We start from the raw sequence: 72089 nt of genomic DNA on the forward strand, positions 1-72089 counted from the left end.
AGAGACAATTTATAAGAAATTCAATATATAGGGGAATGCAAAGATCTACGCCTCGAAGTTAAAGCAATTTGTGTACGTTTTTTGTGCACCATCCTGTTTAAATGTTATTAGAAAATTGATATGACATTCATTCACAAGACCTATGGGAGACTTGCTTTTTTTTTTAATAATAAAGTAAGTAACTAGTCCTTAGTTATCATTAAATAAATCTCGCTAAATATACATATGTACCAACATTTTATAATCGGTTATCATTATAAAATTGTTTTGTCAAAAAAGTCCTATGCACGGGTTGGTAAAGCAACTGTATATTTTATAATCTTTCTTTAAATATCACATATGCGTACAATTGCTACGCAGGAATGACAAAACATTAGAAAATAAAAAATTAGAATGCAATTGAATATCTTTCATTATAATTTAACGTTTGGCAATTAACTCTGTCCAAAACTACACTATATACGAGGTTTGTCCGGAAAGTACGTATAAAAGTTTTTTAAAAATTTTATTTTACAATTATTAGGTAAATCAATTTTATCCCCTTCAAAGTACTCCCCCTGTGACATAATACTTGTGCCAACGCCGTTTCCACTGTGAGAAGGCTCCTTGAAAGTCCACTGGTTGTAGGTTTCTCAGCTGCCCCGTCGTAGCTTTTTTTATCTCATTTATGTCCCCCAAATGCCGCCCCCGAAGTACCAATTTGGTTTTTGGGAACAAGAAGAAGTCACACGGGGCCAAATCCGGCGAATAGGGGGTGTTCGGTCACCGTAATGGAATTTTTACTCAAAAACTCACGGACAACAAGAGAGGTGTGGGCAGGGGCATTGTCGTGGTGAAGAATCCAACGCCCCTCTCGCGCCAATTCTGGACGAACTCGTGCCACACGAGCTTTGAGGCGTCTGAGCACATCGACGTAGAATTTTCCATCAACTGTCTGGCCTGGAGGGACGAATTCTTGATGGACAATCCCCCGAACATCGAAAAAAACAATCAACATTGTCTCGGCCCTCTCTGAATCTTTTTATATGGATCACAGCATCATATATATATATATATATTACGACGCGCTGCTCTTCAACGGAAGCGGGCTCCATGCCGACGGGGTTTCGTTAAGAGGTAATATCGCACTCTGTCAGACCAGAACTGAAGCATTGTTATATATATATATATATATATATATATATATATATATATATATATATATATATATACACACACAAGTGATTTTATATATCATGTAGACAGTAAAAGAACCGCCTGGGTTTTGGTTTCAAGAACATACGATTATATACATTTTGAAAACTTATCTTGTTAAATAGGTACACTAAAATAAAATATTTAATATCTTTAAACGGACTTGTTCGAAAAAATATGTTATCTAAGCATTTGGTGGGGAAATAATTAAGGGTTGTTTGTTACAATGTGTAACATTTCTGTTGTCTAATTACTATTTAAATAATAAGTCTTCAATGTTAGGATGCTGCGATAGCATTATATTACACTCTCTAATATATACAACCATATCTAAATAATTCAACGATCTACAAAGCTGTTTTAACACTTTTCAATATCAGAAAAACGTTTGATTATATTTTGTAACGATTTTGAAATTATCTAGTAAGATCGATCAGTCTATACATATAATTCTATACATTAGAACATGTAATATATGTTACAGAAATATTAAAGTATAAATGTTCCGAACTTTATCATTGACTACAAAACACTAAAAATATGATCAAAATAATCTAAAATGAGTGAACAAATTATCTAAACGACGCATAGAATCACTAAAGGAAAGATTTTTTTACACTGAGGTCTACTATGAACAGTTTCATGGTGTACTTTTTTAATTATTTTCTCTAATTTCACTGTTGATTAAGATCAATAATTTTGTATAAAAAAATCTGATATATCTTAGATTTGATTCACTTAACTAATACCTGTTAACCCGCATCAGTTTTCATTCATTACATAAGGTCTGTGTTCTCTACATTGAATAAATTATGTTTATACTTTAGTTAAAATATTGGTACAAATTTAATTGCAATAATAAATTAAAAACTAAATCGTCATCAAATTGAAACCTACTTATACTTAATATTATAAAAAGTCTACAAATAAAATCATTTGTAGAGTAAAAAAATAAGAGGAAAATATTTTCCAGATTTGTTTGTAATCTTACTAGAACATAATATGTAAAAGGGAGAAATTGTTCTAATTGGTACTCGGGCTATCTGTGCCACTGCCGCTGTTTTCTGTAGCGGCCAGCGCAGCTTTAGTATTCTTGTTATTCTTCTTGGCAGACTTGCTAAGTGTTGCCACTTCCTTCAAAAGATTTTGTATCTTTGTATTCATAAGGTTAAATTTGGTCTCATTCAAACGCTCCTTATTTTTCATTTCATTCCGAAGATCTGTTGTGTTATTATGGTGTTGAGCTTTCAATTCTGTGATCTGTAAAAGCACATATGGTGAATATATAAAACTCGTGTTAAAGACTTTAGCTAACTCTAATAATTAAATAAACAAATATTAAAAAATGTTTAAGAAGAACCAACCAGTTTGTCTTTGGCGAGAAGCTCATTGTCTTTTTGTTGCACTTTTTTCTGTAAACTGGCAATTGTTTCCTTCAGTTGGGTCATAGCCACCACATGGTCAGAACTGTTAGGATCAAGTTCACCTGTAACAATGAAAATTCATTGGAAATTGTTGGGATCTATTAAATAAACTGTAATCGAACAGTATAACAATATCAAATCCGAGCATGTAATAATTGTTTTCTATAATGTATTATAATTAAGACATTGTGATGTTATAACTATAATAATAGAATTTTACTAGCATTTATATTAAATGTAGATTTGCACATCATATATGGTAAAACATGGAGGTGTAATAACCTAATATGTACCATCTGTAAAACCCATATTTGAGTAAATAAATCATTAGAGATACTATGGGTGCGGGTATGAGTGAATTGAGATTGTCATTTTTAAATTTTTGATTCATGAAATTTGTTTTAATAATGTTTTTTACAGCATGGGTACATTCTTAGTTTTATATAAATATCGGTTAAAGATTTCAATTTCACCCTGTACATCCCCATAGGTTGAAATCTTAATTTGTATATATATAAACATACATATAAGTTGTTCCCTTAGCCTTGTGTATTAAATATCTGCCCACTCTATTTTCTTTTATATTTGTACAACCAGCAACAGTGAATGGTTGAAAATAAATTATCATGCTCCTAAAAATCATTTCAAAATTGGCCAGAATATCTCTACAATGTACAGATAAGAGACAGGTGATTAAAAAAATAAAAGAAAAATAATAAAAAAAATATACCAACTCACGTTTACCTTGCAGGGGATTCAACTTGGATTTCTTTTCAAGTGGCTGAGAATCATTATGTGATGAGTCACTTGAATTCATTGACTTCATCATGTCGGACTTACGTTTTTCTTTATGACTGCTTTTAGACCTGCAAAATACGATACCTACTGTAAACTTTTGTCTTTTATTGTAGGATTTATATATGAAGCATAGTAATGCCAGTTGAAGTCTGGTCAGTAAGCAAGAACACTATGTTAAAATTAAGACATTTTTTTATTATTTAAATGCTGCAACATGCTGGGTTTATATATAAATCAACTAACTTGTGTGATCTGTGTTTGTGTTTATCAACAGAAGACAAATGCTGGTTAGTTCTTGCCAGAGCTCTTTTCAAGGATTGCGTGCACAGCCAACACAGCAGCTTTCCATCAACCTGAGAATAAGGAGAATGCTGCTCAAATTTTACAGGTTTTTAAAAGACGGAAATAAAATCCAAATATAATAATTAATATACATTGTTTAACTAGATGCATCGTAAAATAATTTAACACCGTAAAAAGGCTTTAAAATAATATCTTGTCATTTAAAATGCAATTAACTGATTATTTTATTTGCCAATTATTTTTTCAACAAAAAAAAATTTAACTGATTTAGTTAACAACACACAACTTAATAAATACAATGTATTTGTAGTACATTATTAAACACCATATAAAAGTTATCAGGACAAGAATGCTTTTCATATACCTTTTTACTATCATCATGTCGATCAAAGGCGCATCGCTGTTTGCATTGCTCACATGTGACAGCAGGACCATATTTCCTTTCAGAATTAGTACAACGTTGACATTTATTACCTGTAAATAGTATTCAGATCAATGCAAATATTCTTTACTTCCAAAAAGTGACAGTAGCAAAAACTAATAAGTATATAAGTCAGATATATTAATATAAAAAATAATTGCGGTTTGTTGGTTAGGTAATGGATACTTGAGAATGTTGTTTAAAATTAATGAACTACCTAACTATACATATATATTGATAAAATTAAATATTTCTATCCAGTGGCAGCCATACCTATTGCGAGGCTCTTTATTCTTCGTGAATAGTATGTGACGCGAAACTAGGCCTGGTTGTTTGATTTAGGTATTTGTCATGTTTAATGAGAAATGTGAAAGATATACAAATAAATAAAATTAGAGTTTTAAATTACTGGTAATTTTCCACTGACTCAAGAAAACTATGTCTTATTTTAAATTTTTTTACAATTGATTTTTTTATTTGTATATCTTAGTTTTGGTAATTTTGTTCATTCTCAAATGTGTGCCTAAATTAGGAAGTTTCTGCAACTTGCCACTAGACAAAATGCCACTCAGTTATTATGCGAGGCCCAAAAAAAGTGAGTGTGTGAGTGAAAAAAATTGCCACATTTGCCACCCCTAAGACCATGGCTGTTTCTATCTGATCAGTTCTCAAAATTTGTCCCTACATTATAATAAGTATTCTTACCAATAAAAGCAGCTATAATGTTGCAATATTCACAAGCAGTGGGTTTCCCATAAGCTTTCACATTGGCTTCACATTTTTTGCAAATTGAAGATGTATTTGATTTACTGTAATAAATTTATCAAATAAATTATTCAGTACTAAATGTATTAAATACATTCACACTCCACTATTTTAATAAAAAAGTCTCTGCTCTCTCTCTGCCTCTAAGTCATAAAATGCAACATTTATGATTTGACACTTGGCAAAAACTGATAATTATGAAAATTATATCCTAATAAAATCTCTATCCTCTAAAGAGTGTAAATGGTTTTAGGCTCAAATTGGATCAACATTGAATTTATCAATAACTGTAATAAATATTTAGAACATGATTTTGTTATGTGTAAATTTGTCTAATATGAAATTTCATTGAAGTAAACAGCAAAAAAGCTAATGGAAAGCAAGCGGATGGACAATGATGTCACTTATAGACATATACAGAACTATGGGTATCACAAAATAAAGTGTAATGCTTATGGCATACTTTGACTTATGCTTGTCCTATGGCTATACCTATGTACCCAGTAAATTCATCGTAATATCCCAAGTGGTCAAAATATAAATGTTTACATTATTTAAATAAAAATAGAAAAGAGTCTGCTCATCAGAGCCTTAAAAAATCCAACATTTTGTTGCTTTATTCTCTATTCGTTACAAATATTTTCGAGATTCCATGATCATAATGAAAAATTCACCAATGATTTAGTGTTGTATCAACACCTCTTGGCAACTAACACTGACCTTGTTTGTTGAAACTCCGAGCGGCAGTATGTACACTTAACAACAGGGAATGAACCGCGACATTCCTGGAATATCAGCAAACAATAAGGCGTCATTTACACGTCAAAATAACACAATTAAAAATGACGCATAAGTTCTATTCTTCACTTAATTCTGTTACTTTATTTTTTAATTATCAATATTATAATTTAATTAAAATATAGTACAAAATATGATGTTACAATGAGTTTTTCCTTAAAAATATGACGAGTCAAGTACCTTACAAAGCTGTTCACCAGGAGACAACTCTTCAAAAGGATGTCTTGAGAAACAACGGGAACAAGCAAACAACGGTGTTGAAGTAGTATTACTCATTATATCAGTATCTCGGAAAATGATATTTATAAATGAAAACGCGTGATGACGAGATGAATTGAAATCAAAATAGATATTTGATGTATAAAGCGAATTTATCAACGAGTAAAATGTAAAATGGCGGCGACTAGTGCTGTAACCTGCCCGAACAAAATGCACCCAAGTCAACCAATATCAGCAGTCATGAAATTGGTGTTGCTATCAGTTAAAAATGAAAGTCTCCATCCCATGCAATTACTTTGCAATCAAAAATTGCACAGTAATATAACAAATAATGTATGGTATTTGCAGTCGAATTTTTTTTTTTATTGGCTGACAATGGAATGGTTACCTCACTTGCGCTATTAATATACGCTGGCGGGGCACCAGTGAAGGATGGTAGGTGACGATGAAAGTAGGTCAGTTAGCCCATCAAGACCAATTCTACTAAAATTAACTGTGATAGTTTCCAGGGGGTACCGCGTAGAGGTCGACCTGATAGAGTGTATTGCTAGTGATGGGAAAATTATAACCCATTACTAACAATTCTTTTTCCCCCTCTGAAGTCGGGTTAGGCTAAAACTGGCGTTCGAGGTAGACAGCATGGTTCTTCACACTATCTGCTGCACAGTACCTAGACGTCTTGTTGCTCGCCTGTAGAGGTAGGACTAGCCAGAGGCTGGGACTGCATCTTGCTTTTTTAATAGATGATTATGTAATGGTAACCCCGCCTGCGCTAATGCTCACATATTAGAGAGACTATGCTAAAGCTATACGCTAGCAGGGCATAAGTGAGGGATGACAGGTAAGAATGAAAAGGTAGCGCATTTAGTCTATCGTGATGAATACACTTGGAAGTCAATACGATGATTTCCAAAGGGGACCATGTGGCGGTTGACTGACTGTGCAGTTTGGGCCGCTATGTCAGCCCATGGCATCATAGGGCCTTACTTTTTTGAGGACGGCAGAGGGCGTGCTGTTACTGTTACTTCGGAGCGATATGTGGCCATGATCGAGGAGTTTTTCACACAAAAATTGCAAAACTTTCCAGGCTTTAATGCCCGAACATGGTTTTAACAGGATGGAGCAACTTCCCACACCTCCAATACTGCTATGCCCGTTATCCGTCAACTTTTTCCAAACAAAGTTATCTCTAAGAGAGGAGACATTTCCTGGCCACCATTGTAGCCCGGATCAGACTCCAATGGATTTTTTTTGTGGGGCTACCTTAAGGCTAAAGTGTACGACTCTAACTCGCGGTCAATTAATGACCTAAAAGAAAACATCCGCAGAGAAATGGCAAGCATTTCAGCAGTGACGTGCCGCGCAGTCATCGACAATTTCAGAAGGCGTTTGCAAGAGTGCCGTGACTGTAATGGATTACATTTGGACGACGTTATTTACAAAAAATAATTCCCGTTTTTCTAGCTATATTTACAAATAAAAATATTATTCATAGTGTAATTAGTTTTATTTTAATTAATTTTTTCATTACTAAGGACTTATGGGCCACCCTGTACTAAAATTCATAGTGATTAGTTAACCCGTTTATGCGCTATAAGGTAACAAATAAACAAACATTATCACTGTCATATTTATAATAAGTGAGTAAGGTTTTTGCGAAAACATATAATGAATATATGTGACTCCCCTCCCTACCGAGGAATCTTCGCCATGCGCCCCTACAGATATAACCGTATACCGCACACACCGTCCCCGCCAGCAGGGACGAAGACCCACCTTAACACATGGTCCGCGCGCGTTTAAGTTTGCGCCCGAGCGCATCCCTATGGCCCTGAGTCCCCATTCGTCACGATATACTGACCCTCCGTCTGTCGACGGGGGTTGAAGTGCAGTGGCCTAAGCCGAGGTTCTAGCCACTGGCGCCCTTGGGTGCACGCCGCAGTTCATAAGAAAAAGCTGACGCCTATCGTCGCTGTTCTCTCGCGGATTTGGAGTGCCGTCCGCACGTTCCCATTCATATGCGTTTGATTAAGCTGTAAAGGCCATCTACGGCCAACAGCACAAACGGTTAGAAAAAAATAAAGTTGTAAATGTAGTAGCCACTTTATTTTAAAACTATTAGCACTTTATGTTAGTTCCTTTTGATTTACTGTCTATGGTAACACTGTAATGGCCTTTTGTTGTACTCACTGCGATTGTCAATTACCTAATAATTATGTTGCACTATAAGAAGCCTACTTTTATTTATACCAAATCCCACTGCCTTTGCACTGCTGTGGTTCATTGCTTTCCAACTATTTTACTTCAAGCTAAAAACAAGTCCAAGGTCTTTGGCATTCTCTATGATCTCTTTAACTTATACTCTGTGCGAAAATGTCAATTTGTTTGATGTTCCCAGACTAAGAACACATACAAACAACCCTGAACAAACCGACGTTTGTATTTATTCTATGCAATCAATCTATTGAAATGGTAATTTTTGCAAAATAAAGGACCTAGATATTACTTTTATGATACCGTTTAAAATTCATATTCTGGATACCAAATACAAATATTCTAAGGGTATCCAGTAAGCAAAATATGTGAATACATATTCATTTATAATTTGTGTTGATATGCTTAATTGGTTACATAGATTTAATTTCTAGTTTCGTTAATACAAGGGTAGTGCTAACTTTTAAATAACATGATGCAGTTGATGTTGTTGGTTATGGTGGTTGGTATTGGTGGTTTCAATTTACCTACTTTTGTATAAAGACTAAATGACCTAGTGTTTTGTTTGTGTCACAGTTTAATTTTCTGTGTTAAGTGCGTTATAAATAAACATTGTTTGGGTTCTGTTTTAAATCATGTCTTCAATTATGTTACCACCGTTTCCTTCGCAAGATTTGGCTAAACTTGTTCTCGGTAAGCTTTATATTTGGTTGGCGGGAATTGTATTCTCAACTTGACAAATGTGATAATGGTATTGTTTTATTTTCTAGGGTACCTTGCGGAGGAACAGCTTATGACTGCTTATGATGAATTTCTTCAAGCCAGCCCTTATTTAGATGCATTAGGGAATGAATATGATAGAATATTTATGACATCACTCAGAAACATTCTAGCAGAATATAGAGCTGTAAAGATATACGGTAAGTAAATGAAAATGGACATACGTAACATGCCTTTGTTGTTTTGAAATTGTCTGAATAATTCCTGTACTTAATGAATGGGAACATACAAGCAAGTGAATATAATTACTATTTTCTTTTCAGTGGAAACCTGTAAACCACTTATTTTACGTAAGAGACTATTCCAATGCACAAACTTATTAGATATTGTAAAGTTTCTTATTAGTAATATAGATATTCACAAAATTCAAATACAAGATAATACTATAGATAAAATAGGGTAAGTTTATAGGTATTATATTTTCTACTGGTACCTTTGTTTTATTGTATAAAGTCTGAAGGCTCATTGTTGGATTTGTATTTCAAATTTATAATACTTATTATATAATTTTATTAAATAATAAAATATGTTGTAAACAAAGTAGAAAAAAATTAATTAACACCTGCTTCATCCACAAGTAGTAACAATTACATTTGCTATCTGTTGAAAATAGATGTAGGTATACAGTATTTATTTACCTAATTGTGTTGTAAAACAATTATAGGCTAGACAAACAAAATGTAACAAAAAATTCAAAGATGGATGAAGACTGCCAAGTGTGTATTGCACAAAAACTGCTACACTGTGTTTGTAACAAGAGACTAATTGACATTAATACAACCAATAAATTTAGTAGTGGTGATTTTACACCCCTACAAAGTTCAGTGGAAACAACTTCCTTATCTGATTTACCTGGTGAGTAAGAGTTAAGATAATATTTTATGATTTTGGTAACATTTGCATCTAAAATATGAAAGTACAAATTCTTTATATTCTATATTCTAGGAAAATATATAAGTAAAGGAGTTATTATCAGTATAACTACACTAATAACTTCTGAGTGATATGATAATAATTTCATATATAAAAATACTATATTTATCCTGTGGCTTTGTCCTTGGTCATATCATGATGTTGTATCCTTAAAAAATGGCCTATTAAATGCTAAAAGATTTTTTCAAATCAGACTGGTAGTTCCTGAGATTAGTGTATTCAAACAAATTCTTTTGCTTTATTATATTAGTATATATCATAGTCATGACTATAATCCTAGATGGAGTAATTAATAGTCTTTTTGTTATTGTTACAAAAAGGTGAAAGTAACAATTAATAAATTTAACTGAATAAACTTTATAAGTTTCATTTAAACATATGGGAATATACAAGTGTTTTCACTTAAAGCAATTTATATAACAATCACCTGTGATACAATGTTCATTCTTGCTAATAACTGTAACTGCTCCATCAATTTTAATGTAATTTTGTTGTTGTGTATTATTTACTCTTACTTGAAAGATAGAATACTTTTATCTTAATAAGTATCTTATATGTTTTATAGGCCTAATCAAAAATAAATTCATTACTTTAAATAAAAATAATTTTATACAAATTATTTTGGATGATTTTCAAAACTATGACAGAGAATCAGAATGTTGGATTGTAGTCACTGGTTTGATTTATTAATTGTCTTGTTTATTTGATTTACTATACTGAGCATTTTATATCATATGATCAATGAGCATTAGTAAAATCATATCAACTCTATGGGTTCTACTAATTAATGACCAATTCCAATGTGATCCTTTACCTTTTTTAAATAAATAATTTATATCATTACAGGAAATCATGTAACAACAAGGAAAAAATATGATAAGGTACCTGATAATGTTTCTTCAATATCACAATCAAATTCAGGCTCTGAACATGAGATAAGTTCAAAACAAGCTACTTGTATATACAAAAATATATCAGATAATAGTAATCCTGTCCATTTAAATATTAAAGAAAGTAATTTGGCACAGGATCCTAATATTTCAGTAAGTTATTATTTATTATATATTTTATTTTACTGGAAAAGACAAATAAGTTCCTCACTATATGGTAAAGGGTAACTGTTGCTTACAATATTAATTAATATAAAAGAATATTTAAAAACTATATTCATGACTATAATCAGGGAAGCCTAGTTAGAGGTGCTGCAGTAAAATACAGTAAAACCACTTTATTTTGTTTATTTTTACATAAGTAGGTAGATATAAGTAACTAAGAATTCTTATAATCCATTGTTTTTAAAATTATCACCATTAGTAAATATCAATTCATCATATCATGTCAAGGATTTAGATGGTAAAGTATATGAAAATTGTACTTGTGTCTGATGAAGGGTTCTTACCTTGTTTTTTTTTTTATCTAAAGAAGCCATATACTTAATCTCACACCCCTAAACCTTATAGTAAGTGAATAACAGGGGTGACAACCCTTAATGAATTTTTTTTATTTTTTTATCTTGGTACATATTGAAGATATTTTTAAGAAATTGAAACTGTATATAATTATCAATAATAAACTAATTATATTTTTTTAGAATTTTTGCAACATTGGAAACTAGAAAACAGGATGTATTTTTTTTAGGGGTGGTTTTTTTATACCAACTCCCAAAGTGACATATATATCTTATTTGTTAATTAGTTATCTATTACAAGTTAAAGTTACAAAAAGTCGAAGTGAAAGATGCTGATTAAAATGGCGCGAATGTTTTTATTATCGAAATTTGATAGAAAATTAGAGTAGTGAGCAGTTACACTGTGGGAATTTATGTACACTACATTGAAGTTCTTAATAAACGGGGTAACATCCAATCTTTCATCCAAAGATGACATGTCAGGACCGTTACTCTCGGCATCAAACAAGATTCCAAAATTTGATGAAAGTGAGAAATAGTCCACATCAGATTAATTACTTAGGACATCAGACATCAAGTTACAGTATACAGAATATGCATAATTTTATGTAAATATAATAAATTATAGCTATATAAGTATTATAGTAACTGGGAGTAAATATGTTTATATTAATTAATCTTATATTTCTTTCGGATATTTGCAGGCTGCCAAGATTACAATAACATAATACACATACACCACCCAAAACAATCATTTTGTCTTAAAAAAAAAGAAAAACAAAAGAAACAATAAACAGAAACAAACAAAGCAAAACTCAAAAAAAAATAATAAAATAAACAGTTTGATATTTGTTATTGTATATGGAAAAACAGAATAGACTAAATGAAAGTATATAAAGTCAAACTTATGTTTTATTGAATTTTTATTATAATTAGTTTATTGATAGTTATATACAATATATAGTTTAAATTTTCTAAATAAAGGGGGTCCTATACTGTTTGCCTGTAAGGGGCCAACACTTAAGAACCTTTCTTTCCCATCAATTGTCGTTTCTTCGAGTTATGTGACGAGCCTATTGCCACTTCAGTTTTTTTATCCTTCAGGCTATGACGGCAAATTTGGTTCTTTGGCGCGCAACTCCGAGTATAGCCCTTCTGTAGCTCTCTGAGTAACTTGAAGTTTTTGCATACACACATTGGTTAAAGTTTTTCATTTTCAAATATTGACTATTTATTAATTGATACAAATACAGTTAATTTTTATTTATCTATTTTTATTTCAATAAAAAACTTTCCAAGATTTACAGTTGCATTGTATATGAATGTAATTGGAATGTACTTATTGTATCCCTAGTCAAGACAAATTTATTGATATTAATTACTGCAATGTGTGCTTGGCGACTTAATAATTTCTTATTGGTTATGTAGATAAAAACAACAGATACATTGGAGTCAAGACAGAAGATTGATGAATTCAATGACATTCTTAAATTAGTTTGTAATAAAAACAATTCAAAGATACAAGCAGTGAACACCAATGAAAGAATATCTAATGCTGGTACATTCCAAGAATTTGAAACTGGTGTAAGCGGTAAGAAAGTATAGTTTGTTTTCATAGTGTTTTGTAACTGCATATTACAATTACTTGTAATGTAAGCTGATTATTATATATAAAAGATTTTTAAATTCATACTATACTATGTAAACGACGACATTGAACGCAATAACATTTTTTGAGATTTTCTATAATGTCTTCTATAATGTGTATTTTATGTGTGATTATTTTCACCTTTAACACTTACTGCAAATTATGCGGTTTTGCTACATATATAAAGATATATATAGGGTATTGAACTTATATTACTGCATTATTCATTGTACTGCAGCTGTTTTTTTTATGGGATAAAAGTCTCAAAAGTATTACAACCACATAAGTGGTTATAGCAGCAGATCATGTTTACCAGAAGTATTGCTTCGGCATCGCCGATCTTTATATGCAGATCTCGGGTCCCAATATCCATTTCATTTCAATGCCATATTCCACATTTTAAACAAATATAGTATGCAAGCAAGCTGCTTAGCGACAAAAATAGTTATGCTGAGGATTTTGTAGTCTCCCATTAAATCTAACACTGTTAATTTGTTTATTATTGTATCATACTACGAGCAATGTTTGAATTTTTATAATTTAAAATGTAAAAAATAAAATAAAAAAACACTGGCTGCTAGACAATACACAGATTTAACTAGTGTGTTGGTTCTGAAGTTTCTAATTATGTATTTTTTATTATTGAATTTTAAAGTAATAGATAGTTTAATATGAATCCTATTGTATTATTAAATTTAAAATTAGTTGGAAGAGGAATTTTAAAATAAAATTATCCTTATGAAATCCCTATATAATTTATTTATCTTTATATCTTACTTACTTACTGAATTACGTTTGAATTTTAATAGGTCTGTATATTGCTGTTTTTGCCGTGTAAACGTTCTTATTCTTTATTGTAAACAAACATAATGATAACATTTTAATTTTAACGTACAAAGGTGAGTTTATCTCTAATAAGAGATTTCTTCCAGTAAACTTTTCCCAGTGAATTTGTTTTTAAAAATAAAAATAGAAAGTATATTAATAATGAAAATAATTACTTCAAATTGTATGTTGCAGGTGGTGAAAATAGTAATATTAATGTACCTGATTCGAGTACCTCTGATAATATCAATTTGCAGCAGTGAGTATTCAAGTAAAAATACTTGTAACAAAGTGTAGATAAACAACATAAATAAAACTATAGGAAAAATATTATTATACAACTCACATGTTATTCTGTATAAACGCAATTATGTTCAAGTTATTTGTCAGTATCTTATATGTTTTTACGCAAAGGGTTAAAATCTTAATAATTGAAAAATTATTACTTAAATTTTTCCTTTGAATCAGAAAGGAAGTTCTAAATTTGACTACATTGTGTTTGTGTATATATGTTACGTGATATCTTTGCCAACTCTATTTTTTGTAATAATTTTCCAATCGATATGTAAGGTACCATATAAATTATGCCACGTTTCTAAAATAATAAGAGAAAACTAACAACAACATATGATATTGTAATACTTACTAATGTTATAAATGTGGAAGTGAGTTTGTTTATTGTTACCTTATAAGGCCTTAACAGTTTCACCAATTATTATAGAATTTGGTATACACGTACTATAAGGGATGGAGAAGAATATAGGCTATTATTCTTCTCCATATATATTTGATCCATTATATATTTTTAATTTCGGTCAGTAAATATATCTCGGTCATGGAACAAGTCGCAAATAAAAACTAGTATAATATAATTTTTTATACAAACGATATTTCTAAACTATTGTCGTGGAGTAGGTATTAGTAGTCACGACAGGGTCTCTTATTGACCGATGTGGTCATTAACAATCCTAAATTAGTAAATTGTAGCTAGTTATGTAATAGACTAAAACTTTTATGGGATGTCCATAAGTGATGACTGTTTCGTGTATAAGTATCTTTAATTAATTATTTTAAGGCTACAGGATAAACTTTATATTTAATATTATAAAAGTAGGTCTTAGTATGTACATTCTTCTATGAGAATTCATAACTCCTGTTTAGACAGGAAGTTAATTTTATAATTTATATGTAATATGTATGAATACATAATAATGTATAATATTTATCTATGAATGTTTAGGTATTCAAGAAGAATAGACAAAATTCACTATTCTGTTGAACAGTATTTATAAATTTAAGCTACAGATTATTTTCATGTTTTGCAGGGTCTCTACACCCAATGAACCGCATAGTTTAAACGTAATATCTGGTGATCCTAAGAATTTTATAAAAACCACACAAACACAGTTCTTATTAAAAGTAGCAAACGTTAAAGATACAGTAGCTTCACAGTCAAATGAAATCATCAATGTTGATCAGTTTAACAGAAGTCCATATCCACATATCAAACCTAAGAGCGAAGACAATAAGATCAAGATTATTTCAGACATTAAAGTAGATAATGAAACCCTCAGTAATAGTAGCATGAAAATGCCTGCTGTTTTGCAAAATGCGACTTCCACACCATTATTGCAAATGCGAACAATCGTTATAAATGGAACATCAGCTTATAAATCTAAGACACATCTTGGAACTCATATGCCTACAGATAGACTTAATTACACTAAAGATGAAATTATGGCAATGCCTACAATTATTATAACACCAGTCTCAGGTAAAAATATTTATTTATTGTAGTATTTAAAATTTTATATCAATAGATGTTAATAAAAGTTCTATTTACAGGTTCTTCTCAAAATCTTGTAAATATTGAGTCACAAACTACCAATCCCCAGAAGATACCTAATACAACACCAGTGAGTACTATTTGTGTACAATCTCTGCAGCCCTTGACAATAGATGTTTCATCAAATTATGCTCCAACAATTTCAACATCAACTACAACTTCTGTTCTAAATTTCCCAGCAGTACATATGCAAAAAACATGTAGTACATCCACACTGGTTAAAACAGTAGATACAACTAGTGCTTCTGTACCGAAAGATGGCGTTACTGCGACTTCCACGGAAACTGGTACTCCTCAAGGACTTCCACCAGCAAGAAAGTCATCATCTACACCACGCAGGACATCTCATGTTCGAGTGTTGGATTTCACTACGCCTAGACGAATATTACATGAAACTATATCTGAGCTTGAGCCAAGTCAGAATAATGTAATTACTGAAGAAGTTCTTACTAGTAGTCCTAATCTCACAATTATAAATGCTAAGGATGTTGTAAATGGGAAAAATACTACCAACGATACGCGTGTCAATGAAATTAAATCATCTGAAGATAATAATACAAAGAAAATTATAGTAAACAATAAATCCAATTGGGATGCCGATTTACGCGCTCTTTTAATTAACGATAAAAATTGCTACGATACCCAAACAAAAAGAAAATCAAAGAGTAATAAAAAAAAGAAAACGGAAAGAGACAATACAGATGAAAAAAAGTTAACTAAGAAAAAAACTTCTAAATCTAAACAAGATAAAAAAAGTTCAAGCCCAAAAACAGATACTAATGTCAGTAGTAATACAGAAAAGATTAGTGGTTTACCTAAACCTACCATAAATATTGTGTCTGCTCCTGACAAGGGAGTTTTAAATTATGGAAGTGATAAAAATCAAAATAAATCTAATGAAGAACATGATACTCCAGAGTTGGAAAGAGTGTCCTTGCAGAATGTTATTGGTTCTCGACTTAATATATCGGATTTCCTAGAAACACCCTATAAACAAGCTCTCTATGATATTCAAATGGAAACTCCCAGATTTTTAGGTCCTGATTTACCAGATGAACCAATGTCGGATATTAAAATAATGAATATACCTACACCTCGATTTTTTAATAGTTCAAAAGGTGTAGATGCCACCCCGTCTTCCTATTCGTCTCGACCTACCGACTATTCAAGTGGGGGATCTTATTACAAACCAGACGATCAAGATTATATTCCTAATCCAGAAAGTTTAGGATACTCTGGCACTTCTTCAAAAGAAAACATAAGTATAGATTCGCCAGTTAAAAGCGAGAAAGTTGTTAAAGAGAACACAGATAAAATAAAGTCTTCTCGACCAGTTCGGCAGTGCACTAAAAATGTATCTTATTATAATTCTAATTTAAATAAAACGAAAGATGAAAAGATTAAAGAAGATAAAAGTACAGAAGGTACATCTAGTGACTTAGAAATTATTAATAGTTCTTCCGATAAAAAGAGCAATAAAGAAAATACTTCAAAAGTACTTCAAGATAACTTATCTGTGACAAAACAAAAATCTGTTAAAAAGAAAAGATCCAGTACAAAAAAACTTAAATCACCAAAGAAAGAGGTTGTAAAGTCGTTTATGAAAATAAAACCGAGACGACCCACACCTACGAAGGTGTCTTTAGATGGAAAAAATAAAAAAAAAGGAGTGGTGTGTTCTGATACTCTCACAACAAAATCTCAGACACGAAAACGAACATCTAGTAAAGAAAAAGTTAGCAACATTATGCCTGCAGTTATAATTGTACCGACTAAATCAAGACGAAAATCTTCTACGCCTAGGAAACTTCACTGTACAAAATCATTTAATTCCGAAAGTTCTGGTCATAATTCTCCTGATTTAATAACTGCGCCTAAACAAAATTTAGAGCAAAACTCAAAAGCCTTAGGTTTACTTGATTCTGATACAGAACACGTAGTTGATGGAAATACACCACCGTTGAGATGGTCTGATGACGGTTCCCAGGATGTAAAACACAAAGAAAAAGATACAACAGCGAATGAGATAGAAGATATTACAAAAATCCAGAAATATATTGAGACTACAGTATCTTGTATTACAGGCACTGATGAGGGCGATGGTAGTTTACACAGTGATTTAGTAAAAAGAGGTTTTGATATTGAAACCGCAAAGATCATAGAGCGAGATTTGTTAGATACACCTCCTTATTCTAAGCCAGAAGGTACATTAAATTTAAGGTCTTGTATAGAAACAGAAGTTACTAATGAAGAAAAAAAAAATGATAATACTATCATATCAGATAATAATGTATTAAATAATTTGCAAATAACACAAGGAGAGCAGGTTGAGTATGAAGATGAAATTGAATTATCAGTATGTGAATGTAATGAAGAGAGTGAAAATTATTTGATGTGTTCTCATGATGATACTATTGATATGACTAAAATAGAATCAACAAAATTAAAAGATAAATTTACAATGGAGGTATGCATAGATGATGGAGTCTTGATTAGATTAAAAGCTACGCCTTTTAGTATGCTTTTGGATTTAGATCAAAAAATTGATCCACAGAATGATGAAGTAACTACATCTAAATATGATAGTTTGTACACGCCATTAAAACAATCGGTAAAGGCTCAATGTTATGACATATTTGATTCTACATTAACAAGTCTAGATACGCCACTAAAAGCAACAAGTCCGAAACAATCCAATCCTGAATTTACTGTAACAGAAATAGTATTAGAAATAGAAAATGTGGATGATAAAAACAAGTCGGAATTAAAAAAACGTAAAAGAATGCAAAGTGGTAACACATCAGATGAATCTGTGTCTGAAAATAAAAAGTCCAAATCAGATGCTCAGTACTTATTTAATTCAGCAAACATACAAAATATAGATATTGAATCTGTTCTAAGTAAATTACATGGACCATAGCAATAATATACAATCTTCAGGGATAACCTGAATGATATATTATTCGTATATTGCCGATTGTAATCAATCGAATGTGTGTAGTCGTCAATAATGTTTAATACAAAATATATATTTTATCAACCAACGATGAGAGTTAATAATTGCTCTTAAATATACAGCGTTTTTTTTTTTAATATAGGTATAAGTAAGAAAACGAATAATGCCAAAATATAATCATATATGAAATATTTATTAAAATCGTAAATTTAGTTAAGTTTATTGTACAAAACTAACTGAGCTTTCAGGTTTTGTTTTTAATTTAACTATATGATAGATACACCACATGAATTGCGGTATATTTTTCTCTATAATAATGTTGTTTGGATCTCTATAATATCGGTAGTTTATTATAAATTGTTGATATAGTAGTTCCTGTAAATATAAAGTTAAGGTTAGTATTCTAAGTATATTAATGGCCATAAGTGACCTCTGTTAGTAAGTTATAATTTATTGTATAGGCTAAGAGCTCATAGAGCGGTTTTAAATTGCACGTCACGGATGTGGGGTTTATTTTAAAACTAAAAAATGAAACCAAAATTTGGTATGTTTGCGCAATAGCAGCCGTTGTTTTGTATATTTCTGTCTTTGGCATATATTTATTTATATTACGTGTGTAACGATCTTGTAACCGTGGCGGGCGCATTTAAAAACGCGCCGTATATTCGTATCGATTATTTTATATAAGTGTTATATAGGTTGTTAGATTTACTTGTGTTAACACAAGGTGATGTGGTTGTTGTAACTAGAAAAGATCAACTTAAAAGTGTTCGTAGTAATTTTAAAATAAGAATTCGAGAGACCAAACAAAGCATTATATTAATAATTAAAGACTGTGGCCCACAAAAAAACCGACTTCAATTGTAACAATACTAGTTAGTTTGATGTAAAACTAAACTACTAAACCTATTTTGATAAAATTTCTATTAGACCAATCTGTAAGTATATCCTTTTAGATAAAAAATAGAATTTTCAATATTTGTTCAGAAGTGACAGATTTATGATGTCACAAACATAAAAAAAAAAAAATAAAACTGAATTTAGAACCTTTTTGAAGTCGCTTTAAAATAAAACAAATCTTGATCGATAATAAATTTTCGATTTTTGTTGATTACAATTTACTAACTATTCATACCTCTTTGAAGCGATAATCTATGTAAATAATATGAAAATAATAACATAAAATCGTACGTTGTTAAGCCAATCATTACAACAATCCGTGTAGGTATATTATATTATCATTTTTTCAGTTAATTGGTTTTATAATTAAGTTTATAATGTTATAAGCATATTAAAGGATTAATGATTAGTGTTCTAGATGCATCTGTTTTACGAAAAAATAAAAGAAATATTTTTAAATAAATGAGATATACCTGAAAAATTGCAATTTCATTTGTACAAAAATATAATTTACTATAACTATTACATAAAATTTTTAAGAAAATTGCTAAAATGTTAATGTCGATTGTAATAATTCTACATACACCTATTTAGAATACGAATACATTGAGATTGTCTCTTATCTGCGCAGGTTTTAACATTTTCATGGACACTAAAGAAATGCAATTTATTATAGTGTATTTCTAGTTATTGCAAGATATATCTTCAGCGATCATAAACGTGTTAAAAGATGATGTACATTAAAATAGCCAGTTTATGCGAATCATATTCATTTATTTCCTTATTATTTAAGTGTGTTAAAAATAATTACACGCAAGGTGCTGCATCGTGTTTTCGTTGCAACGAATCAAGTCGGGTCATGATTTTATTATAGGTAAAAACCTTAGTGAGAACTTATCATAAACCGTCAACCATAGGCTTGACCTTTCTAAGGCTTTTGATTGCGTTGATCATAATACATTGCTAAAAAAACTTTTTATGGCGTCAAAGACAATGCTTTAAATTTAATAAAATCTTATCTATTTGATAGAATACACGAATAGCGCAGGTAAGATTGTCATTTTTACATTTTAATAATATGTATAGATGCGGCATAGTATTGTTTGCAGACGATACTTCATTGATTTTTAAAGTTAATAGAATGACTAATAATTATGACGATGTAAATAGTGCTTTGCGGCGTCTCCTGCACTGGTTTACAACTAACAATATGTTAAATTAAAAAAACAAAATGTGTTAATTTCTCTCTGTCTAAAAGTTTTAATAATATGTCTTTCTAGGAATCAATTTATTGCACAAATTCTTTAAGTTCAAAAGTAGACAAACTGAATTATAGATGTCTATTTTGGTAGTTTACTCTCTATGGAATATTAATGGGGAAAATTATTAAGAATATATTCATATTACAAAAATACCTGTATGAAGGTCGTGACTCATTAAGAGAGAAATTCAAAGAAAAATTTTTCTCACCGTGCTTCTCAATTTATATAGATTTTGATCGCGAGCTTTTTCACTTGCTGTCCCCAAGTATCGTTTAGAAAAAGTTAATAGGTCTTTTATGGGAATAGGTATAAAAATTTACAATAAGATACCAAAGGATATGTTGCAATTACCCTTAAATAAATTCAAAACATTTGACATAGACACCTATATGGCTACTTATTGTCAATGACGTTCATAAGCGGCTAAAATGTCCTACATGAATAAATGATTTTTGAATTTGAATTTGAATTTGAATTTATAATTTATTGCAATTCTTTACAATGGTACAAAAATTATAATGTACGAAACCAAAGATGCATTAACGCCGAATGGTATACTACCAAATGCTTGGCAGAAGTTTTCTCTGTTGTGAGCAACAAGCGACCAAACACGGCTCCGCGGGCTACTGCACCACCACGATAATGTGCCCGCCCACACCGCAATCAAAAGGAGGGACTTCCTAGAGAGCACATCGGTCAAACTCCTGGGTCACCCTCATTACAGGCCCGACCTAGCACCGTGTGACTTCTTCTTATTTCCAAAAGTAAAAAATCAACTCAAAGATAATGAGAGATGATACGCTTTCAGCGTTCGAGCAGGTTGTAAACTGGAAAAAGTACTTCGAAAACTGGTTCAGACGCATGAAATTTTGTATAGATGCTGGTTGAGAGTACTTTGAAAAGATGTAATAAAAATATATTTACCTATAGAACATTTTTTTTAGTATCGCAAAACTTTCTGAGTGTTTCACGTATATTGCTTGACTGTGCGCGTTCAGTGCAAATTTTCAGTTTTCATTTATACGGGGCACCATTTTATTATCAAATATTTACATATACGATATAGGGATATTACACAAAAAGAAAAAAAAAATATAAATAGGTATAAAAGTAGTAAATGAAAACTAGTGTACCAATAAATTTATGAAAAGGATAAAAACATTACAAAATGATATATATTTTGCAAGTGCACTACATTCTATAATGAGAGCTAGCTTTACGAGCCGAGGGTTGTTTCTGTTTAAGAAAGATTTTTTCTATAAATTTTTAAATTTAATGGCGTTAGTGGCTGGTGTAATTTTCGGCTATCCATTAAAAAAAATAAGTACCTATCTACAAGTACTTGAATGAAGTAAGCCTGAGAATAGAGGTTTTTGGTCCTCGATTTCCTTCGACTACTCTGCGAGAGACTTGGCATAAAAAAGGATATAGCAAATTACTGTGTTGCGAAAATCGCAATAATATTTGCATTATTTACTTTCATTAAACCTTTAGGAACTAAAAACATGAAATGCTTTTTTTAGAGCCATCAGTGAGCGAAAACTAGTTGGCAATATAACCAGCGCTTGATATAACGTAGACCAAAATATACGGTAGTGTGGGAGTTCGGAATGGGGTGTTTGTGAAGTGGGTCACGGATGCAGGCTCCTGACACAAATAGCTAAAACGTCGCATCTCACCACGTGGCCTCGTGTCGACTTTCAAATAACCTCAATACTGACGAATATAAAATATAAACTTATTGTGATTGCTATAGTGTATAAAAAATATAGAAACGAAATGATGTTGTAATCTTTAGCTGTTGCCTAGGATTATAACATTTTCTAAAATAACAACACACACTTACTGTTGAGCTTCAACAGTTATGTGACGACAATTAAAAAAAAATATTATAGTTGATTTTAAAGTTCTTTAGTATGTGGATGACTTTAAAGTTTTAAATATGACAGACGTAGAAAGCAAGAACAAGGGACTGAAGTAATGTATTTATATCCTGCTCGAGAGGTTGAAAATATTAGTTGGTCTGTAAATTTTGTGTAATTTCTCATTTGCAGCTTACTTAATATTTTCTATACATTGTCTATATCGTCTAAAATATTATTTTAAGTATATATATTTTTTTTATACTTCAGTTTCAACAAAATTATTACGATACTTAAAATAATTTCAATTGAAACAATAAGTTATGGAAATTAGCCTAGACATTTTGGAGATGTTAATTTCTCAAACAAAGAAACTACTCCCTAGTTTTTGGAAAGTTACATTTATTATTTTATTTTGTTTTCTTGTCATGGCTAAGATTACAAATGAGTTTCAATAAACTCCTACTCTTACTGGATGCAGGAATGTCGCAAAGCTGACGGCTAGTAATTCTGCAGGCAGTTCGGGTATAAATGATTGTGGGTGATTTTACACTTCCCCCTGCCACCCTTTGAATGTCTAAACCCCCTAGAGCCCAAAGTGCAGCAGCGACGCGACGTCGCTACGGACAATCTGCGTGTTCTGCTTATTTTCAGCCGTAATTCCTTTGCGGAAATTGCCTTTATATAGAAATAATTTTGTTTGCAGTCGTACTTAGTGGACGATGTTTGAGTAATTTTAGAAAATGGAATATATTGTTTATGAAATGCACTTTGACATTCAAAAAATTGATGTTTAAATGATTTAATACTAGCCATGACCATGACTTATGTGTGGTATTAATTTTAGTGTATGTAATTAATGTAATTAGTATAATATAGCTAGCTAATATATATATATATATATATATATATATATATATATATATATATATATATATATATATATATATATATATATATATATATATATATATAATAATATAATAATATATATATATATATATATATATATATATATATATAGCGATAGAAGAATTCACTGCCAACTATATAATAGCGGTTATATATCTGTATTCTGTATATGATATATTGTGTATTATTAAACTGGAATCTTGAGTATTTATTTGTATTAATAACTAAAAAGAAATACGTAATTGCCAAGTTATTGCAATTATGGGACTATGATTACAAATATTCTAAAACTGCAATTACAAGAAATGTTAAAGGTAAATCCAATATATGAAAATAATAAATCATGAAACTTAAATGCAAATATGAAGGTCACTTGAATAAATTTTATTCAAGGTTAAATAAAGCGAGTCGCATATCTGTATGATGCTATGACCTACAGACGGGCTCCAAGCCAACTGGGTCGGGCTTTCTGCAAGTTTCAGCTACATAACCAAACCTGCGATACACATTACATTCAATATTACTAGGACTTCGTGAATTTCTACCATAAAGAATATTTATAAAGCCTGGTTGGAAGTACAAGGTCGTATTTCATTGTCTATTTAGTATTCAGCTGGTTTGCATTATTTGTACTATTTCTTTATAGTCGAGAACTATAAAAAGAAGAAAATTTAAATTAACTTTCCTTACATGAAATGAAGAAGATATATTGATCAGAAAATTATAAGGGATCTCATGTAGCGGGTCTTTTTGTCCATTATAAGACTTCATTTTGTTAATTCTTTAGGGAGCCGTAAAAACTTAGCATTCACTAGCCTTCGACTAAGCTATGAAGTTGACGTCGTAAGTGCCAAGTATTACCTTAAGTGTGTCAATTGGTGGCTCGATGTGCGTTACCCCCTGCTTCCCCCTGGGGTGGTAAAGCGTGGGGCAGGTCGTCGGATCGATACCCGACGTCTGGCCCACGACCTCGCCTTTCTTACCACCTTCCTAAATACTAATTACGTGCTTTGACACAGCGTGTACACTACAGGCTCGTACCGAATGAAAAGAGCCATGGATGGCAACGTGAGCGTTATTAACGTTTCTACCGTATGTTGTGTGCTGTTTGTTTTTGGTGAAGTTGATTGTGTGTTTACGTGTTGAATGGTCTCCAGTTTGGTACATCATTATCCTTTATTTCCGTGTATACGTTACGGAATAATTTTGTTTCGATAATTTTGCTTTATAGGCATAAGCAGGCACTTATGTAAAATAGGTTTTTAAAATTAACATATAGAAAATTAATAATTTATGTTAAAATGTAAAAAAAAAAAAAATTATGATAGGATATCTGATGTCATGAATGCAGGTGGATTGTAGAAGTAGAGCTAGATTTTAGAAGAGCTGCAGCTTTTCTAAGCCGGATAATATAAAGGAAACAAGATTAAAAATGTATTCCCAGCACGTGGGCCATAATGCGATTTATTGGTGCAGGAGCATGTCGTGACTGTGGGGATGTAGGTACCTTCGGCGGAATTGTTCATCGCCACCTTTTGTACATCTAATGTTAAGAACCAGGTATTTTGTTACATAATGGTAACTAGCAGTTTGTTTCATAATAATACTGCAAACAGTAACTTATTGTAGGTATTGTTTGTTTCTTCTGTGTACAATCAAATACGAGTATAGGGGTGTCTATATCAATTTATCAATTCTTATGACAACAAATATCAATTATGGTATAAGTGACACATCTATGTATTAATAGTAAAGATACTGAGTGAGAACGAGTAGGTACCTATATTTATGACACTAATTACAATTTACAATGTTCATTTTAATTCTATTATACTTTATAATGTAATAATTCCCTAATATATAAGTAATATAAGACGAGAATCTCGTTATTTTTCTTATCGATTAACAAGTTGATTTAATTAAAAGGAACTAGCAAGAAATTTGACTGATATTTTTTCAAATAAATTGGTAATATATAAAATAGTATTTATATATGTATCTAAAAACACAGCTATATACGTACGTACACACCATTGGAAAGCCACACGATAGCAAACAAAATATTTATAAAACAAGTCATTATCATATTTAAAAGGAAATTTGTTGTAGGTAGGTATGTATTTGTTGTAATTTAATGTAAATGAAAAATGTATAATGTAACGTTACATAAAAGTAAGTAGGTACTTATGTTAATTCGTGTAGGTAGAAAATAAAACTTTATGAAATGTATAAAACTGAAGTGTATAAAGTACGTAATTCATTATCGTTATGTGCAAGCGGCAGTGCTGTGCGGTTTCGTCCAGAAACTCGATGCATCTTTGGGTGTGAGCGAGACGCTTGCCACCCCAGCACTTTCGGCAGCCTCCTCCCTCCATTGGGAGGGGGTAATGGACGCACGAGGCTCCTCGGCCGTGCACCGCTCTTTATGCTAGCTTGCACGCGTGCACTAGCTATTTTCTTTGACGTCTCTTTGTTGCGGATTCCAATTTCGGAACGTAACCTCACGTCGATATTGGCTTTGTGTTTTTCGTTGTTTCGACCTATAATTATTGATGTTTACAAGTTCTATTTGGTAATGTTTAGATTTTTTATTGGGTTATTTTAAAAATAATGTTAGAGATTTTAAACTACCTCATCCGAGAATCGAATATGGTTACTATGTTCGCGCATCGCTTATTAGGTTTTATTGTTATATAAAATGTATATGAAAATATAGTATACAAAAATTAGACGTAAAGAATAATAAGAAGTAATAATACGTATATAGGTATATGTAGCAAGTTAATTTGAGTTCTAGTATATTACAAGGATTTTCTTTATTTTTCTCAGTAGGTACTTACCCTCTTTCTCTGCCTTCACGGTTTCATGCATCTCGCGGCGCGTCTAATCATGCAAATTCTCCAAGATGGGTGGGTGGTGCCTTCTACTGCTGAAACTGAAACTTCAACTACCACCCTCGAAGGTCGTTCAAAAGTTCTTACAAGAAATGAATCTGCTGCAGCGAAACACTTTCATTTTGTATTTCGTTTAGCGTGTTATATTTCAAGAAGCTCTGTTACTGCTTTTGGTCTGTAAATAATGTAATCTAATTAAAACTTGTTCTGTTTCATATTGCATATATAATATTGCAAATAAGTATAAGAAAAGTGGTTTGAAGTAAGATGTTAAAGAAGTAGTGTCATATTTTAATAAACATGTTAACTATATAATAATCAAATTTTTAGGTAAAAATAATTTTAGCTTTGGAGAGTTACGTTGAACAGTTGACAATTTAAGGTTGAAGTGATGACGATGGTGTGACTTCTTAACATTTTTAAGTTGATGATTTTATTATGTATTTATATATTTGTTTCAATTTGTTTAGGTATGACATCATTGCACTTCGGTCATGTTTTAATAAGACTCAATTTAAGAAGTTCTATTGACTTTGAAAAAAGAATCCTAGCTCATCTATATGGTTCTTTTGTGAAACGCCGTCGATAGTGGTAGTCGAAGCGGAAAAGTGGCTGAGATAGTTTCGGTGACCTCGTATGATGTCTACAGCTACCGTTCACCATCACACCGCTCGCCATTGGCAGGAAAGGCATCTTCGCATCTTAGAACTAGAATAGTCACGCACAATATGGTTTCAGAGGAGCTTCCTCCCGCGATCGCTCAAGTTGTGGAATTATCTTCCTGCTGAGGCTTTTCCAAGAGACTACAGTATGGGGTTCTTCATAAAGAGCGTATTAAGATTTCTTAAGGATCGGCAAAGCGCGCGTGACGTCCCTGGTGTTATAGATGTCTATAGGCTACGGTAACCCTTTTTATCATCAGACGGGCCGTATGCTTGTTTGCTACTATACTAGTATAAAAAAACATAATTCCAATTTATTTTGGACTAGATGGCGCTACGTAACATGCCCAGTAATAAATAAATATTACTGGACATGTTCAAAATTAGGTAAACAAAGCTTGTTCTATGGATAATAGACAACTAATATTTGTAAAATACGTGCATTTAAAATATGTATTCACAGAATATAGAGAGTATATGTTTGTTTGTAGACCAATACAAACAGACTTATACTCTCGAATATAAATGTTTATATTGTGCAGGGATAGAACCCGCGATTATCGGAAGTTAAAGCGGTACGTTAAGACGATCAAGGACATTTTATTGTCAGGAATTAGAGAATTGGGATTTCTATAGTTAATGGGTCTAAGATTACATGGAATATCAAATCTCTAATATAAAAAAAATAATAATAGACGGTATCTGTACGTGGGGAGATATTTAAGAAAAAATAGTATCGAGGGTCTTAATAAGATCAATAGAAACCAAAACAGTTAATTTTTAGAAATTTTGTGTCTGTCTGTTTGTCTGTTTGTCTATCTGTATGCTTGTTTCAGCATCACGCAAACACTGCTACCAGGTCATTCAGAAAGTATTGCGAGAAAAAGTTTTTATGTATGTGAGACTGGCCAGTCATAATTTATTTAAAAATATGATTACTTATAAGTAAAATAGGTATGTTCTAAATTCAAAATTTCCCCCCACATTTTTTGCCAGCTAATTAAAATTACCGTGTCTCATTGAAAAATGGATTTGCGTCGAGAACATTTTCGCGCTATGATTTTTTACGATTTTATGTGTTGCCTGAAACCGGACGAATCGTCCGAAAGACTTCAAATGGCATTCATGGATTAAGGCCCTTCTAAGGAAACCGTGTATCGTTGGTATAATGAATTTAAGCGCGGTCGACTTATTTTGGAGGATGAAGAAAGAAGTAGTCGCCCTTTATTATAAATTTGTAATTAGATAATTTTTTTGGAGATTTTGTGTCTATCTGTCTGTATGTTTGTTTCGGTATTACGCAAGAATTACTGCATCAAGTTAGATGCGGTTTTCAAACTTGCGTTTATGAAGATGTAGCTTAGAGTCTGGGGTATGTTTTATTTTGAAAAGCCATTTTACTACTTCATTGGTGTTCTTACTTTTAAAAGCACTCGTGCGAAGTAGCTGATTAGTCTAATATATATTATTTTATAAGCGGGTAATTTGTAGTTAAATATCTTTAAATATATCAATCCGTCTGAGCGAAATTAGGAGCAAAACATACCTAATTTATCGTTGTACCTACGACAAGGTGGGCACGAAAGGGCCGGCGGGTGCACTATCGATCTCGTTGAATTAGTGCGCGGATCGGTCGTCGTCTTTGTGCAGCCGTTCTCCATACAAACAGACCAAAACAGTTCGCCACCCTGTACGGCCCACTTGTTCGCCTACAGTCGTGACGTCACTCCAAACCCGTCGTCTCATGGTACGAACACACTTCAAGAATTCGTAACTAGCAGTAAAGTACAGCAACACAAACACGATTGGGTACCTACTTTAACTGTAATTTCATCAACGTTATATTTGATTAAAGAGCTTTCCTTCGTCTAATAGATAATTGTTTAATTTACATAAAGAATTAGATATATATCTGCCGATATCATCAGCTGTTGTCAGTAATTATTTACGACACTGGTATATGTTATATTTTAATTACGAATCTATTTATTGCAAAAATTAATTATAATTTTAGTAATAATAACATCTTTGCTTAAAATTATTGGTTAATAGTACGTAATAATTTGCATTATAACTTTTTTATAAAATTTTAATCTATCGTAAAAGGCAATAAGCATAATATTATTTATAAGTTCACTAAATAGTTTGTAAATATTATAGTAAAAGAGCAAGTTCCATATTAGACAACTGAAGTACTGGGAAAGGACTTCTGTGTCTTTCAGAATGGTATGTTTGTTTGCTATTGAAGACTAATTTTAAAGAAAAATAACCTACGTTTCTACGTTAGTAGATCTTTCTAATATGTCGTTTTTCTAATATGCGATTTTCTTCTTGATAGGATTTCGATCTGTAAAAGGAAATTATGATATGACTTTAATTCAGTTCTAATATTACATGTTTATACATCTATCTGCTTATTATTTATTTCTAGCTCTATATTTTGTAGAAAAGCTACCTATTATACTAATGTATTCTGCTGAACTGTATTTTAATATTATTTTAATTTATTATATATAAAATATTCCCTTTTTACAAATAATGCATACCGTGTTAACCAGTAATTAAGCCCACACTATATACCTGAACTATTTGTTAGAGATAAAAACTGTAATCATAGTAGATGACTTGTTGGTTACTCTAAAAAATAGATAAATAAATAAAAAAAAAATTACATTTTCTTTCGTACAAACCCTGACTAAACCAATTATAAATACAACAAAAAAGAATTAGCCTTTTAGGTGCAACCGTTTTGAAGTGATCTGCTAACTTTCTAATACTCGGCATCAAATTTTTATTTATTATTTTGATTAAGTCATTAAAGCGCTATAAGGCAACAATCAAACTTTAATATTTAAAATATTAGTAGAAATTAAGATTTTATACCCACTGGTTTCAGCTTTGAATGGTAGATCAGTTGGTGAGTCCTTATAAGTATTTATTTTCATAAAGTATCTGCTACTATTTTTTTTTATAAAGTTACAATTATAATAATTAAATTGTGTTCCAAAAAAAAAAAAGCGCTTCAATTGTGACAAAACCAGTTATTTTGATTGAAAAACTAAACTACCGAACCAATTTTGTTAAAATTTCTACGGGACCAATCTGTAAGTATATCCTTTCAGATAAATAAATAATTTTTCAAACAGGTTTACAACTGACGGAGTTATGAGGTAAAAAGCATAAAAAAATACAATCGAATCGAGAACCTTCTTCTTTTTGAAGTCGGTTGAAAAGTATCATGTTTTAAATGTACGCATAAGCTGCGAAATTGCAGTAGAGTTATATATTTATAGGTAGCACTGTAGATATTATTGTAGTATTCTAATTTTAATAATAATAATAATAAAAACTAAACTAAGCAATTTTAGTACTCCGACAGACTAAAATTTTTGGTGAACGGAATTCTAAATGCCTATTTAAATAGTATTTTTAATATCGTGCTGTACATAAATTTTTTTTATTTATTACTGAATGTATTCCTGCTAAAAGGTATTATAGTAATTTGCGTTTGTATATATAGTAAGTCTATTTAATAACATTTTTAGAAATAAACTTTAGTCTTTTAGGCTTTTTAACTTTTATAACACAGGGTTACACTTGTTGTCAAGATAAATTAAAAAAGCCAAACACGACTGATTTATCATACGTAATTCACGAGTTTCTAAGATTTATTTCCATCTTGATATTACTGATACTGATAATAATAAGTCATCTGTCCATCATCAAACTTAAATAAGAATGCCAAATTTTATAACAATCGGATGTTAGCCAGCGATAAAAAATATATTGTAAATTTAGAATGGAAAGACATACATACTAATGTAAATTAAATAAAAGCTTGTAAAAATACATTCATAACTTAAATTTATAAATTATATATAACGTGAGAAAATAACTGAGTTGCATCGACCTGTAGCATCTGGAATATTACCCATCTTCTGTATCTACACACAGTACGAGTAATTTGTGCACGAGCTTAAATAAATACGCCGAGATACGGCAGCTATAACACAACAAGGTTATTTTAGAGTAGACACCAATTAATTATCCAATTTGTAATGTTTAAATAAGGAATTTCTTGTTCTAGACATGTAAAGGTATTATTATTTGACTTTAAATATCATGAACTGATTCGTTTAAATGAGATTCTATTATTTGGTTTTATATCTATCTATACAATCACGATTTTTGAAGAACGATCATGTTAATCAGATATTGGACTTCGTAGGATTATCACCGTTATCATACTAGACAAGCGAAACGATGTGGAAGCAGCGCGCTATTGGAGACATTATGCCCTTTTTTAGAAGTCTTTTCAATAGTTTGTTGAGTTTTACTACGGTAGGTACATAAATTATATATATATATATATATATGCAAATAAGTAAACCTTTATACTGTAAGTGTTGTTGACACATTTGGTGCCTTGTCAGATGTTTTCATTAGGTATATAAAATAAATAAGATAACAGTAATATAAGAGAACAATTTATTATATTACATTAGCGCTCATTAAGATAAAATTTACGGGTATTGGAGTTGAAGGGCTTCATGCGAATGAATTTACAGTAAAGAGCTGTAAAGCATGCACAATTACAGTCAGTTTATGTATTATTTAGTATTCACGAAATTAAGTAGTTCAACTCGACGTTATATAACAGCAAGATCCGCTCAGCGTCCATCTATTGAATTAGTAAAGTCTGTCAAAGTGCATCGCCGAGGCACAAAGGTCGTTGCGTGGGAAATGGGGGCGTGGGTGATACACCCGCCACCCCAGTCTCGTGGGTTTGCACTAAGCTCGAACGCTACAAATTTGTTATGACGCATTTTGTCTGTTTTAGTGGAAACCTATATTTCTTATATTTAGAGATAATATCTGTGTGAGTTTAGTATTAATCATATTAATTATATTAGGTACACAAATACTTTTTTTAAATTTTAACACAGCGCAAAGCAAGTACTTTTTGGAATTTGGTTGTTAGTAAAAATATAAAAAATGATACCCCTAGTTTAGTTACTTATATCAATAGATGAACAGGTTGAGTGATTTGTACTATTACAAATTGATAATGCGAATATCGTTTTATCAGATTATCATTAGGTGTAATAAGTAATATAAACAAGGCAATATAAATTCAAAGTTATTATCGACTAAGTAAGGTCAATTATGCTTTAACTTGGAACAGTCTCAAATGTTAGAATTAATATAATATTATTTGAAAGGCTTTGAAATATTATTTTGCCAGAAGAGTCAAGATATGGAAAAAGTATTTACATTTTCGTGAACAAGAAAACAACACAACATAATATTTACAATAATGTTCTTATTTATAACTGATGGTGACAACTTTTTATATCATCAGCTACTTTACTATACCGATTAGAAGAAAATTATATAGTATAATTTGTGTTTTCTAAAGTCAACGTTCCTAGAAGTGAACAAGAAATAAGTCTCATATGTATAATTTAATTTCTATATATTCTGTGACGGATGCACCTGAGGACCCGCGCGTTCTATGCAAATAAAGCAAAAAAGCACAGTTGCTTTCATAGCACGTTGCGTGAGAACGGCAGGGTGACGCATGGGGTCTAGTCTAGACATTATATTATTATGAGGTGCACTTGGCTCGCGCCGCTTCATTGCACCCTCCAGCTGTTACTTGTTTACCGTATTAACATGAAGCCTTAATTAATTGCTTATCATCACGTAATTACGCTTTTGTCGGTTTGCATCGAGTCGTTGTGTTATGTTTTATATAACGCTTGCTGATATATTTTTATTAGAAAGATTATCTAGCTAACGGGCAATTTAAAAATTGAACAAAGGTGCTGACCATTGTTGATATTTGAAAATAGAATTTTATTAATTTGAATTGTAGGTCTAAATAATATTTGACTAAAATTATTATTGTCGCTTAGAGACTTAAATTTTACTGTAGTCTCTAAGTCTAGAGGAATTTATCGTATATTTAGTGTATAAAATGAAATTTTGCTTTTACTATGAACTAAAAAAATTGGCTTATTTTGTACTAGCATAGAATCTTAACTTGACGTATATTTATTGTCAATATTGGCTTATGACATTTTTATTAAGTTAATACAGTTTAATAATCTTTAATTTATTTAGTAATTCGTAATTTAATAAAACTAAAATATACCGGTTCAAATAACCGCTAATATATATAAATATAATTTTGTTTAATTTCGCTACTATTAATATGTGCGAGACTGCCAACACTCGAAACAAAATAATTCTATTCAACTAACTACTGATATGGACTTCAACAGGATAACATCTAGTTTAGCAAAACAAAATCATAATGTATTTAACTATAAGTTATATTTATTGACCTTCGTTTCAGGCAATATAGATTAAAATATTAAATAAATATCATGATCTTAAATATGACTTTAATGTTATGTACCTTGTTATCTATTACATTTTTCACATTTGTCAATTGATAATTTTTGAATCTTCCATACTAAATCGATTATGGGATAATAGGCTTTATATGAAATGTATTTTCGTAGTTTGTTCCTTGTCCTTTTGGCAGAGTTATTCAGGTCCTTGAGTAGGTATTGAGTTTTCGTTACATTTTTTAAAGCAACATCTCGATAGCTCCTCCAAATTTTAACCCGTTTTGATAATTGTTTCATCTATCAATAAATTTTTTTCCGTAATATATGTTCTAATTATGTAAATGTGAATGTAAATTTGTTTGTTACTTTTAGGCAACCTTACGGTTCAACTAATCGCTTTCAAATTTGGTACACGTGTACTATATGGATTGGAAAAGAATACAGGCTATTATTTATCCTGGTCAATCATCATATCCCGAGCACGCGAACAAAGTTGCGGGTAAAAGCTAGTATTTCATATTAACTTTGTCACGCTTCTAGTAATTGTTTTTTTTTGCGAAACAAAATCTGGATTTATGGTTTAACGTCAAACGCATGCAGTTTTATGGAATAATAGTTGAGTGTAAAGCTTAACACACACGAAACAGTTCAGTGATCCCTTGCGTTTTATTTTATCACCTATTCCGTATTGGTATACGTAACGTCGTCTGCTTAGTATTGTTCAGCTGACAGGGCAATGACGTCGGCGGTTCGGTGCAGCAGTGCCCACCCTGTCTCCCACCCAGTTCCACCACCTAGCCGACGGTCGACGCTCTCTAAAAGGAAAAAGGAAACCAAAGGATAATCTATCACGCCCAAGGCTCTACTCGATAAAAATGAATGATTAGAGTACACAATCAATGATTTGAGAATCAAACCGACGTTGTAGCATCGATTTCAAATTTATCATAATTTTTATGGTACTAACGTGATTTCAATTTTCAGCTTTGTTAATACAGAGTAAGAAAGTACTAAAATACAGCTTTTTGATATTTTTAAAAACTTTTTGAAAACGTTGTTTTATTATATCATTAAGATAGAATTTTGAGAAATGAATAAATATAAAGCAAAGTAGAAATATTTAAGAAAAGATAATAGGAAAAGTGTTAATGAAGATGATTATTAAGATGTGACATAAAAGTCGTGTAATATGTATTGTAATTAATATATAAACAAGAATAGCAGAGAATAATTAAACATGGAACAAACTGCTTAAGTGTTGCGCTGTCAAGGTGTTAAAAAGTAACAAAACTAATTTATTTTTATTTTTAGTGGTTCGTTCTATTTTTATGGCTACGATTGTCACATATATTTGCTTGAAATTATAATAACTGACATAGAAATTACATTTACTTAATATTTATCAATGTTATTATATATCTCTCTGAATTTTAAGTTAAATATTGAACATTTCATCATTGCAAACTACTAAAGAATGTTAGTACCAGTTCAGCCTAGGTGCATTACACTTTGCCCTAAGTGGGGGCGCGTAAGTTCAGGGAGTACATGAAATTCGGCGGCGGCGGAACGAGTTCAATGGCCGGGCATAGACCTACGCGCTACGCAGCTACGTCGTAGAACATGCATTCGTTTACGAAGGGCACACTAAATTAATATCATTACGTTGAAGTATCTTAAATTTATTTGAATTTGAAAAAAAAATGTTATACATTTTTTGTGTTCAATTCCACACTAGTAGAAGCAGATGTACTTACGAATAAAAAAATAAACACAAATAGTTTTATCATAATCCTTACAATATATTATTTCTGTACAACATGAAATGGCACATAAACCAATAATTTAGCTGATTAAAAATAGTAATTGTCACATATAACCATAATATGATCACAACAATTAACATATATTTTATGCAAGTATCTGTACAATATTTTCTCAGAAGATTTTGATTGGTTATGTAATGTATAGCTTAGATATTCTCTCACGGAAAACTTGGCGTAGATAATAAATTCCGGGTTCCTACAAGGATCACAAAGTTAAACAAATAACTTGAAGGGCGTGCGTGTAATGCCTCAGATAGATTATTTGTAGGTAAGTAACGATAAGGGCTGATTCATATGTATATTTTAACTATATTTATTTAAATATTATTAAATTATAAATAATAATAATATTCCATTGTGATTGTGTTGGTGCAAACATCTTACCTACGAATATATCGTCATACAATGTCTTTTACGCGGTAGGCAGAGAGTATCGAGTGTTCTATATCTACTTGATGTAGTCTAATTTCTTTGGGGATAGACATTCACATAATTTACACAAATTTGTGCTTAAAATAAAAAAAAAAAAAAAGAATTTTATGTAGTAACTTTGCACTATCGTCATCAGCATGAGTATCTCAGTCCCACTAGTTTTTCTGCCATTTAGTATTTATGCTTGCTTTACTGTATTTCCGTTTGAAGAGGCTATGATAGTAAAATTACATAGAAGGGACACAATAGTTTTATTCTCCGTAATAGCAACGTACATTCATGTCTATAAGGTCACCACTTTCCAACTATTAGTAGCATAAAAAAATATAAAAGATTAATCATTTTAATGTCAATATTAAAAGACATTCTTAAAAAATAAATTTATTCAATCTTAGCAATATTAGTATGAAACCAATAGGGCAACAAAGACCGTTTAGAATTTTGCGAAGATATCGCGTAATTTATATATAAAAATGTGTTATAATTAAGTCGTGAATTTTCTTTTTTGAATCTAAAAAATTAATAAATATACCGATTATAAGCAGAATAGAGAAAACATTAAAAATATTTCTGTATGCAGTGTAAACTACTCCTAAGGTGTGATTACTAGAGACGTAAGCAAAAACAAACAGCTTTGTGGGCTAGTAAAGCGGCCGCAAAGTGGAAGCTTAGATTATTATTGAGTGTTTTATCCATGCTTATATACGAGTATCTACTACATATAATGTAATAATATTTATTTTGTACCATACTCAATGTTAGTATAAACCCCTTTTGATCTAGTATCAACAGTGATTCACATATGTTGTTGTTATCGGTTAAAGTTCGCATCACTTTATGCGAGTCCTTAGTTTTATCTAGATTCAATTATGGTGACCTAGTGTACGGCCCTCGTTTACTTCGTAAAACGCAGCGTTTGATACAAAAAGTTCAAAACGCCTGTTGTAGGTTTTCTTTCAACATTTCTCCTCGTAGTCACATTTCACCCTACTTGAATATCTCTATGCTTAATATGGTTCCGGCGACAATTACATTTAGCTACTTTGTTATTTTGAATATATTTAAAAATCCGGAATATCTTCACAGTAAGTTGAAGTTCTCCACTTTTTATGATAGGTATCATTCTAGATTGTGCGACCACCACTGTCACTTCAATGTCATAAAACTGTGGCATTTACCGGCAGCTTTCGCTATCAGGCCACGAAATGTTGGAATAATATCCCACCGCCCCTCAGAATAATGACATCTTTACATACGTTTAGGAAAAATATTAAAGAAATGCTATTAGAAAAACAAAAATCGGTGGCGGAAGCTGTCTCCCTTTGTACAGTACATTTTTATTCTTCTCCGTCGTAGTACTTAATACACCAATATATGCATACTCATATACACATATGTATTATTTATTTGCGTTTATCTTTTTAGTATATTATAAGGATTTAATTATTATTATGATTATATGTAAGTCTATTTTATTTATATTGTTTATACTGTGTTTAAATTGATTCTTACCCATTTTTTCTCTCATATTTTAGTCTTATTACTTTTCTGTCACACCTTTAACAGACACAATTTAATTCTCTCCATCCTTGGGTTGTCTAAAAAAAATTGTTGGCGATGGGCATGCCTGCTGTTACCTCTTTAATATGCATTTATGTAACTAGTTGTATTTGTATAATTTATGTATTCATTTTGTTTTGAGTGCTTGAAACTGATAGAAATTAACTTCTGACTACCCTTCTTCTAAATAGCGAGTATAACGAACGCACACTATGTATTTGATCTATATTTCTTTCTTTTTTTTATTTATTTTTTTTTTAGTGGTATTTCGCGGCTCACTTTTGGCCACAACAGAATATCAGTGTTTTGCTCTTTTTAGGGCAAAGCAAAAAGCTGAGTTGTGGCCATTTTGCATTACTGTGGCACACGCATGAAGAAAAAAAAAATTTATTATGCATTCTGATTTTGTTTTTGGTTTTATTTTTTTTTTTTTTAATCTTTTGTACATGTATCTTTTTTATCTTTTTTCACATTACTTTTGTGTCTTTTGTTTGTGTGCTGTAAGTTATGCAAATAAATTATCTATCTATCTATCTATCTATCTATATGTCTGTTCAGTACAGGTTTTTATAATAATTAAAATCTGTTAAGTGCAAGTTGGACACATAAAACGAAAGTTCCGTACACAGTATAATCTCTAAATAGTTCTTATGATGGAAATTTATTTGAATATATTCCAAAAAATTGTATACATTATTATTGTCATTAGGAATTCTCTACTTTGTACAGAGGGAGCCTTTGTACAAAAGTCGATTGCTTGGGTAACTCTGTCCCATTCGTGTTTCTACCGTGAAGCAGTTGTGTTTGCATAGCTGTGTTTCGGTTTGAAGGGTGGGATATGACGTGAATTTACTGGGTACAGAGGAATAACACCTGAGTTCTCAGTAATGGCAACGCATGGGGGTTATAATGGGCGAAACAGTATATTCTGTTATGTCCAGGCTACTGCTCATGTCTATAGGCGACGGTTACCACTTTCCATCAGGTGGACCGTCAGCTTGCTTGCCTTTCAAAGTTGTATAAAAAAATGATTAAAGCAGAATAACATAGCTAAATTAATTTCGGATAGTTTTTTGATTAATTCACGAATATTATTTTAGCTAGCTTAGCAGCAATATGAGATCGTGAGGATTTACTAGTGGGAAACATTCTACAAAAATCGTTTGCTTGAGTGATTAGCTCTGTTGTCTGCAGTTGTGTTTGCATTGCATTTCGGTTTGGAGGATGGGATATGGTAGTGAATTTACTGGGTACAGACGTATGACACCTTAGTCCTCAGGTATGGTAACGCATGGTAGTATCAATGATGAAACAGTTAATTCTGTTATGTCTATGGTACCCTTCATGTCTATCTGTCTATGATAGGCGACTGTTATCAATTTGTTAGTAATGTGGACCACCAGTCCCACTGATAGCAATATACTCTGTCGGGAAATTATCGTGTATCATTCTGCTTAATGAATGAAAACTGCAATTTTGTTTATGCAACTTAGAATGGGGAATAAGTTGACGAGCCACCTAATAGAAAATTGTAACCGTCGCCTATAAATCGGAACAGTACCATGGGCATAACAGAATACACTGTTACGTTCATGATACCTTTCATGCGTTATCATTCCTGATGACTAAGATATTATGCCTTTGTAGCTTGTAATTTCATTGACATATCTCACTCTTCAAAACTGAAATAGAGCCACGTAAACACAGCTGCTTCACGGTAGAAACACAAATGGGACAGAGGTATCCAAGCAATCGACTTTTGTGCAATCCCCTTATTCTATTAAGATATTAAACCAATTTATATTACCTTAAAATTAAATCAATTTAATCTATTTACTGCCAATTTACTGTCGTGTTCGAAAATTAACATTTTCCAATATATTATAGGATAAGTACACAATTGACCCGGTCAGGAATTTAATAACATTCCAAAAAACTACATTTATACCACTGCGTCACAAAGAAGTATCAACATCATATCAGCCATTAACTGTACACTTTTGAATATAGGCCTTCCGCATAAGAGAGGTTTTGCCAGTAGTTACAACACTTGGCACGCGAGTTGGCAATCGCAGTTAGACTTTTGATGATGTTTTAGGAGAGACATTGCTGCCCATCCCTCGAACGTTAAATTTCTTTAGTCGTCTCTTACGATACTCATGGGAAAGGAAGGGATGGCCCGTTCTATAATATTCGTCTGCGCTTTTGGTATACACTAATAGGGCACCAATGAGAGATAATAGGTGAGAATGAAAGCAGGTCTGTTAGCTCATCGTGATGAATTCCACAAGAACTAACCACGATATTTTTCAGGTAGAATTTTGTGGAGGTTGGCCAGCAATATACCCTATATTGCTGGCAATGGGGCTGTTAAACCTCATTACTAACAAACCCTTTCTACCCCAGGAGTAATTAAGGTTATTAACAGGTTAACAACAAAATAACAATACAAATAAATACTCATGTGTTATACGTTTGTTGAATATAAAACTACTGCTTCTAGTTAATTAGAGAGTCACAAAAATAAATTTCTTAAAGCAATTAAAGTCGTGTACAGTGATAGACTGTAATGATTATTCCTAGATACTCATTCTTGCGGCGTTCCCACAGCTGACAAGGCAAGACTAAGAATGTTGAGTCTACAGGAATCCTTTTCCAAATAATTAATGCGATAAAATAGTGCGGCGCGCGCGCAGATCTCGGCGCGTGACGAGAGCGCGCGCACGGTCACGACGCATGCGCGCCGCAAAACGAGCAGAGAGGCCGCACGCGCGACCTCTACGCTCACTACACACTATCGGATATTACTGGCCAGTTGGTTTGATTCTTATACATTGCTGCTGGATAATTTTTAATGCATTTCAGTATAAAAGAAAAATAGTAATAATAGAAAATTCAGTTACCATACATGCGTACTATATATGAATGCCTTTTATGATAAGTCACATTTCAAATACATATTTTAATTAGTAAGTATAAGACAATGAGTGTATATATATCTAAATATTCCATTCTGTTGTAGATGTCACATCTGCGACTATGATTTATGTATGGTACGTGTCTCGTATCGTCTCGTTGGTCTAATATAAATAATTAGACAGCACTCTAAACTGACTATGTATCTATTATTGTAGCTGGCGGCGAACTAGGGATGAACTCAGGACTCTTGCAGACTATGTCTTAGGTGATAAATCAGGGTAAATGTTATATTACGAGTAAGTATTAATCATATAGAGAGTGAAATATGTAAAGATGAAATATGTAATATGTATATAAAGGAAAGATACAGGTTAGATCTTCTTGTCGTTTATATTATAAAACTCAAAGACAAAAGTCAACTATAAGAGCGTGCTACCTTTACTTGTTATAACATATGTTATGATAGGTATACACACTATCGAAATGTAGGTATAAACTAAAACTAGCTCAACGAACTATGGAAAAAACTTAAAGCTTCTTTGTGGAATAAAATATAAAGTACGAGCATACAACATAGTCTTGCAATCCCGAAGTTAATACGTTTTTAAAGTTAATATAAATAATAAAGCCTGTAAAATTTATGACAATCATTTTTTTTAATAAACATGTCGAACTTTGGAATCAAAATTAACGCATAAATATATATTTAATTTTGGCCAAAAATTGCCTTTGTGTAAACCATGTTATTTGTGTAAGAAGCATTATTATGCGTTATTATATGTCATTTATATTTATACTGCGGATTGTTTTTTGTCTGTATAGTAATAACTAAGTATAAGAAGATGAGGTAAACATAAATGAAAGAATTTTCCGTCGATAAAATTCTCCTCATTAGCTGTAGTTCATGTAGATGTTTTTGAGTTATAGATATAGCAGTTGCAATATAGAAGCCAATAGAATTTTTAAAATGTAAACTGCAAGCCCTTACAACTTATTAAGCTGCTAAACACTGTCAACAAGTGGTGGCAGATTGTAAATTATTAATAACGCTGAATAGTGACAAGTAACACATCACGCTATTGAGTTTAGATAATGAATAATGCATATCTCATTTTATGAAATTCTCAAGATAATTCATTTTATTAATTAAAAAAGTTTTCATTATGAAATTATTAAGTATTTGTCTGTCATCTGCGTGAGAAGTCACAGAATCTACATATTTATTGAATATTATAAATTCAATTTAAAATTTTTATACAACTTTTAATAACAAACATGTTGACTGTCCATAAAGTGGCAACTGTCGCCTATGGAAGTATAGTATAGTGGAAGTATAGTATAACATCTGATAATTTATGCTTCCATTCCTAAAGAAGTTTTTTATTAGATACAGAAGTAGGAGCATACATATCGATCTTGTTATTGATAATAATAAATAAAATTAATCAATGAATGACATAATCTAAGTCAAGTATATTCTATTTTTGTTAAATACTAGAGAACACATCGTGTTTCAAGTATAGATAGATAAGTAGTAGTTATAGTTTTATATTATCTATGGTATTAGTCATAGACGTAAGTTTCTTTAAATTTTTGGTGTAATATGTAGACGGCTTTTAATAATAGTCGCATTTTTGAGGCTTCGTAATGTATCTCACTAAACTAAAAAAGTAGACAATATTTTAATAGTTTAATACTATTAAAAATCTTGCACTTTCAATATTTTGTTTCATAAAGCGGCAGTGTAAAGCAAATGAGAGCAATGGAACACTTGGCAAATAAACGGAAACGTGCGAGAGTGGCTGCTGCGTCCCATCCCATCCCGACATCTATGCGCGTCTATTCTATTAAATCAGGACGCTGCCCTGCCGCACCATGTATCCTATACGTACTGAATCCTTATGAGATTCATGCTATGCAAACTTATTCTAGATTTGACTACGATTATTTTACTAATATTTCATATTTACATGCTGTAGGTACTTACTATATAGGACTATATCTAGTTATTTATTTTATAAATTACAGAAATTGTCAATCATCCTTTCCCTCCTTATATAAGGTATATATGAAGAATGGTAGTTATATGTTATCACATGCACTGTCAGTTTATTTTGTCTTCCTAAAAAAGCGATAATAGTAGGTAAAATAAATATTATAAATGGGAAAGATGGTAAATATATTTAACTTTTATTCTAGTATATAGTCTCTTATTCTTTTAACGAATTTTAATTCATAAATAGACAAGATTCTGGATACATAAGCTATTTTATAATTAATCTAATTCACTAGGAAAAAGCCACGGGTGATCAGAATCATTGATTTATTACAAAATAACCGAGCGACTGAGAAATGAACCTGTATGAGCGCGTAATTATTAAGCTAATAAAAATAAAAAAATAATTTTAAAAAACAACAGTTGCTGTATAAAAGAAAGTGTAAATATATATAATATGTATATTTAATAATTGCAGTACAACAAAATATGTTTATAATAATTACAGTAATAATTTAATTGTCAGATGCGTAATAAAGTTTCTTTATCTTTAACATTACTGTAAGTAAGCATTAAAGATATGATAAAATAAATTATTTAAAGTGTAAATTACAAATACAACGAATTAAAATTTAAATGCCAGTAATATAAAAGGTTATGTTAGTATAGAAAGGTATTTCTTACGGTAACAACCTTGTCCTTTTAATTAAAAAGGGCACAAAATACACTCACTTAAAAAATTGTTTTCTTCCCACCTGTCATTCTTTACGAAACGTACACATTCATTCATAAACTTACGAGTCTAAACTCGTTGGTGGCATTGTGGCGCGCAATTTGAAACCAGTTGTATCCAAGTAGGTATTGGAAAGTAATTCGATTTAATTTGAATGAATTTGAATTTGGTGGTGCAGCGGTTTAACTTGTCGCCTTACCTTACAATGGTCGAGGGTTCGAATCCCATACAATTAAAGCATTTGTTTTCTGTTTGTAATGGTCTGGGTTTTTTTCTATGTATACTTATACATTATGTAATACTTATTTATCTAGTAGCCGCAGTACAAGCTTTGTTTAGTTTGGTATTTTAGTACTAATTTAAGCGAAGCAAGCAAGCAAAAGCAAGCAAAATAAGCAGCTTTGAGTAATTATTACCTATTTTCATCTGGCAACACTAGGTTGTGGCTGAGAGCTAGTAACCCTGGTACACTGTATTATATTTTAGATCATCGTTCATTTTAAATCATTATCATCATATTAGCCGTCAACTGTCCAGTGCTAAAAATAGGACTCCCAATAAAAGAGGGGGGGGGGGGGTTTCCAGTAGTTGCCATGCTTGGAAGTTTAGTTTAACTACTCCAGTCAAATATTCAAGTATATCAGACCTTTCTATGCTGAATTTAGTGTTACTAATTCTTGAATTTTATATCGATATAAAAATAAAAAATATTAATATTATATGTATCTATAAAGCTATTAGAATACACTGTAAAAACAAACTAAAGAGTAAAAGTTATTACATCTAACTGACAGTACAATTCAATTTACGTATCCGGTTGCGGTCTTAGTTGAGATGAGATTTTTGACCACCATTCAGTCGATTGTCATTTAAACTGTCTATATATTTTTTCCTATTTATATTACGACTATTATCTGATATATATAAATACATTTAACAACAACTAATGAGTAGTCTTATTCGTCTTTACAGTCAAAACAATTAGCATTATAATACGCATTCGCAACTGCATATTTAATTATTAAACGGCCACTATAAAAATCATCGAGATCCTCCATTAAGTGCACTTAAATTAGTCACAATTAATTATGTTGAAGAGTACACCGCTATCGTATCGCTATCAATGTAACTTCTGAACCAGTTATATAAGCAAATGGCTATTCACATGCGAAATGAAAAGCTTTACTCACGCCCCGTCACACCGCCCCGCGTTAATTATGAAACAAATTATACGTTCTTTATCACCACACTTTTTTTTTAATAACAGGCATTGTTGCCCATTCGTGCCAAGGAACGATTCTTTTCAGCCAGTGACTGATTTAATTCGATTTGCTCACGACTCGCCTGATGTATGGTGGGATGTCTTCATCGCTCCAACCACGACGTCTTAATTTAAAAATTATTGTATTACTGTAGGCACTGTACTCGTTTAGATATAGTTATGAAATCTTTTAGAAATAAGTACAAAGAGGCATGTCATTTTAAGATACCTATATAAAAAACTAAAGCTATTAATAATTAAAGTGGACATAGAAGAATTATAAAGAGGAAGTTTTGGCATTCGGTTCTCTCTGCTAGCCTTGTAAAGGATTAGTCTTATATGTAATTTACAAATTAAAGTGTTAGAAATTTTATTGTTCGTAAGTTTATAGATATTATTTTAGCCAACTATCGAGAAAAGAAGGGTAATGCTTTTTAGGTATATGAATGTATGTACACGTATTATGTTTCTTAAGTAAAGGCATCTGGGTCTTTTGTTTAAAATGTAAGCCTAAAGGCCTTGTATAGCGGGCATAATCTGAGAGACCCGTATACCTGTTACTGAATTTAGAACGTATGGGATTCATAAACGTATTTTCCTCCTTATGTATGTATGCAATCTACCTACCTATGTTTTGCAATGAAAACAAAAATGTATATTGTTGCGGCGATATGTTACTTAAATTAGAATGAAGCACTTAATTAAATAAGCGTCATAACGCAGGTGGCAGGCACCTGCATCTGATTAGTGATTGCACTTAACTCCGGCTACCTGACACACTGGATTAATAATTACATATCAGCTAAGAAAATTAAGAATGACTACGCAAAAGCGGTATTATGATTATAATAATATATGAAGGGCTAATGAAAATAATTGTCATCATTGTATGGTGTAATTAATATTTTTTTCATTTTATAAAAAAAGGTAAGAAAATCTCTGCTTTTAAACAGTATAGGGAAAAGAGATTTTTTTAATTAACACCTCGTTTCTGGAGTAGGCCGAAATCAAAAACATTATTACTTTTTTAAGTAAGTTTTATCAGTAAAACTTAATATTTTTCCACGAAAACATGGGACAGATAATAACAAAATGTCAAAGTTTTCTTTGCGTATAATAATACGGAAGCTCTAATATATAATCTAATATATACTATCTCATATATCTAATATATATCTACTAGCTCTAATATATATATATATATATTAGAATTCTTACTATTTATTTTGGTTGTTAGATCTATGTTTCTTATGAGAAAATATTTCGTTTTATCTGTAGAATATCCTTTTAAAAGGATGCTATTGATTTACCTACGAGTATTGTACTACTTCTCCGTCTTGATTTTACGTAACTATATTATGTCTAAATTATTATAAACATTTCGTTATTATTGTTTGGCGTAGCATGATATGGTGTGGCATAGCGGGGCAGGCGCGTGCCTTACCATCACTATGGTGACGCCCACGGCTTCAGGCTGAGTTTGTTTTAGCACGATCACAGTGTATTCCCGCTTTGGTATAACGATTTTTTACATCAACATATTTTTAGCCCTTCAGAATCTCTTTCATTTCATCACCCAAAACGATATTACATCGGAGGTGTGACGTTCTAAAAACATGGTTAATAATAATCATTCAGAATCCTTATAATAACTTCTTTCATTTCTGTAGGTTTTCTGAAAGAAATACCTTTTTACAGATAAGCTCGTTTCTTTTGTACTTAAACATTTGGTAGTATATATTACTATATTGCGTGTATAATAAAAAATACGTATAAATAATAAAATAATAAATTGCGTATAGAAAACTTGAAAACTTTTATAATCCGGTTTTCATTATTTTGTCACATCCGAAATCAAATTTTTTCTACTATTTATAAATTTTATAAGCGTAAGATTACAGTACTGATGTGATTCATTTTGATTTTGGTTGAATTATCGGTCTTACTTCGAGTTTTGTTTTATTACTACAAGTAATAAGCTCATAGTAAATCTAATAGATATCAGGTATTTTGCAAATATACGATAAAATAAATACTATAAATATGGCATACAATTTACTTCAAAAAATTTGAATAGTCAAATAGTATTAATGTTTAAAATGTTAGGGACAAATCATGATGTACCAAACAGACCAAGACTGAGTCGAACAGAGCAGTGAGGATAGTCAGATGACGAACACCGCAGAGTTTCTTGATGACGGCAATCTTATAAATTCTTAAGTGATCTTCAACAATTTTTTAATCGAATATAGTGTATAAAAATAGAGTTAGATATTGATAAATTTTCAATTTTTTTTTAGTTATATATTACATGCAAAGAAATAAAACCTTATAATAGTAAATTTATTAGGTCTAAACATAAATACTAGTAAAAAATGTATAGGAATGTTGCAAACTTCTGACCAAACGGCATCGTATCATTTATCCCACTCAACGCACTATGATCTGATATTGATTATTCCCTACACCGGTACTGATTCGAAAATAATGCCAATTTTCCTAGTAGACGGCTTCGGAAATAACGACTTAGCTAGTAACGGCATTGAGAGCTTACAGGCAACCGTTAATAAATATAAATGGCTCCTAAACTTAGTCTTGCAAGATAACAGTGGGTGGTTTTGTTAGTTTACGAACAACTTGTATTATCATGACAAAATACATGTGTTTCTACATCATAGAGTTAGATTGGGTACCTACTCATATAATATGAGCAAAGAGTATTTTATATAATCAAAATGATTACAAAAATTGGTCGTATATTATCTGATAGTATGTCAGTTCCTTTAAATCTTAAATTAACTAAAATCATTACTTGTAATAATGCCAAATTACCTGAAATTGATATAGTGTATGAGAATTCGAATTCCTACAGGAATAAATTGCTGAGGCACTTTGTACAACAATCTAATAAAAATTAACTTTAATTATCATAATATATATATATATATATATATATATTTGATATTTTTTAATTCAATTCACTCATAATCGTATTTTCTGATATTACTCACAACTTGGGTTACATGTTTGTTTTTATTATTTACTTCATTTTCTCGCATGTATAACTATGTTAAAGTAAATGCTGTGAATACCTATACTAGGCATGTGCATTAATATTGTATTATATTTAATGTTTGTTATACCTATATGTTATAATGCAATATGCTGTTGGTGTTAAATAAATAAACTTGTTATATTAATAATAAATAATTGTAACTAGTGATATCTTACTTTTGAAAAATAACACCTAATTCAATAAATATTGGGATTAGTTTAAATAGGTATCTACATCTAAATACATAGAGCTGCCTTAGCTAAATTGGCGATTAAATTAGAGCTTAAATGAAGCTTTATAAATAGCCAGGACAGTCGACTAATTGGCCATAGATTAGCCAGACCAGCTATGCTAGTTCGGCCAGTAGTAGGGACCTAACGTTAACTTGAGAAACGGATAATTTTGGTCTAATTCATAGATTAAATTTGTATGAATTGAATAAGTTAAGATGTTACAGTAATTGCAGTAATTAATTATGTCACAGATCATTTATCTGAGATCACATGCTTCTTACAGTAATTTTTTTATCAATTTAATTCATATCTACCATTACGAGTAAAATTACTATTGTAAATATGCAAGATCACAGTTAGTTGTGATGTGTGGTGTGTTTATTATAGGAACAACTACAAATTATATGCACGTAAATAAGTTATAATCACAAAAATAAATTCTAACCAAATGCTGACAAGACCTTGGACAAAATATAAGGGAATCAAAAATTAACAGATTGCTAAATGACGGCAATAACTCTTTTAGTGTGGTCTGAAATTTGAAGAATATTTATAACTGATGTTAAATAATAACTACTAAATATTATGCATACTTTGTATAATAGCAGTAGCAAACACTATTATTTATAATCTACAAATCTAAGCTGAAAGCTTTTTTTTGGTATTAAAATTAGTTTTTGAGTGGCCTCTGGCCTGAGTCGTCAGGTGTGAATCTTATGTTGCGACTTGCGTGGGCTGCCTGTGTGGGCTGAGGGCGCTGGGCCGTCCCGCCTCCTAGTCCTTTGCTGCGCTATCGCACATCGACACTCACGCGCACCCTACAACTGGAATTGAATGGATCATAATAATAAACTAATTAAAAGTATTTTGTTAGTGTTTATTAATGTAATTTAAATAATTGAACTTATAATTTAGAATTTTAATTTCAATTAAAAGTGAAATGTATGCATTAAGGTTGATTGTGTGTTGTCTTTCTCTAAAATTTATTCCTAAAATTAAAGTATTAATTTGATATTATACCGATTTTTTTATTATAAGGACCAATATGAACTGAATTTCTAATAACTTTGTTATAAATATATTAAAAACTTAAGTGATATTAGATCTTATAATATGAAATTTAAATTTTAGAGATACGTTTAGAGAATAGTGCTACAGAATTGACCTGATCGTTTTATTTTTTCAAAACTACCTGTTGTACCGATAAGAGAAAACTTTTATTATGAAGAGTGTAACTATTGGAATATATAGTAGATATTTAGTAATATATTTTTTTTTATTTTTCTAATTTTTCTTTATAGTTTATATTAAAAAACGTCTCGATATTTTTATAAATAAGTAATCTAAAAAAATTTGGCTAATATTGTTATGCAAATATTAGTTACACATTAAAAAGCAATATTTAATTGATAAATCTCTAGAATTATATACCGTATAGGCATTTAAATAAACGTGCACTTTTGTCCGCGGGCTAAGGGTCGTAAAGTGCGCGTGCGCACAACACAGATAAGCTCTGTCTAACTACCGAGTGGTGAGCTTATTAATTACTTTTATTTATTACTATGCCCACTGCTTTGTTATATATTCATGAATTTTCCCCTGATTATAATAAATAGCATTTACATAATGTAACTATTTTTTGTATAATGTATTTTTTATAATATTATTGTTGCAAATTCAGGGAATTTTATAATTATCCAATTAGAAATTGGCATTATACAATAGTTTGTATCATTTGTAGAGTTACGTTAATTATTATAATTGTCGTTGTGATTACAATAACCAGTGTTTCAATACCAAATAGTAGGTATTGTAAAAAATAAATTTTATTTTCTGAAAAAGGGACAGTTTATCAGAAAAGAGAAATACTTCCCGGTATATGTAAAAAGTACGGTGTAACTAGAAAATAAGTTATTTAATCAAAATTACTTTAAATAAATATTGCATATCAAAATCATGCATATTTTCATTCAACATGAAAATATCTACATTTTATTTTTATTTTTGTAAGCTTAGATTTTATTGGTTTATTATTAACTGCTTAACATCAAACTTTACCATACACCGCCGCAAGGAAAGGTCCTAAACAACAAGCATCTACTTCAGTAGATCTACATTTCTGCAATATATCTGTATAACCTATATTCCTCGTCGATTTATTAATGAATACATCGTCATGAAATAATATCATATTTTTAACTCTTTTTGTATTTGTCCCGTTTATACTTTTAACAACAAAAACTGATATGTGTACTATAAAATTGTAATCCCATTGAATCTTCAGTTTAGTAAAATAGAATTGTACATATAGCCTTTAATATAAGGTCGGCTAACGCGATGAGAGTCTAGACTTTTCCTAGCTTAGAGCATCTCACGCGCTATTACCTACGTTGGGTCTCGGTCGTGAGTGCGCTTTGCATATTTCAAGAATGCAAGCTAAATGCGTGCACTACAGTTAAGTGAAATGCATCGGCGTTTATGATGTTAACGGGTGGCTAACTGCGCACACCGAGGTTCCCACGTTGGCTTTCCTTGAAAATCTAAGTTTCTAAAGGTATTTATTAGCTGTTTCCTTTAGATTTGCCTGTGCGAATCAGAAAAAAGTTATCCAGTTAATTTAGGATAATAATGTAGTCTATATATAGATTTATAATAAGTAAATATAGATTCCTAATTCTGGCTTTTTTATACTTTTATCGATATTCATTGTAATTATTGTAAAAATATTATTGGTTTTGGTTAAGATTATTTATTTAGTTTTACTCTCAAAAATTTACCACTATCACAGTGATGAAATTTTGAGAGTATTTTGTGTACCTATCCCGTTAATGTTAATCATAATATTGATAAGGAAAACTATTTAAGTAGATACATTATATAAGATAATAAGGTAGTATAATTTACTATCTTGTTGTTATTATCTTTTCAATATTAAGCTAAATCAGTTTATTTATGTATGATAATTAAATAAAGCATTAAGAAAGTGAAAAGTAGGCTTATAATTATGACATTTGTTCAATGTATTTCATCAGTTCTGCGGTGTTATGCTGAAAAAGAATAGATTAAAAATGTAAATTAGATACAAAAGAGGATTTTGGTTGGACAAAGGGCATAACACCTAACAAAAAAAAAATAACAGAGAGTAAATGCTAAAATATTTTTTAAATATGTTCAGAATTTGGAAACATAGACGAATCGAGAACTTCCTCCCTTTTTGACGTCGTTTAATAAAATTAGATTGTAAATGAATGGTTGTGTTTCATAGATATATTCGTTTATGTATAAAATATATATATGGATTATATAATGTACGTTAAGATTATATAATTTATTCCCATAGTATGTATTAAAAATATAAACAAAATTTTTAATATAAAGTCGTCTGGCTTTTGTGGCAGAGGCGAGTGCACGCTTGACCTGCGTAATTGTGTGCTGAGCCGAGCCTATAATACCTTACTCGTCTCCGAGGTCCTTTACACTTTGCGACTGCAATGTAATTAGTTTTAGTTGTTATGTATGAATAGTATTAAGTGTTTGTAATACTTATTATTACTTCTTATATGTGAATATATTATTTAATATCCTTGTCTTTTTCATTATAACTAGATAGATCTGTATAAAATACATAGCTAAATAACTCATACATTTTTTGTCGTTTTAAAATCCGTCGGAAATTAAAATTCGAACAGAAGTCTTTTTTGGGTTCATGATTTTTGGAGTCATAATTCAAGGTAGTATATAATTAGGTAATAACGTGTAATTATATAATATATATAATAATCAATATCAAGATCAATCAAGATATCAATGATTATATTATATGAAAACAATGCATGAAGCATCACGCGTGTTGTAAACGTCTTCCAGTCAGACTTGCCTATTAGTGGTCGGGCAAAAACGTGCGGAACTCTGGCCCGACTAATTGGGCTTGTATTGAGACCGCACCACTAGGTATCCTATCGATATTGCTGACTGCGCTTTATGTCATCCTGAGAGCTTTTCCTGTCAACGACTTCTATACGTGTACCGATTTATTAAAAACAACAAATCGAGATATGTTTTTGTACTGTTTTGCAACTAGCATACTAGATGAAAACTGCCAACCGTTATCTATAGAGATAAACAGTACTATTTACGCTTCTGAATATACATATTATGGTTTTCTTTTTGTTTCGCTTTGCCTTTCTAAGGTGTAATTAAATTAGGTAGTATTAAGTGCCCTAACGAAAGATACAACGTTTGATATCGATTTAAATATACGTTGCAACAGCATCTATTTGTGTATCAATTGTTTAAATGTAATTACGTAAAAAAATAAATATCTGTTATTGGATGTCCATATGAATAATTTCAATTTACTGTAGCTAAATTTTTATTTTGAGTTCAAGCATATTACTAAAGTTATTATACGATCATCATCATCATTATCATCATCATTTCAGCCATTATTTTTCCACTGCTAGACATAGGCCTCCCCCATAGACTGCCACAAGGAACGGTCCTCAGGCACCTGTATCCACTGACTCCCTGCAATGTATTTCAGGTCGTTACTCCATCTAGTGTGGGGTCGTCCTACACTGCGTTTGCCCATACAGGGTTGTCACTCGAGAACCTTTCTTTCCCACTTCAGCTTACTTATCATACGATTTTAAATTATAGGTAATTTCATAAGTTATGTAACTATAGAATTACAATTGCTATAATTATTTCTGCATAACTTTTTTACAACATGGCGTGGGTCATAGGCCTTAACACATAATGCAAGCCTAATGTGAACCGCTGCACTAGAATTTGTGGCTAACCACATTGTAATATTTTTAGCTGCCAAAAAACGTAGCTGAAACATTAATATGAACAACTGGGATCGACGGCCAACGTGAATAACCTCAAAAGAATTGAATATTTCAGTAACAATTAATATAATTATATTTTTACTTATATACATAATTTTTTTCACTAAGTTAATTATTATTTTGTTTGTCTACTTGTACGACAATGAAATTCGTTACTTATGTATTTCGTTATTCGTTACGTTAAGGTATTGAAAAGATTGCTTTTGTCAGAAGGTCGCCTTATTATATTTATACAAGTGTATGTATTGTATTTATTTTCACGTTCTTTTATTATCTATGTTATATAATAGATTATTCTTGTTATAAATATAAAGTATTCATTAATTCATTAAAAAATAACCACCTAACGACGGCGAATGGTTATAACAATCTTAACGTCGTTTGATGTGAATGAACGTTGGTAGATGTATTTCGACCAAATTTAAAAAGGTCTAAATTATAATATAGAAATATATAATATTGTACTTATATCTTTTTCTGTTTGTTTAATCGTCAGAAATACAATTGTGAAAACCGTATTTTACGTTATGCCAAAATAAACATACAGATAGACAGATAAAAATTCTGAAACTTATTCTTTTAGTTTCTGTTGTCCTAATTAAGACCCTTCATATCAATTTTACTTAATTATCTTCTATGTAAATACAAGGTCTAGCATGATTCTATATTCGTATGTAGATTTAAATAAACAGACAGGAGCTGGAGACGTTTGCACGCAGTTTGCGCGTTAATTTTTCATTGCACTAACTCGAGCTATTGTGGGGCGTCGAAATGACTATTGTTTCACTGACAATAGCTCGACTATACCATCTTTCAAAAGGCCATGAGCTCCCGACCCGGTGTGCTTATTATTATTGAGGCAATAATGTATGTATTTATATATTTTTATGATAGAAGTGTCAAACAGGTGTATTGCTTATAAACTAATAATGTATGATTTATATCTTTTATTATACCTTTTAAGATCATGTCGCTTTTGGAAAAATATATCTAATATTGGTGCAATAAAGGATTAGTTGTAATAAATTGATCACATAATAGCGTGGTTTGTATGAAAAGTTTAAAAAATATTTTATATTCTGGCGGCGTTATTTTTAGCGGTAAGTCCATCAATTTTATGAATACTATCCCATTGATAGTGTAGTACTATAGAATAGCCTTCGCCTTGTTATAGCAATTGATACCAATTTGTTTATACGCACTCATAATTGACTAGCTGTATATCGCGACTTCGCTCGTAATCGTATCACGATTTCGAATAGCTTATAATATACTATATAACTTTTATTATATCAAATGCGAAAATATTTTTTCATATTCGACTGGTAGTTTCAGAAATTAGTGCGCTCAAATAAAGAATTTTTTCCACTTTATTATATTAGTATCGATTTCTATTATTTATTAATAATTTATTATATCAACCGTTTGGCCACTGCTGAACATAGGCATTCACTTTGAGGGGTTTTGCCAGTAAAAATATTTGACTAGATATTTTAGAATTGTTTAGTCATTTTTTAAGGTATTAGTGGCAGGACCATACGACGTTTAAATTAAAGATAAATATTGATACCTTTTTAAAGGACATATTTACATTTTGTTTACTTAGTTATTTAAATTAGTTTGATACCTACCATTTTGCTAATAGTGAATAGTTACTTCATTTCAGATTGGATTCTTGAAACAACCTCGTAAGCAGTTGAAAATAGCGCCTTCATCCCGCACAAAGCACCTTCCACGTAATACCGCCATTAAACCGCAATGCTGGAATGGAATCGATCAATTATTTTTCGCTCGGTGTGCAGTAAAAAGAGAGCCTCAACGGTTCGGATATTAAACACCCGGCCGCCCGCTCGCCGCCCGCTGTAGAAGGATGAAACTCCCGGCACGGGTGATCCTTTTGACGAAGCATCCACGATCAGTCTGCGTCCTTATCGCCGTACCAATTTCGCCTTTGCCGCAAAAATTTATATGATTTTTCTAGAAATACTTTAAAGATTTTTAAGGTGTTCACAAGCTTTACAACCGTAGAGAATGTATAAAACTATTGTGTAAATATTAGAACGGGTAAAAAATAGTAATTTTTATAATTTTTTTAGTTTTTTATCTTGAAAACATCTTTTCAAGTTTTTTATTAATATTTTTTTAAATATTTTATTTCATACCTATGTTGTTATAAAATGGTCCGTATGTAATATATCGATGAATACATTAACGAAACTTAAAATTGCGTATTGACGCAATATAAGTTTAAAAAGTCGAAATTGTAAAAACAGACTGGCTGACAGGTCTAAATAATTTTGTACTATTGTAATGAAAGAAAAATAACATACTTGAAATTTTAAAATAAGTTTTGTTTGTTTCTATGTAAATATATTGTTGATATATATATAATATGGTTTTACAATATTCAGAATTTTATAGTTATAAGTTACAATAAACTTCTATTAGAAATTGTTATACATAAAAGATAATAATGATTCATTATCGACCGTTAATGCATTGCAGGGAGTCATTGGATGCAGGTGGCTGAAGGCCGTTCCTTATGGCAATCTATGAGGGAGGCCTATATTTAGCAGTAGACAGATAACGATAGTATGATGATGATCGGTATCACCTCCTAGCTGCTTAGCGAGCAAATATTCCAGTTGGGTAGGTCAATTTGAAGTGAGTGTTGTAAACGTAATTTATGTCTGTTTACTGAACGAAGCATGAAGACGGCTTGAAATGTTTATGATGTTTGCGTAGTTATTTAATTATTATTGGATATTTAGAAAAGTGTTATTGATTACAATACCACTAACTTATCTAGTGCTCTATATAATAAAGGCTTAGTACGTACTAAGTAAGTACATAGGTGCTTGTGTCTGAGTTCGGTCGCAGCCCATTAGTATCGGTCGGTAGGCGACGTTGATCGATGCACTGCCTTGCATTTCTGCACCCTAAAGTAAGCGTATACGTTTACCTTTAGCCGTTTCGGATAAGAAACTCATGTTAGGAGTAAACTAAAAAAGAGATTTTCCATTATAATTTAATATGTAATTATTATGAATTCACTAGCTTTGATCTTGATTGTAAAATAACTTATGATAATTTTAGCGGTGTATATTTAGTAAAAAAATATATTAAAAGCTTATATTTTAATATAATATGAACGTATATAATATTTTTTTACACAACTTAAAATCGCAAACAAGCTGACGGCCCACCTGATGGAAAGTGGTAACCGTCACCTATAGACATGAGCAGTACCATGGACATACAACAAGACAACAGAAGATATTGTTTAGCCCATAATCCACCCCATGCGTTGCCATTCCTGAGAACTCAGGTGTTATTCCTCTGTACCCTGTAATTTCACGCCCTTCAAATCAAAATACAGCATGCAAACATAACTGCTTCACGATTGAAACACGAATGGGACAGATGTGCCCAAGCAAACGGCTTATGTACAAAGTCTCTATAAAGCTAGTTAACTATAAAGGAAGTTAACTAACCAAATATTATCAAAGTACTATTTTTTTTTACTTTTATTTTAGTATATTCCAACTCGTAAGAACTTCGTCATTATTACTTAATGAGCATACTTTAAAAAGAAGATTACGGGAGTAAGAAATATCAGCAAGAAATGTATGCAGCTTACTTGCATCCGAGCTTATCGCATCTATCAACGTCCGAAGGCTTTCACGGAAGGCTTTGTTCGCACGGCGGCGCCCCCACCGCCCTACCCCCACGTTACAAACAACTTTAGCCAACTCAGACAGCCGCCCGAGTTTCTTTGTGAGTTGATAGCTGCCCGAAATGTTACCTATTTGATAATTAATTTGTTTTAATTCATTTACGTTTAAATTGTTTAATACTGATCTCTCTACATGTAAAAGGAGGAAGTTAGCCTATCACACCAGCCATGTATATGAGGTTAGATTATTTTTATTTATTTATTTAATATTTTATTTTAGTTTTTTTTTAGTTTTTCATTACTAGTAATAGATATCTACTTGTATTGAGTTTTGTTCTTGTATTTGTTTCTTATACATGTTATGAAGTGATATGAAGCGGTGACATTAATATTGTCACATATCACAAAGATTTTGTTAATTATATGTACCTCAACATTAATTGTTCAGTTAAGAACAATGTTTGTTTTTATTCCAGACGGACAGTTAGCTTTGTTCTATATATAATTTTATATCTAATAGATTATAATATGTCTAATTATGACACTTTATTAATATCCAATAATAGTATAAAAATAAAAAACAGTTGACTAAGAAATCTTTTACTTTTGTATTTTCTCGCTGAATATCTTATATGACAGCTGAAAATAAATGTGTCGAGTATAATGTAGATACAAAATACAAACTGGTCTTTGAAAAACTAAGTACTATAGTATAGTAAGTAGATACCATAATAGTTTGTTGATTGAAAGTCAATTTAGGGCCATTGCATATAAGCGGAACTATGCCAGTGTGGAAGATTGACGTCAAATTGGCCAGCAGAAAATTTGCTATTCACAGATATTAGCATCGTTGATGCAGTTAGATGACTATTTCATCACTATCTATCTAGAATATATATCTAGTTGTAATTTGTGTAAGAAGTTTTATTTATTATATCAGGGCAGCAGGTATCTGGCTATCTATAGATAGAACAGAAACGCAAGTTTCGCCATAAAAACGAATTGGAGGCTTCAAATTACAAAAAGATCAATAGTGAACAGACTAAAAGTGTCCGGTAATAAGTTACCTACAGTTCTTATATCGTGAATCTTAAACTTGTTAATGAATTGACCATGACCTAGAGTTTCTTTTAGTTTTATAATAACAGAGAGCGAGTAAAAGAATAATCTAGTTAGGATTTAATCTAGGTTAATTTCTACTCTAGGTGTGTTATTTGTCTCATTTGAAATGTATATACGACCAGCGCAAAAGGTTATACCTAGAGGTGTGTAATGTAAGAGAATATTTGTATATTGTAATTACAATATCTGTATATTCATCATCATCATATTAGCTACTGTCTTTTTTTTATACAACTTAGAATGGCAAACAAGTTGACGGCCCATCTGATGGAAAATACCGTCGCCTATAGATATGGTGGACATAACCTCGCCCATGGTACGTTGCCATTCCTGAGGACTCAGGTGTTATTCCTCTGTACCCAGTAAATTCACGCTATATCCCATCCTTCAAACCGAAACACAGCCCTGCAAACACAACTGTTTCACGGTTGAAACACAAATGGGAATGTCTACTGCTGAACATAAGGCTTCTCCTTGGAGGATTTTGCCAGTAGTTGTCACGCTTGGCAGGCGGAATGGCAACCGCAGTCAGGCTTTAGAGATGTTTTAAGAGGGACGCTATAGTCCCGTCTTCCATCTCTCGTTCTCACGACGACACCCACGGGAAAGGAATGGGTGACTTATTCTATGCCGGGACCACACTGCCATTTGTATATTAGCCCAATAGAAATATATTAAATATCAGTTATCCAATATGTAATATCGAAATTAACTACCCCATTGAAATGGATATAGATATTCATCTGATATGGATGATATCGAAAGAATCATGATGATGGCGAAAAAAAGGACTTCCTTTTTCCGCTACCAATGTTCATGCAAACCCAATATATAGTTTCGAAGTGGTGCCGATATTACCCATGCATAGTTATACCCTATTTAGTAGTATCAATGCTCCCTCTAATATATTTTACAAATCAATCTATACTGATCTCATCAAAAAGTAAACAGCCGGATAGAGGTGTACCTGAAAATTTTATCTAATCCGTAGAGTACACTCACGTAGCTAGGCACAAAAATACACCGGCTGCTTTGCGGCACAGTGCTGTAAATGCATTTTCTTATAAATTCAGAAGCGTCACGTACCCGCCATGTACGTAGCTCGGGGCGAGAGCAGCTACAGGAGAACGCAAGCGAATTTGCAGTTACCTCTTTTTATCTCACGCCCCAACCTATAAAGCTAGATGAGAAAATTGGATTGAATAGAAAGGACATAGTTTTTGCATTAAACTAAGTTTCATCAGTGTAGACGAAAGATCAGAATAGTTCATAACAAATGGATAATTCACCAGAATTTCGTGGTGGTTTGTGATTACTCTATTATATAATATATATAATATATAATGTTAAGTTTTATATTATATAAAATTTAATAAGCCAAAGTGGTAAAATAAAGTAGCTTTATATAACTCTTCTTATTTCGATTTAGGTTTAAGAAACATTTGAAGGCCTTATTTTAATTTTTCGGTTTACTAAAATTAAATCTCATGATCATTGTAATCAGTGCTTTTATTTTTATTAATTAAATGAATTAATTTATTAATCTCTTAATAGTTATTTAACGAAGTTAAATAACGAAAAAAATTTATTTATTAATTTTATAATTTTGTATAGAATCTGTCTAAAAACTACTTATTATAAAAAAAAAAAAATACGTTGATGTTGTTCGGACTAGGAAATAAATATATTTGAGTTTACACCTTTTCAATATTTTACATATAATATAGTACTTAGTTTAATTTCGACAGAATTTGTTTACTATTATTATTATCAATATTATATTGTATTATTATTATCAATAAGTTTGCATATTTAATTTTTGAAATTAATAATAATCTTCAAAAGAAATGCAGACAGAAATTTTGTATGATATGACACGAACTGTCACACCTAAGCAAGCAGGCTCCAGCGCCGCACGAATATTTTATTTGGCCAGTGCGGGGACGTCGTATTCTCCCTACGCCTACACCCCCCTTGTGGGGAAGAAGGGGTAATGGGAGTGCGCCCCCTATGCGACGTTGATCGATGCACGTCTTGCGCCGGAGGCTGCACCCGACGTAATTCATTAAACGCTGAAACTGCAAGCGGATTTTGAGTATCAAAACGATTTCTCACGGGAATGTCCAGTTTGTTCTATCTGTTATTTAAATAAGATAACGCCTCGTTTACTTCTACCTAAATACTAAAGAAGTAACATTATAAGGAATGAATGAAATTAATGTCAATAAAAGTATTTACATACACGGGGAAAAACTCCCCGTTAAATCGTACGCGTGGTTCTTAGAAGTAGAAAAACCAATTAAATAGACCAGTTCTAGATGGTGGTCTACTTATCGATCAGTCTTTAGGTTAAGTAAACAATAATAATAATTTCGGACTTTTTTGGCTCACTAAATATTTATTAGTAAAAACTGCTTCAATTTAGTCTAGTAGTTTTTGCGTGATGATGGAACAAATATACAGACAGTCAGACACAGACAAAATTTCTAAATATTAATGTTTTGGCTTCTATTATTCTTATTAAAACATCTTACACCATTTTTTTTTTAATATCTTTCATGTACAGACATCGTTTAGTTTCAACTTTATTAGTAAGAAGTAAGATTAAGAATAAGACCGCGTTGTATTCTTGTAGCTGTAACATGCAGTGCTGCGTAAATGAGGAAAAAAACCATATGTGTTAGTCTATATTCAAAGATATAGTCTGTGCATGAAATTTTACTAATTATGTTCAGCCTTTTAAGCGTGATTACGAGTAGAGTGTAAACACACAAATATAATTTTTATAGTTTAAGATTTTACTTAACTAGTACTGGAGTAAATCCTATCGTTTGCAAAGAAGATTTTCAGAGTCGTTAAATCATTGATGCGATTAAAGAAAAATTTCGCTGATTCATGTAAACAATGATCGGTAAGATAAATTATGTAAAATCGAAATATACAAGAAACATACAATATATAGCTAGTTCAAAAATATAATTTAGTTTACTAGTACGTTAACAGATGAATAGGTATAGCGTACAATGCAGTTGGTATTTACGGACATAAATAATTTAAAAGTAAAATAAATCCAAATACTTACTTATACTTACGTTCAGCCATATAAAGTGATTTCAGAAAATCACGAAAGATGTCAAATATTGAATTAATAATAACATATTTTTAATTACCTATCATTAAAATATAGTGACAATATATATAATAATATACTAGTTTTTTTTATTCTATTCTAATGATATATTGTCGTGCAACAAAATTTTTTGTATCCCAAATTTTTATGCGACGTACTTAACAAAAAGTATGGATAGGCACTTTTTGTTTGTATTAATTATCAGAGACTAAATCAATACGATGTAAAATTTTAAAATATATTTAAAATACTATGTAAGTTTATTATACAGAAAGAAATGTTTAAGATTAAAAAAAAAAAACAAACGTATAGATTATTCATACTATATCTGTACTAGTAGTAGTAGGTTTGGTCGTTTGCCAGAAGAGTGATATCCTGAAAGTGTAAAGCAGATTTCTTGCACCTGCATCAATCAATGTCAGGAGAGACGTAGTGAGATTATGGAAGAAGGAACTGGTGCATTTTATTTCAGAAACATTAAATCCTTGTAATATTATATTTGTTATATGTATAAATTATTACTTTTAGTGAAGGCAGTGACACTGTGATAGCTCAGTCGAATAATGTTAAACTGTAGTCTGGGGATTCTAAGATTGAATCCGATTCTAAATTCTTGAATTTTTAATTCATATTAGGGTAATTTAAAAAAGGATTAGAACTTGATTTGTTTTTAGGAGAGCACGAAGGTTACTTTTGGCTTATCGATTAGTAGATACATAGGTAGTAGGTGGGATGAATTTTTCGTGACTGTCCAATGAGGAAATATTCCTTTAGTTACAGATTAAAGATAGTTAACCTGGGATTGCCAGGTGAGAATAAGTAACCATTTTGTAAATTTATCATGCTTTTTGACAATATTTGCACTAAACGGAAGTTTATTTCTTTCTATACGAGAACATATGGTTGCCTATTAAAAATGATCTCAAGTAAGAGTTGCAGGCTTTTAAAATTTTGTTCTAGATGATAGTGCTATAATTGTATTGACTTGGTTCTTTTTCGTAAAACCTACATTAAATGAAGTTTAGTCTATTTTCTATACGATAACCCAAAGTTGTCTTAAAAAAATGGCCGCAAGTAAAGATTGCTGCCTGGCAACCTGGTTACGGCTACCTGACAGCAAAAGCATTTTATTATATTTCGCCCATGTTATATTAAAACTGAGTTTTATTAAAAAAAAAAATTATATATGCAAAATTCAGCGGCGAGATCTTAGGCCATAGGTAATTATCATTTAAAATATATTAAATGAAACGTTATTAGGTTTTTACAAAACACAATAAATGAAATTATTACTTAAGTGTTTCCCCATTGATACGTTGTCGTTTACTTTATGAGTTGTATTGTGCAGTCAATTACGCATCTCTCGAGCTGCCTATATAATTTTAGAGTTATAGTTCATAGAATACAGGCATTGAACATAAAATTTTATTGTAAACACGTGTAACGTTATATTTTACATAACGCAACTTTGAATTATATTGTAAGTAATCTTTGAATAGAATGTGTGAAAAATTACTAGATTTTTCCAGTTAGTATCTATACCTTATATGTATTTTACGTTTCATTAGATTGACAAAGTTTGACTAGTTTCTAAAAACTTATGACAGTTAGGCTTGCGATCGCGTCAACGCCGCTCATGATTAGGGGTCCGAATTGGTTCCGAAACTAATTGGGCTTTTTCGATCTAATTACATGTAAGTTAAATCGATATAAATTAGATTAAAATATAATGTGTGCTTATGAAACTTTTAACAATAGTATACCTTAGTCAATATGTTTTTGAGAGCAAATCTAAATTATGTAAATTAATCATAAAGTTGAAAGAGTGGACTTTGTAATGGATAAACTCAAGTAATAATTGATAACAGCAGTGTCTCCTTTTTCCCTTTTCTTCATAAATCCTTCATAGGGAATGAAATATACCAACAAATGCATTCACGGTTGACCTCAGGCAGGTGGCCGGCGGTCGTAAAACCAAAAGCCTAAACTTTGTGAAATATGCTATTCATAAACATAATTATTATACCGATCTTAAATAATTGAGATAAGTGCAGAAAGATAATAAAGAATCAATAAAAACAATACTCCATACAATTTTAAAAATTCTTTCACCTATACATTATATCTGCGAATAACATGGGTTGTATTTTATTAAATGTACATAAGATTGTGTTTCACAAAAAAACCTATTTCATTCGTGGCAAAACCAGTTATTTTGATTTAAAAACTATAGTACTGGACCGATTTTGATAATTTTTTTATGGGACTAATCTGTAAGTATATCCTTTCAGATAAAAAAAAATTCTAAATCGGTTTACAGCAGAAGTAACAAACACAAAAAATATAACTAAACTAAGAACCTTCTTCTTTTTGAAGTTGGTTGAAAAGTGCGATGTCGGAGTGGATCTTTAGTTTAATTTTTCATTATGTTATTCTGTCTTTAAAATTAGACCAAAATATTTTTATTCATATGTTAGAACATAGCTGTTTCCTATTCATTCTAAGTACACACGCTATTTTTTCATGGGATAAGCACAAAGGAGTTACCTACTGTTAGTTTTACTACAACTAATTTCATTTTCGCTCTAAAATGATCACCAACATTAAGCCTTAAATTATATTTTTCTTTATATAGTATATTATAAAATTTGTATACTGCATAATGATAATTAGGTAGATTTTGCTGGCCGCCGTTACTTGATAAAATTGGTTGCTAAAAAGTAAAAAAATATATTTAGAAATTGAATAAAAAATGTTATCTACGTAAACCAACACGTTAAAGTATAATCTTTTTGATGCAAACATCTTACAATGAGCTCAGAGCTATCCCCCGTAGGATCTCATAGTGAGATTAATTTAGCGGGTGGCGAGCATTCGGCGCCAATGTAGACGTCTAGATGGCGCCACTGAGCACCTCGACACGCGGCGCTTTTTACACCGTTACCCAACTTCCGACGATAAACCCGTCCGTAGCGCACCGGGAGGAAGCTAAAATGAAATTATGACCTGCGCGACGCCACTACCTGATCGGGATTGCTTTACAGGAACGTAAAACAGGGCTTATTGCATTCTCTATTATATGAGCGCATGTCGGATTTGTGATCCTTTTCTACATTTCTATTTTTCATTGAAATTTAATTAGAATTTGATGGAACTAAAAGTTAAGACATTAGTAAAAAGCGTAAGCATTTTTAGGGTTTCGAGAGTGAGTGTGCCCCTTTCTATATTGTCTGGTGCCCACCACAATTATTACCAATTAATAAAAAAATAAATAATCTATACCTTGTCATAGAATTTTTAGGGTGCAATTTTTTTTATAATTTTCTCTCGGTGTGTCAATAGTACGCAAATGGATGGAGCTCTTTTGTCCAGTTGCAACGGGGTTTTTGTGACAATGAATAAGTCTCTGTCTAATGTACCGTCATGGAATGCATTATATGCTGGTTTTAACTGGTCTGTATGCCAAAATTTTCTTGTGTTTTTGTTTAATATTCTTATTATGATTTAAATAATCTGATTTTTTACAACAAATAATTACAGTTTTCTACTGAAAGAGAAGATAAAAAAGAATACAATATGCCAGTAAAAAATATCTTATAATAAATGAAAAAAGAAAATAAATAATAAATAATTGCTTTTTTTGTACACGAATCTCCCAACAAATGAACTATTTTATAGAACATTTATACTTTGTTAAAAATAAACCAGCAACGTCCAAAGCTGCCATTAATTATGCAGATACGTACCAATGCACGTTAACTAAAATCCACAAACTGCACCGCTTTTGGGTATTATCCCTCCTATTTCCCTACTTAATGGGTAGACGAATGTCGTTAGAAGTAGCAAGTGCTCGTAAAATCCACCGGTATTCAGAATGTCCAAATTACAAGACCCGTATGTTCTAACTAACACAGATTCGATACGTACTCTACTAGAACATGGGACTTTTTGCAAATAGATTTTCATGGACCATTAGTGCATTTACACTATAGCCAAATACTAGTGAAGGTATTACAATGAAACTAGTAAACGAAAGAGGGGATGCAAGTAGATCGGAGAAGTCTAATTGATTGTCGAGTACATGCAAATCGCTAATTACACTCACCGTTTCGCAGGCCTCATAAATTAATAATAATATAGTGTTCCGTTTGCGATAGCAATGTTAGCATAAATATTAATTGGAATACAACGGTCGTACCAAATTCACGAAAATAGATGGTTTTTCGTTATTAGCTACTATAAATTGTTAGTAGCCTCACTTTTTCATTGTAGTGCATTCAACCCCATTAACACATTTATATTAATGAGCGTGTCTTATTGTAATGGTTGGTTCATTTATTCTTGTGTATTAAATGTAGTATCTATTTTTAACAAAAAATTAAATTAAACTAGGATTTAAAATTGGGATATTTCCAATGGCCATTAGGTGTCCAGTAAAGCTTTATTATTTTAGGAATGGATTTCGTTGTATGATAATATGCCAAATGAAAAAATCCCGTTTGAATAATATTAAATCAGTGTTTATATATTAATATTTATTATATTGCAAAAAAGCAAATTAAAGCTGAATGAACATGCTATCCGACCCATATAGTGGTTAAGTTAGAAAATTTTTTTCCAAGTTCGTAGACCATAAAAAAGAACCAACAAAATTTTGAAAAAAAATTCGTTTCGGTAATCATTAGGATTGAGCAGAACACGTTGCTTTTTTTTTTTTTTTTTTGATGGGTGAAAATGGTATGGTAACTCCGCCTGCGCTAATGGGATACGCTGGCGGAGCACCAGTGAAGGGTGATAGATGAGAATGAAAACAGGCCAGTTAGCCCATCATGATGAATTCATCAGGAATTAACCATGATAGTTTCCAGGGGAACCGCGAGGAGGTCGACCTGGTTGGGTATATTGCTAGCAATGGGATTCTCAGTCTCCATTACTAACAATCCCTTTCCCCCTGAACACGTTGCTTAAAAATTTTTTTCATTATAAGATCTCAAAACTAGAAACTTTGAGCTTTAAAATACTTTTTTTTTAAATTTCAAGACGACCATTTTTAAAGGAAATACAGCTACTTGAAAAACCTCAAAAAATGTTTGCATTTTTTTCTGATCCCTTAATTTTTTCCACTAGTAGTTAATAATAATGTATGTTACATCACTTGATATGAATATAAAAAAAAGTCACGGTATGGGTACATTGAACGAAATAAATAAAACGTTCTTGCTAAAAAGAATTATACAAACACACATATTATATAAAAAGGCAATTTTGACCGCGACCAAAATGTCCATGGTCTGCGGAGGCCATAATGGTGATACATGTGAGAGTTATTTCATTATTTAGTCATACAGCGAATGAGTACTCATTTTCACTGCGTGCCAGAAGAAATAAGGGGAATATTTATTAAAACTGTCGCCTTTCTTTTTATTGAAGACGATTGATAGATATTCAAATTGATTTATACTGAATGCAGGCTGCACTTAGGTATAATCGGCATAAACGATATACGGCGACTACATTGTATTTTTTTTTTTTTTTTTTTTGATGGGTGAAAATGGTATGGTAGCCCCGCCTGCGCTAACGGGATACGCTGGCGGGCCACCAGTGAAGGGTGATAGGTGAGAATGAAAACAGGCCAGTTAGCCCATCATGATGAATTCATCAGGAATTAACCATGATAGTTTCCAGGGGGAACCGCGAGGAGGTCGACCTGGTTGGGTATATTGCTAGCAATGGGATTCTCAGTCGCCATTACTAACAATCCCTTTCCCCCCCGACTACATTGTATTAGAACGCGATAAAATACGTTCTGTCTTGTCAGTAGATTACTTAAGAGTATGTATTATATTCATAACTAGATTTGTTTATATTTAAATTATACTTTTGTCGCATTACGTGTATACCAATGTTAATTATTATTATATCAGATGGTAGCTGTCCACTGCTGAACATAAGCTTTCCTCACAAGGCGGGTTGGCAATCGCAGTTAGGCTTTTAGAGATGTTTTAAGAGGGACGCTGCTGCCTCGCCCTCGACTAATGCTAATAACAGTCAGATATTAGTGACCACTTATTAAAGAAGATCACAGAGTCTATATTAGTTGTAGTTAGTGGTTTGCAAAAATTTTTGATATGTAACTATCAAAAATTGATGCACGTTAAAGATTGTGAAATTAAATAGAGTACCGGTGACATGGACTTAAAATAACATCTTTACAAAACACTATATTCATAAAATCCTATTAATAGTATAAATATTACTAGCTAGCTTTTTGCCCGCTACTACATACGCGTGGATTTGAGAAGTAGGAATACCAAAGAAACAGGTCACTTCTTGATAGCGTATCAAGATAACACATAAAAACATAAGTCAGTTTTAATAGAACTGTTAAAACTGAATTAAGTTTGATGCAGTAATTTTAGCGTGATGCCGGAACAAACATACAGATGAAATTTATGCTATTAAAATCCTATATATTAATTTTTCTTAAATAACTTCCATGTACAGAGAACCTTCAGTTATAATTTTATTATATTTGGATGTTTGTTACTCAATTATACTTAAGCAGAATTGAATAAAATTTAGTACTTAGGCACCAAATTTTATTTAGGTCTACTTATCTACCAAATAAAAATTAATCGCTTTTTTTAATTTACCGCTAATCCCCTTCATTAATAATATCTTTTATCTTAATATTTTGAATTAGGTGTATAAAATCATATTGGATTTGAAATTTATACTTACAAAATTTTACAAACAAACTACTAAACAGAATTGCGTGTCCTGACTGGCTACTAGTGCACAGCTAATACTGTTAAATTTACAAAGCTGACAAATGATAAATAGATTTATTTTATAAAGTTAACATACACTATAGAGGGAAGTGGTTGTTAGTAATGCGGATTATGAGTATCACTGCTGGCAATTCGCCCTGTCAGGATGACCTCCACGTGGTCCCCCATGGAAACCATCCTGCTGAAATCTAGGTATGTTTATCAACTGACCTGCCTTTTTATTCTTACAGGCTATTGGCGCAGGCGGAGTTACCATTTAATCATTAGACATTTTTGTGCATTTTATCTTAAAGAGAAACGCATCACCACGCATACATAGCCACGAGCAACAGGTAATAATAATGCGCGCGTCATGTAAATGTCTATATAGATGGTTATTTACTTAATTCCTAAATTAATAAACCATATTACTTGCGTATGTTTATATTTTTACGAGGCTATGTTAGACGAGAATTACATCGTATTACCTTATTTAAGATATTTACAGCACTTTTTAGTACTAAGCTACTTAAGCACCCGTATTTATGTAAATTTTTACGATGAATTTATGTAGAATTTGTAGAAAATGGATTGAAAGAAAAAATAAAATAATGGAATGTTCTCGAGCAGTGAAATAGGTAGTGCAAAAACATTTTGCTTCAAATATTCCTTTTTGTTTTAAGTTTATATATTTTACGTGAAAAATGATACTCGTAGTATAAGTACTATTTTTTTCCAGTTTGCTTCAACATAATTTTCAATAACACAAATTACATATTTCAGGTCCTGAAACAGGCACGGCGTCTCTCGTGACAAGTATTGCGTGCCGTGTCCGCCCAGGGCTGCGTGACTGGTTGCACCGAATGCACTTAATACACACAACTTGGGCGTTTTACCGCCGTGCACCATTTCGGTTTTATTTCAAATACGATGTTGTTTGAAACGTTACTAACTATATATTATATAATATCCACTGTAATCGTTGACACTTGGTGCTTTTTATTTAGTGTCGCTTTATAGTTTATTCTCTATTTGGAGCAAGCTGAATGGCAAGATTGCATGTTTTGATCGCTTATGAAAAAGTAATAAATTGTAATGCTTCTTAAAATGTTTTCTGAATAACTGATGATGTGACGAATTACATTATATACTTTATTATTAGAACATTATATATTAGAATTAATTACATTATACTACTATATTTTATCTTTATACTTAAAGAAGACTCCTAATTTAATGGTAAATTTGAAGCGTAATTCAGTAGTTAAATAGTTAGCATATAATTTGTGTGAGAAAATTAGTGGTAATTAAGTCCAGTAGACACTGATTGCGTGATGCATGTTCAGACGAAGTTTACAAAACACACCCTTCAAATTTGTTATTCATCGTTAATTTTCCTGCTCTACCTATAGATTTTCTAATAATCCAAGTGATTACGATTTAATTACTAATATTTTAGTTATTTGCATTTGGTGCCGGCATAGAATAGGCCACCCCTTCCTTTCCCGTGGATGTCGTGACTAAGGGATCTCAGTAGTCGAGGAATAGGCAACAACATCCTTCTTAGAACATCGCCAAGGACTGCTTGCCAACTGCAAAGCGTGAAACTACTGGCGAATTCCCCCCAATAGAGGGAGGCCTGTATTCAGCAGAAGACAATTAACGGCTATTATGGTATTTATTTACATATTGATAACAAAAATCAATATGTCGATTACAACTGGGCATCTATTCACTGTACATCCCAAAACATACCACAAATATAGTCACAAAATAGACGGGTCAAGTATAAATTTGTGTTTTTTATTTTATTTTTACTACCAAAAATTTATAATAATAAAAAAAAATACACGAAAAATAACTTGTTATTTAAGTTTCTTAAAAACAGGAGGATGTTTTATTTAATGTATTTCTTACATGACTGAACGTTACGTATACAAAATCAGTCATTATGTGCCGATAAATTATACGGCAAAGTAATTATATTAGGTCTAAAATATACATCTACGGCATATCCTCTTTAATAGCCATGACGAGCAAACGTCACGCGTTTTACGTACTGTCATGCAATATCGCAATTCAATGTGCATGACTGCATTTACGTACAACAAAAGAAGGCTATTTATGATACATCTAGATAAAGTAATAATTAAACAAAAAGATATATAGATAGGCACACAAATCAATTACCACATTTCTCTATTATTTTATTATCTTAATAAATTCAATAACAATAGTATTGTTCATGTAAAGTTAAACATATTATTGCTATTTATAGAGATGTTCAATGCTTTGGAAAAACTTAATCTTGTCTTTACCTGTCTTCTATTTCTAATGTCATTAACCCTGTCATTTTTCCTTCTGAATCAATCACTTCCACTGCTCGGTTTTATTGATGACATCTCTCGTAGCGAGTCTACAATATCTTCTTGTGAAGTCCATGTATTCCTTTCAGAAGCGCTATTTAGAGGAGAATGGATTTTTAATAATGAGAATTCTAGTCTTTATTGCTAACAATATATCCTAACAGGTCCTCGGTTCCCTGTGCGTCAACTCTGATAACAATCGTAATAATCATAACCAAATTATTGTGAAATGACCGGTCTATTCCTGTGTCTGGAAAAAAATAATAAATACAAACATTTGTTTATTTATACAAATAAGATTTCAAAGTTCAAAACACATAATAAATGTTATTATCATAAATAGGTGTAAATTTAAAATATATATGATTCGAAAATTATATTAATTATTTTCCTATTTCACTGCACTTTTGATACCCTAATTATCTAATGATCTTATCTCTGTTTCTTTTCTTAGTAAATATGGCAAACTATCCTATGGATTAAAAGTCTGGTATGAGGAACATGCATGTAATTTGAACCATAGACAAGTCAGTCACTGACACTATTACCAAATTTTGGAACAATGGATTTTAGTATTATTTTATATGAAAATGTACCTTATTCAAACTCAGCAAGATACATAGATACTATTCTTTGTAATATGCCTCTGTGAGGCAACTATTTGTTTGATATTTTCAATATGTACAAAGATAAATTATGTACTTATCTTTTTGCGTGTTGATGGTTAATTAGTCTTTTCATTAGATGTGCAAAGATGATGAGAAAATATTTTATCCAAACTATTAATTGAAACTACTGTTATAAAAAAGCTTGGTAATTAAAAACAATATTTTGTCAATTCGTATATTATTTTGTTTCATTTATTACATGTGAAATAAGTAAATAATATTTATATATTTAATTCTATCTAAAGAAAAGCAAGAAAATTTTTGTTATAACGTAATAAATAGACTAACTTCTAAAAATTACTAATTTAAATTTATTTTTTAATTTTTAGCGAGACTTTGTATAAAAGTTTTTTATTTGAGTAATCCTTTCTTACTGCGAGTGTAAGGCTGTATTTCGGATTGAAGGATGGGATATAGCAGTGATCGGCATGGAGATATAACAGTTTAGTTATCGAAATAACAAAATGTGAGGAGTACTACGGGCATGTCAGTGCGCGTCAATGATTCTGTTCATTTCATTTTTATAGGCGACGTTTACATGTTGCATGAATAAGAAATCTTTCTAGATATATTATGAAAAAGTCACTGAATTTTTTATATTTAAGATTTTGTTATAATACAGTTACATTATAATTCTATTGATTTGGAGATACAAAGATTGCATTGGAGATATTTTTATACTTTTAGATAATCGATATGTAATACATACAATTTTATAATAAATGCAAATATTTGAATATTTTCATGCGGAGTATTGGAGTCTGATTTTCTAAACTAAATAAGTGATCAAAATAATATCTACTTTATAATAAATAAATGTTTAAAATATTTAATATAATTTTCATGTTACGTAAAATACAAACCCGTGTTCTTATTTTAAAATGGAGAGTCAACGCACTCTTACGTTAGAAACATCTTCCATATAATGTTCTAGAAATCCCTGCAGCGTTTCAAGAGAGGGTGCTGAAGAGTGCAGGGAGGAGGGGTGATGTTGATAACCTGGATCGGGAGCGAGGGCGTAGGGTCACAAACCCTGCTGCACGACCGCGCCCAATCTGAACCTTACAGCCTTGAATTCGAAGAAACTTCACTATAGAATTAATAAGCACAGAAGGGCCAGACAAATATAGTTTTTTATAATTATTTCGAAAGTTTGTTCAAGACGTAATTTGTGTCGTATTTAGGATGAACGAAAGAGATATTCATTAGCTGTAATTTTATTGATGAGGATTACATTAACAATTGGAAGCGTAAATTAAATTCATAACTCGACATTTCAATGAAAATAAATAATACTTTAATTTTTTTCGAATTCATAATAATTTTTATACACTTAATTATAAAATATTATCATTACCATATTCAAATATGTAGGTAATTAAATAATATTACCCATTGTATGTACCCAGTGTAATATATATTATAATAGTGAAGTTTAAAGTATTATATTATATATTGAATCGTATTTTATATTTAGAGAACAATAATAAAAAAATAATAGGCAAAACATCAACTTTTTAATTTTAATGGTAATTACAAACATAATTATATTTCAAAGCAGTGTCCCACCTGAAATATTCCCATCACATTTTCATGTTAGTTAAGTTCTGCATGAATTTTTATACGGTGAGGTGAGGGCTGTTATTAAAAGTTGAGATAAGATTCCGAGCGATGCGGTGCACGACATCCAATAACTTGTTTCATGCTTTGTAGAGAAATTGTCGAGCACATGAATTAATATGAAATGAGGTCGTTGTGGTAAAAGTTTTCTAAGATAAAAATAAAAAAAAAAAAACTATTTCTTTTTCCAAAATATATTAAAAATGCAATTTCGAAATATTTTTTTTACTCTACCCTCAGATTATATGAAGTCTATTTGCCATTTTCAATCTTCTAGGCGCATAATAAAAATCATAAATTTAATGATAAGTTCATCGCTCTGTCTGCAACTAGAACGATGTTCTTGAATCATAAAGGCATTGACATAAAGGGGGTTGTGGGCTTCAAAATTCCTGCAAGCGGGGGCAAACGGTTATTTTCACCCGATTTGCTTGCGTGCGCCGGTGAATGACATCTCGTATGTAGTTTGGTATAATGCGACACCTACAC

At 31.3% G+C, this 72089-nt stretch overlaps 2 protein-coding genes across 3 annotated transcripts; one reads left to right on the forward strand and one right to left on the reverse strand.

Moving 5' to 3' along the window:
• Positions 1–1632: 1632 nt before the first annotated feature.
• On the reverse strand, positions 1633–6144 carry LOC113515389 (protein FAM76A). Of its 2 annotated transcripts, none has more exons than XM_026899576.3 (8): positions 5884–6144; positions 5626–5690; positions 4846–4949; positions 4084–4193; positions 3660–3769; positions 3363–3484; positions 2559–2680; positions 1633–2454 (listed from the first exon to the last, which is right to left on the reverse strand). In XM_026899576.3, the coding sequence occupies exons 1-8, from the start codon at positions 5977–5979 to the stop codon at positions 2218–2220; spliced, it is 966 nt and encodes a 321-aa protein (XP_026755377.1). In that variant the 5' UTR covers positions 5980–6144; the 3' UTR covers positions 1633–2217. The 2 variants fall into 2 exon arrangements, with proteins under 2 accessions (XP_026755377.1, XP_026755376.1); XM_026899575.3 differs by having other exon boundaries at positions 3357–3484.
• A 2474-nt stretch (positions 6145–8618) lies between these two features.
• Positions 8619–19366, forward strand: LOC113515464 (uncharacterized). The gene is made up of 9 exons (XM_026899686.3): positions 8619–8829; positions 8907–9056; positions 9180–9315; positions 9581–9771; positions 10696–10892; positions 12686–12848; positions 13926–13989; positions 15056–15504; positions 15576–19366. Exons 1-9 carry the CDS (start codon positions 8772–8774, stop codon positions 18494–18496), a joined length of 4329 nt encoding a protein of 1442 aa, XP_026755487.2. The 5' UTR covers positions 8619–8771; the 3' UTR covers positions 18497–19366.
• The last annotated feature ends 52723 nt before the right edge of the window (positions 19367–72089 follow it).

This window comes from Galleria mellonella, unplaced genomic scaffold (genome assembly GCF_026898425.1).
Source record: "Galleria mellonella isolate WM207_F2 unplaced genomic scaffold, CSIRO_AGI_GalMel_v1 utg173, whole genome shotgun sequence".
Lineage (NCBI taxonomy): Eukaryota > Metazoa > Arthropoda > Insecta > Lepidoptera > Pyralidae > Galleria > Galleria mellonella.

Excerpts from the sequence above, each read along its gene's own strand:
- LOC113515389 (XM_026899575.3), bottom strand. The coding sequence starts at position 5,979 with ATGAGTAATACTACTTCAACACCGTTGTTTGCTTGTTCCCGTTGTTTC. Across the intron at positions 4,950-5,625 it reads TCGGAGTTTCAACAAACAAG|TAAATCAAATACATCTTCAA; the intron begins GTCAGTGTTAGT and ends AATTTATTACAG. Across the intron at positions 2,455-2,558 it reads TTCTCGCCAAAGACAAACTG|ATCACAGAATTGAAAGCTCA; the intron begins GTTGGTTCTTCT and ends GTGCTTTTACAG.
- LOC113515464 (XM_026899686.3), top strand. The coding sequence starts at position 8,772 with ATGTCTTCAATTATGTTACCACCGTTTCCTTCGCAAGATTTGGCTAAA. Across the intron at positions 9,772-10,695 it reads TTCCTTATCTGATTTACCTG|GAAATCATGTAACAACAAGG; the intron begins GTGAGTAAGAGT and ends ATATCATTACAG. Across the intron at positions 12,849-13,925 it reads ATTTGAAACTGGTGTAAGCG|GTGGTGAAAATAGTAATATT; the intron begins GTAAGAAAGTAT and ends TGTATGTTGCAG.